General features: G+C 49.3%; 3 protein-coding genes across 3 annotated transcripts in view; all 3 read left to right on the top strand.

Annotated features, from left to right (window-relative positions):
* The window catches only part of vps51 (VPS51 subunit of GARP complex), a 29,932-nt gene extending 27,030 nt beyond the window's left edge, over positions 1–2,902 (top strand). The window contains exons 9-10 of the mRNA XM_073031374.1: positions 1,277–1,364; positions 1,647–2,902. Of these exons, the coding sequence (XP_072887475.1) occupies positions 1,277–1,364; positions 1,647–1,907 (349 nt within the window). The 3' untranslated portion in view covers positions 1,908–2,902. The remainder of the gene's footprint in view (positions 1–1,276; positions 1,365–1,646) is intronic.
* Positions 2,903–6,837: 3,935 nt separating this feature from the next.
* On the top strand, positions 6,838–32,279 carry LOC140717702 (delta(14)-sterol reductase TM7SF2-like). Its single transcript, XM_073031373.1, is given in 12 exon segments — positions 6,838–6,964; positions 9,442–9,614; positions 14,973–15,097; positions 15,099–15,170; positions 15,906–15,960; positions 18,021–18,215; positions 19,802–19,905; positions 20,741–20,860; positions 22,276–22,444; positions 27,118–27,198; positions 28,401–28,523; positions 31,158–32,279. Coding segments are annotated over 11 exon segments (1,329 nt in total). The 5' UTR covers positions 6,838–6,964; positions 9,442–9,490; the 3' UTR covers positions 31,319–32,279.
* A 4,518-nt stretch (positions 32,280–36,797) lies between these two features.
* On the top strand, positions 36,798–45,086 carry LOC140717609 (large ribosomal subunit protein mL49-like). Its single transcript, XM_073031180.1, is given in 5 exon segments — positions 36,798–36,865; positions 38,149–38,309; positions 39,541–39,638; positions 39,640–39,666; positions 44,872–45,086. Coding segments are annotated over 5 exon segments (501 nt in total). The 3' UTR covers positions 45,019–45,086.
* The last annotated feature ends 22,347 nt before the right edge of the window (positions 45,087–67,433 follow it).

The raw sequence follows: 67,433 nt of genomic DNA, 5'->3' as shown, positions 1-67,433 counted from the left end.
GCATATCATATTTTCTTACTGAGTTAAGTATTGTATGTAATTAGTTTTGCTACAACAAGTGTATGGGACATTGGAAAAAAGTTGAATTTCCCCATGGGGATGAATAAAGTATCTATCTATCTATCTTAATTTATTTAGCCAGAGGGTGGTGAATTGGTGGAATTCATTGCCACACACGGCTGTGGAGGTTGTTATTCGGTAGATTTAAAGCGGTGGTTGATAGATTCTTGATCAGTCAGGGCATCAAAGGTTACAGGGAGAAGGCAGGAGAATGGGTTTGAGAGGGATATCAAGTCAGTCACGATGGAATGGTGGAGCAGACTCGATGGGCTGAATGGCCTGATGCTGCTCCTGTGTCTTCTAGATAGAGGAAGCGGGAACGGGAGGAGTCCATTTGGCCCCTTGAGTCTGCTGTGCGTTTCGGTAAGATATAGCGGTGGAGGCACTAACAGGCCATTCGGCCCACAGCTTGCTGGGATCGTCAGACACCCTTTTTTCTACGCATCCTACTAAATTCCTTTTATTTCCTCCTCCTTTCCATCAAATACGATTCAAGATGAAAGAAAATCAGGATTTCCCGGCAGCCAACCATTTCAATTCCGATGCCTATTCCGGTTCTGACATGTCGGTCCTCCCACGATGAGACCGCTGTCAGGCTGGAGGATCGACACCCCATATTCTGTCTGGGTAGCCTCCAACCTGATGGCATCAACATCGATTTATCTAACTTCTGGTAATTTCTCCCCCCTCCCCGTCTCTCTTTTTCCATCCCTCATCCCCTCTCACCCTTCTCCTCACCTACCCATCACCACCTCCTTCCCCTTTCTCCCTTGGTCCACTCTCCTCTCCTATCAGGCTCCTCCTCCTTCAGCCCGTGACCTCTTCCACCTATCACCTCTCAGCTTCTTACTTCACTTCCCCTCCCTAGCCCACCTGGCTTCACCTATCACCTTCCAGCTTGTCGTCCTGCCTCTTCCCCGCCCCCTCACACCCTCTTACTCTGCCTTCTACCCCGTTCCTCTCCAGTCCTGATGAAAGGTCTTGGTCTGAAACTTTTGAGTGTTAATTCCCTTCCACAGGGCGCTGCCTGACCTCCGGCATTATCGGCCGTAAGAATTGGGAGCAGAATTAGGCATTTGACCCATTGTGTCCATTCCATGGCTGATCCATTTCCCGTCTCCGCCCCGAAATCCTGCCGTCTCCCCGTATCACCTGCCGCCACCCCCCATCGACTCTGGGATCACGTCTCTGTCTCTCTCCTCTCCGTCCCCACCAGCGCCCCCATGGATGCCAACCTGCTGAGTAACATCCAGAAGCTGTTCTCCGAGAGGATCGACATCTTCAGCCCCGTCGAGTTCAACAAGGTGAGAGCGCAGTCCGGCCTCCCCCTCCCCGCTGGCCGGCTGCGGTTCAGCGGGAGGGACGAGCGCCGGGTGCGAGAGCCATCGGAGCGTGGGGCAGTCGGGAGCGGAGGTGGTTTCCTGTAGGGGAGAGGGGTGTGGGTGTCTGGCGGGGGGGGGGGTTAGAGGGGAATCACCAGCCGGCACTTTGAGCCCCCCCCCCCCCCACTGTCTCGTCGTCGGTTTTGGAGGGAGGGTGACAGGCTGCAACTCCCCCGGGCTGACGTGATCGTTCTCCGCCCCCAGGTCTCCGTGCTGACGGGCATCATCAAGATCAGCCTGAAGACCTTCCTGGAGTGCGTGCGCCTGCGCTCGTTCGGCCGCTACGGCCTGCAGCAGATCCAGGTGGACTGCCAGTACCTGCAGCTGTATCTGTGGCGCTTCGCCTCCGACGAGAACCTGGTGCACTTCCTGCTCGACGAGATCGTGGCCAGTACAGCCCACCGGTGCCTGGACCCTGTCACCATGGAACAGAGTGTCATCGAGGTCATCTGTGAGCGGGGCTGAACCCCCCCCCCCCGTCCCATCCTCCCCCTTCCCCTCCCATCCTCTCCCTGCCCCGTGCCGACCCTCCCGTCCTGTCCTCTTCCTGCTCGACGAGATCGTGGCCAGTACAGCCCACCGGTGCCTGGACCCTGTCACTATGGAACAGAGTGTCATCGAGGTCATCTGTGAGCGGGGCTGAACCCCCCCCCCGTCCCCTTCCCCGTCCTCCCCCTGCCCTGTCCCGTCCTCTCCCTGCCCCGTGCCGCCCCTCCCGTCCCGTCCTCTCCCTGCCCTGTGCCACCCCTCCCCATTCCCTGCTTTCCCTGCCCCGTGCCACCCCTCCTGTCCCGTCCTCTCCCTGCCCCGTGCCGCCCCTCCTGTCCTGTCCTCTCCCTGCCTGGTGCTGCCCCTCCCATGAAACAGGAATGATGGGAGACCATTCTACGCCTCCAGGCCTCTCCTGTCTCCACTGCTTCCCGGGATCCCTGTATTCTCTTTGCCGTCCTTGTGCTTCCTCTGCGGGTCTGGCCTCTGTTCCAGAATTTGTCACCTTGAAGTGGGTGCACTTGTCGCTTCTTGTCCTGACAACTTGGACAGCGCACAACTTTCCTCCGGGTCTGCACCTTCTCAACACTACTCCCAAAAAAATCTATTTATAAAATCACCTTGTGTCAGAGCCGGACTGTAGCTCCAACACCCCAGCCGAGCCTCACTCCCTACCCCTGAGATGGGGCCTCCTCCTCCTCCTCTCGCTTCTTCTCGCTTCTTTTGGGGAGATCTTCCCAAAAGCCCAGGGAGACCCATCCCACCCCACCTCACTTCCCTGTGAATTGTCCCTTTGTGATCTGCCCCCACCTTCTCATTCCCGTGGAGCAGGGTCTCCCTCCCTCTCCCTTGCTCCCTGTGGGGTACACGTGTACATTTTTGACAGCCTGTAGGCTGACTCCACACAAGGGTGTGACGTATGATTTATGTGTAAATACTTTGTGGGAAAATAAATCTACGTTCAGTCTCCATCTGATGTTCTATTTGCTCCATTCTTGGGATCTGATTTATGTGGCAATGAAACAAGCCCTTTTGCCCATCCTGTCCATCAAACTAGTGCAAAAATAGGAGAGAAAGTAGTGAGGTAGTTCAATGTCCATTCAGAAATCGGATGGCAGAGGGGAAGAAGCTGTTCCTGAATCATTGAGTGTGAGTCTTCGGGCTCCTGTATCTCCTCCCGGACGGTAGCAATGAGAAGAGGGCATGTCCTGGGTGATGGGGGTCCTTAATGCCATCTTTTTGAGGCATCGCTCCTGGATACTACGGAAGCTAGTGCCCATGACGGAGCTGACTGAATTTGCAACTCTCAGCAGCTTATTTCGAGGCAGTAACCCCCTCACCACATCCACTCTACCTGTGCTGTCTGGTCCTAGACTCCCCCACTACATGAAACATCCTCTCCACATCCACTCTATCTGTGTCCTCTGGTCCTAGACTCCCCCACTACATGAAACATCCTCTCCACATCCACTCTATCTGTGTCCTCTGGTCCTAGACTCCCCCACTATAGGAAACATCCTCTCCACATCCACTCTATCTGTGTCCCCTGGTCCTAGACTCCCCCACTACATGAAACATCCTCTCCACATCCACTCTATCTGTGTCCTCTGGTCCTAGACTCCCCCACTATCGGAAACATCCTCTCCACATCCACTCTACCTGTGTCCCCTGGTCCTAGACTCCCCCACTATAGGAAACATCCTCTCCACATCCACTCTATCTGTGTCCTCTGGCCCTAGACTCCCCCACTATAGGAAACATCCTCTCCACATCCACTCTATCTGTGTCCTCTGGTCCTAGACTCTCCCACTATAGGAAACATCCTCTCCACATCCACTCTACCTGTGTCCTCTGGTCCTAGACTCCCCCACTATAGGAAACACCCTCTCCAATCCACTCTATCTGTGTCCTCTGGTCTTAGACTCCCCCACTATAGGAAACATCCTCTCCACATCCACTCTATCTGTGTCCTCTGGCCCTAGACTCCCCCACTATAGGAAACATCCTCTCCACATCCACTCTATCTGTGTCCTCTGGTCCTAGACTCTCCCACTATAGGAAACATCCTCTCCACATCCACTCTACCTGTGTCCTCTGGTCCTAGACTCCCCCACTATAGGAAACACCCTCTCCACATCCACTCTATCTGTGTCCTCTGGTCCTAGACTCCCCCACTATAGGAAACATCCTCTCCACATCCACTCTATCTGTGTTCTCTAGTCCTAGACTCCCCCACCATAGGAAACATCCTCTCCACATCCACTCTATCTGTGCCCTCTGGTCCTAGACTCCCCCACTATAGGAAACATCCTCTCCACATCCACTCAGTCTAGGCCTTTCAGTATTCACAAACAGTAGAAAGTCTGCAGATGCTGGCAATCCAAAGCATCACACATCGAATGCTGGAGGAACTCAGCAGGTCAGACAGTATCTATGGAAAAGAGTAAACAGGCAACATTTCCAGCTAGCCCCATTCTTCTCCCCTCACCTTTTAATTTAGTCATCTTCCCCACTTCCCTCTTATCTTGGCCTGGAAAAAAAAGACTGTTTATTCACTTCAATAGATGTTGCCTGACCTGCTGAGTTCCTCCAGCATTTTGTGTGTGTTCCGTTCAATATTTGTTAGGTTGCAATAAGATCCTTCCTTGTTCTTCTAATCACCAGTGAGTCTGGGCCCAGAGCCATCAAACACTCCTACATTAACCAGGTCATTCCTGGAATCATTGTCCTGAGCCGCCTCAGGACCCTCTCCAATGTCAGCACATTCTTTCTGAGAGACCCACAACTACACACAAGACTCCAAGTGTGGTCTAGTCAATGTCTTCAGCATCACATCCTTGCTCTTGTATTCTAAACACAAGATATTCTGCAGATGCTGGAAATTCAGAATAACACTAACACGTGCAGTACTGGAGGAACTCAGCAGCGTCTATGGAGGAGAATAAGGATTTGACATCTTGGGCCGAGATCAGGGATAATATTCTAGTCCTCTCAAATGTAAGCTTTTGCATTTGCTTTCCTTACCACCGACTCAACCTGCAAATGAAGGGAATCCTGCACTCACCCAGACAATTCAACTTTTAGTCTCTCTGACCAGGTGTCAGCTGTTAAGAATCGAACGATTTATTTTCTTTGGCGATAGGGAGAGTTTAATTGCGTCCATAACTTGCCATCATGTCGGATCTGAACCCGGTCATTCAGATGAAGTGAGGAAATGCTTTGATAATACTTTACGGTTCTGTGAGGGGTCTGCGGGGCTCAGTGAGGGATCTGCCGAGTTCAGTGAGGGATCTGCCGAGTTCAGTGAGGGATCTGCGGAGCTCAGTGAGGGATCTGCGGGGCTCAGTGAGGGATCTGCCGAGTTCAGTGAAGGATCTGCGGGGCTCAGTGAGAGATCTGCCTAGTTCAGTGAGGGGTCTGCGGGGCTCAGTGAGGGATCTGCCGAGTTCAGTGAGGGGTCTGCGGGGCTCAGTGAGGGATCTGCCGAGTTCAGTGAAGGATCTGCGGGGCTCAGTGAGAGATCTGCCTAGTTCAGTGAGGGGTCTGCGGGGCTCAGTGAGGGATCTGCCGAGTTCAGTGAGGGGTCTGCGGGGCTCAGTGAGGGATCTGCCGAGTTCAGTGAAGGATCTGCGGGGCTCAGTGAGAGATCTGCCTAGTTCAGTGAGGGGTCTGCGGGGCTCAGTGAGGGATCTGCCGAGTTCAGTGAGGGGTCTGCGGGGCTCAGTGAGGGATCTGCCGAGTTCAGTGAGGGATCTGCGGGGCTCAGTGAGGGATCTGCCGAGTTCAGTGAGGGGTCTGCGGGGTTCTGTGAGGGGTCTGCGGGGCTCAGTGAGGGATCTGCGGGGCTCAGTGAGGGATCTGCGGGGCTCAGTGAGGGATCTGCCGAGTTCAGTGAGGGGTCTGCGGGGCTCAGTGAGGGATCTGCCGAGTTCAGTGAGGGGTCTGCGGGGCTCAGTGAGGGATCTGCCGAGTTCAGTGAGGGATCTGCCGAGTTCAGTGAGGGGTCTGCGGGGCTCAGTGAGGGATCTGCCGAGTTCAGTGAGGGGTCTGCGGGGCTCAGTGAGGGATCTGCCGAGTTCAGTGAGGGATCTGCCGAGTTCAGTGAGGGGTCTGCGGGGCTCAGTGAGGGATCTGCCAAGTTCAGTGAGGGGTCTGCGGGGCTCAGTGAGGGATCTGCCAAGTTCAGTGAGGGGTCTGCGGGGCTCAGTGAGGGATCTGCGGGGCTCAGTGAGGGATCTGCCGAGTTCAGTGAGGGGTCTGCGGGGCTCAGTGAGGGATCTGCCGAGTTCAGTGAGGGGTCTGCGGGGTTCTGTGAGGGGTCTGCGGGGTTCTGTGAGGGGTCTGCGGGGCTCTGTGAGGGATCTGCGGGGCTCTGTGAGGGATCTGAGGGGTTCTGTGAGGGGTCTGCGGGGCTTAGTGAGGGATCTGCGGGGCTCAGTGAGGGGTCTGCGGGGCTCAGTGAGGGATCTGCGGGGCTCAGTGAGGGATCTGCCGAGTTCAGTGAGGGGTCTGCGGGGCTCAGTGAGGGATCTGCGGGGCTCAGTGAGGGATCTGCGGAGTTCAGTGAGGGATCTGCGGGGCTCAGTGAGGGGTCTGCGGGGCTCAGTGAGGGATCTGCCGAGTTCAGTGAGGGGTCTGCGGGGTTCTGTGAGAGGTCTGCGGGGTTCTGTGAGGGGTCTGCGGGGCTCAGTGAGGGATCTGCGGGGCTCAGTGAGGGATCTGCCGAGTTCATTGAGGGATCTGGGCTTCCATCAGATACAAAGAGGGAAGGGGGGGAGGGAGGAGCCCAGATACTCAGTCTCTGATTGGTGAACCGAACAACGCGAATTTCCCAGCGCTGATTGGCTGCCCGGCCGTCGCCTTGTGGCGACTGTGGCTCCTGATTGGCGGACGGGGAGTGGTTACACTGGGGTGACAGTGCACAGCCGCGGCCGGGAGGCGACAGCGAACCGAGAGGCGGAGGGACGCCGGGGAGCCGGACCGGGACCGGGACCGAAACCATCCCGCAGCCGCCGGCCGGGCAGCTTCACTGGGCAAGTGGATCCTTTTCATGTCGGTCTCCGCCGGTCCGGTCCGCCCCTCTCCCTCTCCCTGCGCGGGCTTTAAACTTATTACCGGGCTACGCTCTGTGCAGCCGGGGTCACCGATGTACCGACGGAACTAACACTGGCGACTGCTTTCACTCCCAGGAGAAACGACAGACCGACCGACCATGGCATGTCCGGAGGGTGTGGAGCAGTGGCCCATATGGGTACCCCCACCCCGAAACTTGAAGTGGTGTTGTGGTTATCGACGAGAGCAGCTCTCTTCTCATCTGTACCTGAGCCCCCCTTCTCCCTCCCTTTCTCCAACGGTCCACTCTCTTCTCCGATTAGATTCCGCCTTCTACAGCCCCTTCCCCCGTCACCTGGTCTCACCTATCACCTCCCAGTGTTTCACTTCATCCCCCCTCTCCCCCACCCACCCACCTTCCCCCTCATCTGGTCTCACCTATCACCTCCCAGTGTCTCACTTCATCCTCCCTCTCCCCCACCCACCCACCTTCCCCCTCACCTGGTCTCACCGATCACCTCCCAGTGTCTCACTTCATCCTCCCTCTCCCCCACCCACCTTCCCCCTCACCTGGTCTCACCTATCACCTCCCAGTGTCTCACTTCATCCCCCCTCTCCCCCACCCACCCACCTTCCCCCTCACCTGGTCTCACCTATCACCTCCCAGTGTCTCACTTCACCCCCCCCCTCTCCCCCACCCACCCACCTTCCCCCTCACCTGGTCTCTCCTATCACCTCCCAGTGTCTCACTTCATCCCCCCTCTCCCCCACCCACCCACCTTCCCCCTCACCTGGTCTCTCTATCACCTCCCAGTGTCTCACTTCATCCCCCTCTCCCCGCCCACCTTCCCCCTCACCTGGTCTCACCCGTCACCTCCCAGTGTCTCACTTCATCCCCCCCTCTCCCCCACCCACCCACCTTCCCCCTCACCTGGTCTCACCTATCATCTGCCAGTGTCTCACTTCATCTCCCCTCTCCCCCACCCACCCACCTTCCCCCTCACCTGGTCTCACCTATCACCTCCCAGTGTCTCACTTCATCCCCCCTCTCCCCCACCCACCCACCTTCCCCCTCACCTGGTCTCACCTATCACCTCCCAGTAACTCTCTTCATCCCCCCTCTCCCCCTACCACCCACCTTCCCCCTCACCTGGTCTCACCTATCACCTCCCACTGTCTCACTTCATCCCCCCTCTCCCCCACCCACCCACCTTCCCCCTCACCTGGTCTCACCTATCACCTCCCAGTGTCTCACTTCATCCCCCCTCTCCCCCACCCACCCACCATCCCCCTCACCTGGTCTCACCCATCACCTCCCAGTGTCTCACTTCATCCCCCTCTCCCCCACCCACCCACCTTCCCCCTCACCTGGTCTCACCCATCACCTCCCAGTGTCTCACTTCATCCCCCTCTCCCCCACCCACCCACCTTCCCCCTCACCTATCACCTCCCAGTGTCTCACTTCATCCCCTTCTCCCCCACCCACCCACCTTCCCCCTCACCTGGTCAAACCCATCACCTCCCAGTGTCTCACTTCATCCCCCTCTCCCCCACCCACCCACCTTCCCCCTCACCTATCACCTCCCAGTGTCTCACTTCATCCCCTTCTCCCCCACCCACCCACCTTCCCCCTCACCTGGTCTCACCCATCACCTCCCAGTGTCTCACTTCATCCTCCCTCTCCCCCACCCACCCACCTTCCCCCTCACCTGGCCTCACCCATCACCTCCCAGTGTCTCACTTCATCCCCCCTCTCCCCCACCCACCCACCTTCCCCCTCACCTGGTCTCACCTATCACCTCCCAGTGTCTCACTTCATCCCCCTTCTCCCCCACCCACCCACCTTCCCCCTCACCTGGTCTCACCTTTCACCTCCCAGTGTCTCACTTCATCCCCCCTCTCCCCCACCCACCCACCTTCCCCCTCACCTGGTCTCACCCATCACCTCCCAGTGTCTCACTTCATCCCCCCTCTCCCACACCCACCCACCTTCCCCCTCACCTGGTCTCACCTATCACCTCCCAGTGTCTCACTTCAACCTCCCTCTCCCCCACCCACTCACCTTCCCCCTCACCTATCACCACCCAGTGTCTCCTTCATCCCCCTCTCCCCCACCCACCCACCTTCCCCCTCACCTGGTCTCACCCATCACCTCCCAGTGTCTCACTTCATCCCCCCCCCCCCCCACACGGTCTCACCTATCAGCTGCCGTTTGTACTCCTCCCACCTCTTTCCCCCACCCCACACCTTATTCTGGCTTCTGCCCTCTCTTCCTTTCCAGTCCGGATGAAGGGTCTCAGCCTAAAATATTAAGTTTATTCCCCTCTGTAGACACTGCCCGACCTGCTGAGTTCCTCCGGCAGTTTGTGTGCGTGTTACCTCGGATTTCCAGCATTGGCAGAATCCCCTGTGTTTAAGATTCCAGTTTGTAAAGTTTTCTCTTTTGTCTGCCGTCCAGGGGTGACAGTCGGCACGGCACTGCCCCAAGCGGGTAGCTGGCGCCAGCGATGTCGGGCGTGAGGACTCGTCCACAGGGAGCTGGAGACGCTGGGGGTGGCGGACAGGGGCTGAGGATGGGCGAGATGACCAAAGTGGCCAGAACTACTGAGCTGGAGTTCGGAGGCCCCCTAGGTAACTGTGTTAATCATTGTGGGGGGAGGGGGGGAGGAAATCGGTCATCAGGGTGGATTATTGTTAGGAGATGTTGCATCTTACAGCCCATAAAACAGGCTGTTTGGTCTGATTCCCATGCTAACCTTGATGCCTCTCTATGCTCGTCCCAATTTTACCTTCAACATGGTTAAAGCTCTCTCCACCAATGAGCACGTCTAGACTGGTGTCGCAGGAAAGCAGCATCCATTATCGGGGATCCCCACCACCCAGGTCATGCTCTCTTCTCACTGCTGCCATCGGGAAGGAGGTACAGGAGCCTCAGGACCCACCCCACCAGGTTCAGGAAGAGTCATTACCCCTCGACCATCAGGCTCCCGAACCAGAGGGGATAACTTCGCTTGCCCCATCACTGAACTGTTCCCACAAGCTAAGGAGGTTTGCGATAATGATTCTGGGTTTAAACGCCCTGTCGTACGGAGAGCGTTTGATGGTTCTGGGGCTGTATTCACTGGAATTCAGGTTTTCCGTGAGGTCGCCCGTCATTCATCTATCGAATGGTGAAAGGCCTCGATCGAGTGGATATGGGGAGGACGTTCGTGTGTTGGGGGGAGTCGAGTAGCAGAGGACACTGCGTCAGAATAGAAGGACGTTGTTTTAGAGCAGAGGCGAGGAATTTCTTAGGCTGGAGAGTCGTGAATCTGTGGGATTTTTTGCTACAGGCAGCTGTGGAGGCCAAGTCATCTGGGTATATTTAAGGCAGAGGTTGATAGGTACTTGATCAATCAGGCCATGAAGAGATACAGGGAGAGGCAGGAGATGGCAGATTACAGGGAAAATGGATCATCCATGATGAAATAGTGGATTTCATGGACTCACTTTCAAGGACTCTTGGTAAGATCATAAGGCATAGGAGCAGAATGAGGCCATTTGGCCCATCGAGTCTGCTCCACCATGGCTGATCCTTTCTTCCCCCTCCTCCGCGCCATTCCCTGGCCTTCTCTCCCACAGCCTTTAACGCTGTGTCCAATCAGGAACCTATCAAGCTCTGCCTTAAGTACACCCAACAACCTGGACTCCACAGTTGCTCGTGCTAATAAATTCCACAAATTCACCATCCTTTGGCTAAAGAAATTTCTCCGCATCTCTGTTTTAAATTGTCGCCCCTTTATCCTGAGTGTGCCCTCTTGTCCCAGTGTCCCCCACCATGGGAAACATCCTTCCCATGTCTACTCTGTCTAGGCCTTTCAACATTCGAAAGATTTCAATGAGGTGCCCCTCATCCTTCTAAATTCTAGTGCATACAGACCCAGAGCCATCAAATGTTCCTCGTAAGATAACCCTTTCATTCCTGGAATTATCCTTGTGAACCTCCTCTGGACCCTCTCCAATGCCAGCACATCTTTTCTAAGATGAGGGGCCTATAACTGTTCACAATGCTCAAGGTGAGATCTCACCCGTGCCTTATAAAGCCTCAGCATCACATCCCTGCTCTTGTATTCTCAACCTCTTGAAATGAATGCTAACATGGCATTTGCCTTCCTCACCTGCAAGTTTAACCTTTAGGCTTTTCTGCACAAGGATTCCCAAATCCTTTCACATCTTGATTTTTGGGTTCTTTCACTGTTTAGAAAATATTCCGCACATTTATTCCTAGCACTGTAGTGTATGACCGTGCATTTTCCAACAGTGTATTCCATTTGCCGTTTTCTTGCCCATTCTCCTGACTAAGTCCTTCTGCAGCCTCAACATGACCTGCCCCTTCACCAATCTTCACATCATCTGCAGATGTGGCAACAAGGCCATCATCTAAATCATTGATACGCAGCATAAAAAGAAGCGGTCCCAACACTGACCCCTGTGGAACAGCACTAGTCACTGGCAGCCAACCAGAAAAGGATCCTTTTATTCCCACTCACTGCCTCCTACCAATCAGCCAATGCTCTAACCAGGGCAGTAGCTTTCCTGTAATACCATGGGCTCTTAACTTGGTAAGCAGCCTCATGAGTGGCACCTTGTCAAAGGTCCTCTGAAAATCCAAATATACAACATCCACCGCATCCCCTTTATCTATCCTACCTGTAATCTCCTCAAAGAATTCCAACAGGTTTGTCAAGCAAGATTTTCCTTTAAGGAAACCATGCTGATGTTGCCCTACCTTGTCCTGTGTCACCAAGTGCTCCATTACCTCAACCTTAACAATTGACTCTAACATCTTCCCAACCACCGAGGTCAGACTAACTGGTCTATATTTACCTTTCTGCTGCCTTCCTCCTTTCTTAAAGAGTGGAGTGACATTTGCAAATTTCCAGTCCTCTGGCACCTAGGGTGCAATTCGTCTGGTCCAGGTGACTTACATACCCTTCGGGCTTTTGAGCACCTTCTCTGTTGTAATAGAAACTGGATCACTTTTCTCTTCCCTCACACCCTTCAACATCTGGCACACTGCTGGTGTCATACAAATACTCATTTAGTTCACCTGCCATCTCCTTGTCCTCCCGTTACTTCTCTGGCCTCATTTTCTAGCAGTCCCACATCCACGCTCATCTCCTTTTTACAAACTTGAAGCTTTTACTATCCACTTTGATACTGTTTGCTAGCTTCCTTTCATATTTCATCTTTTCCATCCTAATGATTCTTTTAGTTGCTCTCTGTAAGGTTTTAAAAGCTTCCCAATCCTCTTGTCTCCCCACAAATTTTAGCTTTAAAACCGTCAGCCATGTTTGTACTATTTTGCTATTTGAGTATTTATTTGTTTTTGGAGCACTTTCTTCATTTTTCCCAGAAACTCACGCCATTGCTGCTCTGCTGACATCCCTGCCAGCATCTCCTTCCAATTTACTTTGGCCAACTCCTCTCTCGTACCACCGGAATTTCCTTTACTCCACTGAAATACTGCTACGTCAGACTTTACTTCCTCCCTGTCAAATCTCAAGTTGAACTCAGTCATATTGTGATTACTGCCTCCTCAGGGTTCTTTTACCTTAAGCTCCCTAATCACCTCCGGTTTGTTATATCATAGGCATTCAACAAACTCGCTCCCTTGAGATCCGTTACCAACCTGATTTTCCCAATCGACCTGCATATTGAAATTTCCCAAGTCTATCATAACATTGCCCCTTTTGATAAGCCTTTCCTGTTTCCTGCTGTAACCTGTGGTGCACATCCCAGCTATTGTTGGGAGGACTGTCTATTGCAGTTTGTTGATTCAGCATCTGATCCCACGTCACATCTTTCTACTGATTTGATGCCATTCTTTAGCAGTAGAGCCACGCCACCCCCCCCCCCCCGCCTACCTTCCTATCCCTCCGATATAACGAGTAACCTTGGACATTCAGCTCCCAACTACAACCATCCTTCAGCCACGATTCAGTGACGGCCACAACATCATACCTGGCAATCTGTAATAGTGCAACAAGACCATCCACCTTATCTCTTGTACTCCGTGCATTGAGATATCACACTGAGGACTGTATTTGCTACCCTTTTTGATTCAAAGGTACGTTTAATGTCAGGGAAATGTATACAATATACATCCTGAAATACTTTTTCTTCACAAACATCCTTGAGAACAGAGGCTTGACCCCAAAGAGTGAATGACAGTCAGAACCCCGAAGTCCGCCCCCCCAGCTCCCCTCCTGTGTGTAAGCACAGCGAGCAACCACCCCCTCCCCCCACCGGCACTCAGCGCGAGCAAAGCAATGGCGAAGATGCAGACTTGCAGTTACCCCAAAGACTCCATTGTTCACCCGATAACTCGACATGCTGCAGGCTCCCTCTCTCCTAATAGGGAGGAAGAGGTGACTCCATTTTCCAGTCAGCGGGAGAGATAACAAGCAGCTCGCAGCATCCCTACTGCACCGATACTCACCCTGCTGGCTGCAATTACGTCCTATCGTCTGCCTGCCCTCCCTGACAGTCTGACTGTACTCTATCCCTTCTTCTTCCCATCCGTCCTGAATCCCTTCACTCCGGTTCCCACACCCCTGCCAGATCCTGCCTATACTCTCCTCCAGTCACCTTAACATCGCGTCCCCTTGTACTAGCCATTTTCACCCTGGGGAAAAGTCTCTGCCTCCTGTCATCTTTTACACCTCCATCAAGTCACCTCTTGCCCTCCTGAAGCATCTCGTCTGATAATCCAGCCGGTCAGTACAGAGAGTGAGTGGAGAACGCAGGTTCAGTCCTGACCACCGGCCCTCTGTGTGTCTGCATGCGTGTGGAGTTTGTGCGTCCTCATGCCGAGAGTCACTCTTATTGGTCAGGGCGTGACTGGCAACGTAAAACAATACTCAACAATTGTAAAGGATTATATAAATGACAAAATTAGAGGTTAAAGTATGGATATAGAATAAGATGTACATAAATGCTGGCAATGTAAATACAATGTAAACTACTTTTAAAAAGTGGTTCAAAATGTTTACGGTCCAGTGATTGGGTAATAGATAGAGGAGGGTGGGGTGGGGGATAACAAGAATGGTTGATCAGATTACCTGCCCAGGGGAAGAAACTTTTAAGACGGTGTGAAACTTTTCTTTTAATAATCCTAGAGAACTTTCCTGAAGGGAGATTTTGGAAAGGGCGGTTTGCTGCCCGCAATGATTTTTCCTGCCCGCTGCTTGTTCTGAGAGAGAGAGAGAGAGAGAGACACACACACACACCCACACCCCCACACACCCCCACACACCCCCACACACCCCCCCACACACCCCCCCACACACCCCCCCCCCCCCCCACACACACACACACACACACACACACACACACACACACCCCACCCCCCGGCTCCGACAGTGATGTTAGATTGTAGTTGTAGGGGGTCTCTTTCTCTCCACCCCCACCCAGGGGCTCTGGCTCTCTCCTGCCTAACGACGTGCTGGTTCGGCGGGTTAATTGCCCCTGTTGTGTGTGAGGGGTGGGTGAGTTCAATTAAAAGTATAATCGCCATTCAACCCTACACAAACACCCAGGAATACATCCAAATGTGATTGCATTACTCTGGGGTCAAGGTGCAGAACACAATACCAGCTGTCATACACAGCACAAGAGAGCGGGTATCAGTAAGATACAGTCGCACAATAATGGACTCCAAAAACAGTGTTTTTTGATGGGCTTCAGATCAAGGTCTCTTTAAGGGGCTCTTGCTATTGCTTACTGCTGGTGCAAGTGGTGTGGGAGGGGAGGGTTAATGTGCCTGTGTGGGGGGGGACGAGCAACTTTGGGGTTCTGATGTTTTATTTATTCGATGGGGTTTCTTGTTCCGTGGGCGCTTGTGAAGGGTAAGAGTTTCGGGCTGTATGCTGCACACAGTCTCTGATATGAAATGAAGCCCCTCCGATACGCCGTTAACCGCCGGGTGTGCTTCGCCTGTCTGCCCAGGTGCGCTGGTACTGGTCGCCCTGCTGCCCTGCACCGTTCTCTACCTGCTGCTCGCCTGCCGTACAGAGGCAGCCGGCCTTCTGAACAACCCCCTGCCCCGGCTGGAGCCAAGCCAGCTCTGGGACCCCCGCCGCCCTGCTCCTCGTTCTCGCCTGGCTTGCCCTCCAGTCTCTGCTCTACCTTCTTCCTCTGGGTAAGGTAGGTCCGAGGGAGGGGTTGGGGGTGGAGTGGACGCAAGCACCTTGTCCTGATACTGATTGCAAATTAGTCGTGTGTGGGGGGGGGTGGTTATCCAATATAAGATGGGGGAAGCAGGATTAGGCCATTCAGCCCGTCGGCTGTGCCCTCTGGTGCCAGACTCCCCCTATGGCCTATGTCTGACGGAGGCCCACGCAGTCGTGGGTGGACCATAGCAACTCTTTACAGACAGCAGCGGGATTGAACTGTGATCTGCTGCTGTAAGGTGTGACGCTAGCCGCTATCCGGCCGTAGCGAGCCGAATACAGGGTGACAAGGCAGGCGTGACGGAGTGTGGCTCATGCAGAAGGCAATGGCATACCAATTTGGCAGAAAACTTTGCCAAGTGCAATCATGCTCATGGATAGACCATGATCGCCCACGTGATACGGCGTGGCGCATAATGATGATGTCATACAACGCGGCACATAGCAATGGTGTCATATACATGGCACGTCATGAAGATGTCACATGGTATGGCCCATGACGATAATTACTTTATGAGCCGTGTTGTGTACCAGTCTGGAGGAATGTTGTTTCGTTCAGCGGTGTACTGTACACAGTCGAATGACGATCATCTTCAACTCAATCACAATTTTCCCAACTTCCTTTATGACCAGTGAAGTATTTCCCGCTACGCTACTGCGTTATCTGCAGTCGCTCTGACCCCTGACCCTCGCTGTTTCGTGTCCGCAGGTTACACAAGGCATGCCGCTCCGGGATGGCACCCGTCTCTCCTACCGGATCAACGGTACGTTTTGCGTCACGCGTGCGTGTTCTGGGTGTCACGTGACCTCGCGCTGCCTGGGGCTCGCGTTCCGCTGACCGGGACCCCAAACTGTTTGGTCACCACACTATAGGAAGGATGTTGGGGCTTTGGGGAGGGTGCAGAAGAGGTTCACCCCGATGCTGTCCGGTTTAGAGGGCGTGTTCTATCAGGAGAGGCTGGACAAACTTGGGCTGTTTTCTCTGGAGCGTCGGAGGCTGAGGGGAGATCTGATCGAGGTTTATAAGATCATGAGAGGCGCAGATAGACAGCCGGTATCTTTTACCCAGGGTCAAACTGTCTAACACTGATGGATGCATTGAAGGTGAGGGTTTCCAACAGCGTGAGGACGTGCTGGCGTTGGAGAGGGCCCAGAGGAGGTTCACGAGAATGATGCCAGCAGTGGAGGGGTTAACGTGGTTGGTGGCCCTGGGCCTGTACTCGCTGGAGTTTGGAGGAATGAGGGAGGATTTCAATGGGATATTGAAAAGCCTGGATGGAGTGTACGGTGGGGAGGTCGAGGGCGAGGGGGCACAGCCCCAGGGTCGACTCAGCAGAGAGAAACACAGCAATTATCAACGTGGATAAATGCTCCAAAGGAACGTATGAGTGAACGATTGTGGTCGTAGGATTGGATTGTAAGCTTAGATTGTGGAGTGCAAACAGTACATAGGATTCGATTAAATACGTAGATTGTGCTCGTGCACACCCTAGATCAGATTAGGTTATATATGTACATTGAGACACGGATACAGGGAGTGGAAAAGGCGCAGTTTGCTACGGGTAAAGCCCTCCACACCACTGAGCACATCTCTGTGAAACGGTGCCACAGGAAAGCAGCATCCATCATCGGACCCCCGCTACCTAGAACAAGCTCTCTTCCCCCTGGCTCACACCTCCAGGTTCGGGAACAGCTATTGCTCCTGAACCAGTGGGGTGAGCTTCACTCAACCTCATTGAAATGGACTCACTTTCAGGGACTCTTCATCTTAAATTCTTGGTGTTTATTTGTTCATCACTATTGTTTATTTGTTTTTGCATTTCCACGGTTTGCTGTCTTTTGCACCAGTTGATGGCACAAGACGGTGCTCCTTCATTATCCCATAACGGTTATGATTCAATGAATGAATTTATTGATCGTCTCCATAAGACCGCGAATCTCAGTGTTCTGTACGTGGACATGCATGCACTTTGATAATAAACTCACTTTGAACATTTTGAACTTTGATTTCATGTCCATGAAAGCGACACAAGGTGCAGGTGTGACTGACAAGAAATGTAAAGTGATAGTCACTCCTGGCAAGAGGAACTCGTCCAGGTAGCAGCAGGACAAACAAAAACTGGGCAGGACAGGGAGGCAGGACAGGACAGGTGTGGAGTGACAGTGAATGGGGGATGAAGGGGGTGAAGTTAAATAAGTAGTGCAAAAATAGAAATAAAAAAGTAGTGAGGTAGTGTTCACGGGTTCAATGTCCGTTCAGAAATCGGATGGCAGAGGGGAAGAAGCTGTTCCCGAAGCGTTGAGTGTGTGTCTTCAGGCTCCTGTACCCCCTCCCTGATGGCAGAGGAGAAGAAGCTGTTCCCGAAGCGTTGAGTGTGTGTCTTCAGGCTCCTGTACCTCCTCCCTGATGGCAGAGGGGAAGAAGCTGTTCCCGAAGCGTTGAGTGTGTGTCTTCAGGCTCCCGTGCCTGATCGTATCAAGGAGGAGAGGCTATATCCTGGGTTGTGAGGGATTTTGTAACCTGTGGTAATTGTTATAATTTGCCATCAGCTGCTGCAAAACCACACGTTTTAAACCTGATTCTGATTCTAGAGGAGATGTGTAGGGTGGTGTTTTTTTTTACACCAGGAATGGTGGAGCCTGTGATGCGCTGCCGGGGGTGCAGGTACGACAGAGATGTGTTTACGGGCACGTGGCTGTGCAGGGAACCGGAGGCGTGGCTGATGTGTTACGTGAGTGTTTCCAACCCGTTGCTGCGTGCGGGGTGCCACGCGGATCTCTCCCCCCACCCTCCGGTAACTCTGCCGCTTCTTGCCCCCTGCAGGTCTGCACGCCTTCGTGATCACCGGGCTCCTGACGGCAGTGGGCGCCGCCTGCGGGCTGCCCCTCGCCCACGTTCACGACTGCTGCGTGCAGCTCGCCTGTGTCTGTATTCTGACCTCGTTCGCCCTCAGCGTCCTCCTCTACGCCCGCTCGCTGTGCGCGCCCGAGGAGGCCCTGGCGCCCGGCGGGAACTCGGGTGAGTTCTCCTACTCCGGAGGGTGGGGGACGGGCTTTATACACCCTGGCCGGTGGTGGGGACAAGTCGGAAGCCACAAGTCGATCGATACGTCCCAAAGAGAGAAAAGTACTCGAAAGGCAGGATGACACAACTGTGGCTGACGAGGGAAGTCGAAGTCAATATAAAACTCAAGTCAAGTTTATTGTCATTTCGACCAAGAGGAGGTTTACAAGAATGATTCCAGGAACAAAAGGGTTATCATATGAGGAATGTTTGATGGCTTTAGGTCTGTACTCACTGGAGTTCAGAAGTCTGGGGGGGGGGATCTCATTGAAATCTTTCGAATGTTGAAAGGCCTAGATGATGTAGCCGTGGAAAGGATATTTCCCATGGTGGGAGAGTCTAGGACCAGAGGGCACATTCTCAGAATTGAGGAACGTCTCTTTAGAACAGAGATGAAGATGAATTTCTTCAGCCAAAGGGTGGTGAATCTGTGAATTCATTGCCACAGACGCTGTGGAGGCTGTTATTGGATAGATTTAAAGCGGAGGTTGATAGATTCTTGATTCGTCAGGGCATCAAAGGTTGCAGGGAGAAGGCAGGAGAATGGGGTTGTGCGGGATAGTCGATCAGCCATGATGGAATGGTGGAGCAGACTTGATGGGCCGAATGGCTCAATCCGGCTCCAGTGTTCTTAGCCTTGCAGTCTCATTAGCTGGCGTGAAGGTTTACGAGGATGTTACCAGGACTCGAGGGACTGAATTATGAAGAGAGTTTGGGACTTTGTTTTTAGAGCGCAGTCACCGAATTACAGGAAGGATATTAATCAGGTTGAGAGAGTGCAGAGAAGGTTTACAAGGATGTTGCCGGGTCTTGAGAAACTGAGTTACAGAGAAAGGTTGGATAGGTTAAGACTTTATTCCCTGGAGCGTAGGAGAATGAGTGGAGACTTGATAGAGGTATATAAAATTATGATGGGTATAGATAGATAGAATGCAACCAAGCTTTTTCCACTGAGGCTAGAGGAGAAAAAAAAGAGGGCATGGGTTAAGGTGAAGGGGGAAATGTTTAAAGGGAACATAATGGGGGTCTTCTTCACGCAGAGAGTGGTGGGAGGGTGGAATGAGCTGCCAGATGAAGTTGTAAATGCGGGCTCGCTTTTAGCATTTAAGAAAACCTTGGACAGGTATATGGATGAGAGGGGTTTGGGGGGATATGGGCCAGGTGCAGGTCAGTGGGATGAGGCAGAAAAGTAGTTCGGCACAGCAAGAAGGGCCAAAAGGCCTGTTTCTGTGCTGTAATGTTCGATGGTTCTATATGGAATGAGCTGCCAGAGGAAGTGGGTGAGGCAGGTTCACCAACACTTGGACAGGTACGTGCACAGGAACGGTTTAAACCGGGGGTTTCTGATCCATTAACCAAGCGGTCCTGTGGACCCCAGGTTGGGACCCCCTGGTTTAGAGGGATATTGGCCAACTGACCTTTATGGGAATCTGGGTCAGCATGAACTGGATGGGCTGAAGGGTCTGTTTGACTCTAGGACTGGTGGAAGTTGTACTGTGTGGATGAAACTAAATGCTGACCTTTAACCTTGGTCGCCCCAGGCAACCCCATCTACGATTTCTTCATCGGGCACGAGCTGAACCCTCGCATCGGCAACTTTGACCTCAAATACTTCTGCGAACTCCGGCCGGGGCTCATCGGTTGGGTAAGTGACCGGCGTCCCCTTCGACCCACTCCTCCGGCGGGGAGATCGAGGCACGGTGCACTCGGGGAGGCCGTTTTGTGTAGCGGGTGAGTCTCGGGCCAGCTTCGGAATGGAGAGACGCCTCCGAGTTCTTATTTTTTTTTTAATTGAGATACGGCGCAAAATAGGGCTAGGGAGAGGGAGGGAGGTCACTCCTGCCACATCGAGAGGTGAGAGTCGAGCAGCTGGCTGATTCGATGTTACAATCTGCCGCGTCGCTGCTCAGAATCCCCGACTCGAGCACCGACAGGCTGTCACTCCCCATCCGAGAGACTCGAGTACAGGGGCCTTTGCCGACAGCCTTGCACACTGCCTGTTGTCTCGATGTTTCAGTCCCCCACGATGCTCCAGTTGGCAAAATCGACGAGGGTTCGGGTCGTCCACGGGGCTGCTCTCTGACCTCTGACCTCCCAGCCATGAGGGCGCAAGTTTGAAGGAGATGTGTGGGGCAGGTTTTTTACGCGGGGAGTGGTGGGTGTGCGGAATGAGCTGCCTGGGGCAGATACGATCGAGGTGTTTAACATGCTGTTAGGCACATGAATGTGCAGGGAGATGGAGGGATATGGACATTGTGTAGGCAGAAGGGATGAAAAAGGACCTGGTGCTTTCCTGCCCGGTGGTATTTTACCCCTGACGTGCCCAGGCATCATCCCTGATGAAGGTGGCAGGATTAAAATCGATACTTGTACCCAGCTGGAAGCCCGAGAAGAGACGAGTTTAATTTCTTCTTGTGTTCCGCACTGGTGCGATGGGCTGAAGGGCCGTTTCAGCATGTTCTGGTGTTGCCTTCCCACAGCTGCTCATCAACCTGGCCATGCTGATGAAGGAGTGGGATTTGCGAGGAAGCCCGTCTCTCGCCATGCTGCTTGTCAATGCCTTCCAGATCCTCTACGTGTTAGACGCCCTTTGGCATGAGGTGAGACAGGGCAGCTGCCCCACTGGGGGCGTCTTCCGGTGGGATTGTGATAATCTGGCATCTGACCCGTCAGAGATGCCCAGCGTCCTTCGACTCAATTTCCATTTAAATATATTATCGGAGAAGGGTGGGTTGGCAAGTTTGCAGATGGCACGAAGGTTGCTGGAGCGGTGGACGGGGCAGAAGGTTGTCCTAGGTCACAATGGGACATCGACAGGGTGGGGAGCTGGGCTGAGGGATGGCAGATGGAGTTTAATCCGGAAAAATGGGAAGTGCTTTACTTGAGGAGGTCGAAGCTGAAGGCAGAATACGGGGTTAATGACAGGATTCTTGGCAGGGTGGGGGAACAGAGGGATCTTGGGGTTCACATTTATAGATCCCTCAGAGTTGCTGCACAAGTTGATAGGGTGGTTAAAAAGGCATTTGGTATATTGGCCTTTGTTAGTTGGGGGATTGAGTTCAAGAGCCGTGAGGAAACATTGCAGCTCTGTAATACCCTGGTCAGACACACTGTATTGTGTTCAGTTCTGGTTGATTCATTATAGGAAGGATGCTGCCTGGATTAGGAGGATGCAGAGGAGATTCACCAGGACGTTGCCTGGATTAGAGAGGGTGCAGAGGAGATTCACCAGGATGCTGCCTGGATTAGAGAGGGTGCAGAGGAGATTGACCAGGATGCTGCCTGGATTAGAGAGGGTGCGGAGGAGATTCACCAGGACGCTGCCTGATTAGAGAGGGTGCAGAGGAGATTCACCAGGATGCTGCCTGGATTAGAGAGGGTGCAGAGGAGATTCACCAGGATGCTGTCTGGATTAGAGAGGGTGCAGAGGAGATTCACCAGGACGCTGTCTGGATTAGAGAGGGTGCAGAGGAGATTCACCAGGACGTTGCCTGGGTTAGAGAGCAAGGCTTGTGAGGAGAGGTTGAGCGAGCTCGGGCTTTCTTCGGAGTGAAGGAGGATGAGAGGTGACTTGATGGAGATGTACAAGATGTTAAGAGACACAGATCGAGTGGACAGCCAGGGACTTTTTCCCAGGGCGGAAATGGCTAGCACGATAGGGTACAATTTTAATATGACTGCAGTAAAGTATGGGGGGGATGTCAGAGATACGTTTTTTTTTACACTGAGAGTGTTGGGTGTGTGGAAGACCCTGCCAGGGGTGGCGGTAGAGGCTGATACATTAGGGACTTTTGACTCTTAATCGGCTCATGGAGGATAGAAAAAAATGGAGGGCTGTGTCGGAGGGAAGGGTTAGAATGATCTTGAGTAGTTTAAAGGGTCAGCACGACATTGTGGGCCGAAGGGCCTGCACTGTACTGTACTGATCCACGTTCCTGGCCAGTAAGCTAATCGTGGCTACGCCAGATGCACTGCTGACTGACTGACTGGTGTCTGGTGTGTGGCTTCTCGGCAGGAGGCGGTCCTGACCACGATGGACATCGTCAATGACGGATTTGGCTTCATGCTGGCCTTCGGGGACCTGACCTGGGTCCCCTTCACCTACAGCCTGCAGGCCCACTTCCTGGTGTCTCACCCGCAGGAGCTCAGCCCCGCCGGGGCAGTGGCCATCATCCTCCTCAACGGTAGGTGTGTCTGCAGCTCGCTGTGCTCCGCTGCCCACCAATCATCTTCTCAAGTTCAAGTTTACTGGTTGTGTACGTGTACACAGCCAAACGAAACGGCGTTCCTCCCGCCCGCGGTGCGCCCACACGACATGTATCGCACCCGGCGCATAGAACAAAACATTACCACACATAAGTTTATAAAATGTGATTTAAATGCAGGTTGTGTGCAGCACGGGTAAATGGTACACAGCTCGCTGTCCTGGTGACGAGACCTCGGTGGAGGCACGGTATTCATTAGTCTCACAGCCTGGGGGAGGAAGCTGTTACCCGGTCTGACAGCCCCAGTCCTGATGCTCCTGTACCTCCTCCCTGACGGTAGTGGGTCAGAGAGATTGTGGGACGGGTGGTCGGGATCCTCAACAGTGCTTCAGGCCCTGCGTGTACAACACTCCCGGTAAACGTCACAAATAGGGGGAGAGGGGGGAAGAGGGGGCGAGACCCTGGTGATCTTCGCGGCATTTTTACTGTCTTGTGGTCGGTGCCCTGTAGCTTCTGTACCGCACAATAAATCAGAATCAGGTTTAATATCACCGGCGCACGGTCGTGAAATGTGTTAACTTTGCGGCAGCACGATGCGATACGTGACAATAGGAAACTGTCAATTGCAGGCGATGTTTATAGTAGGAACAGTCAGATGTGTGGTGCAGAAATGGAAATAATGAAGTAGTGAGGTAGTGTTCACGGGTTCAGTGTCCGTTCAGAAATCGGATGGCAGAGGGGAAGAAGCTGTTCCTGAATCGTTGAGTGTGTGTCTTCAGGCTCCTGTACCTCCTCCCTGATGGCAGAGGGGAAGAAGCTGTTCCTGAATCGTTGAGTGTGTCTCTTCAGGCTCCTGTACCTCCTCCCTGATGGCAGAGGGGAAGAAGCTGTTCCTGAATCGCTGAGTGTGTGTCTTCAGGCTCCTGTACCTCCTCCCTGATGGTAACAGTGAGAAGAGGGCATGGCCTGGGTGATGGGGGTCCTTAATGATGGACGCTGCCTCTCTGAGGCATCGCTCCTTGAAGGTGTCCTGGATACTCTGGAGTCTGGTGCCCGTGATGGAGCTGACTGAGTTTACAACTCTCTGCAGCTTATTTAAATTCTGTGCAGTAGTCACATCCACCCTCCACTCCATACCCCTCCCATACCAGACGGTGATGCAGCCAGTCAGAATGCTCTCCATACATCTGTAGAAATTTGCGAGTGTTTTTGGTGTTATGCAAACCTCCTCAACTCTGAATGAAATACAGCCACTGTCTTGCCTTCTGTATAACTGCACCGATGTGTTGGGTCCAGGTTAGATCCTCAGAGAGACTGACAGCTAGGAACTTGAAGTTGCTCACTCTCTCCACCTCTGATCCCTCTGTGAGGACTGGTGTGTGTTCCCTCAGCTCACCCTTTCTGAAGCCCACAATTACTGACGTAGCCGGACAGGGACCTCTGGGTAGTTCTCCCGTAGAAAGCTGTTAGAGTGGGGATGGGGGGCCTTGCACGCCTCATCTCCTCAGGAACTGCTCTGCCTTCTTGACTGATGAGAAGGTGTTGTGGGTCAGCGTTAGATGGTCCACTGTACAACTTTCTGCTCTTCACTCTCCCCACAGCACAGCCATTGATGTGCAGTGGAGAGTGGTTGAACTGTGCCTTCCTGAAATTCACAATCATCTCTTTTGTCTTGTCTCCTGGAGTGTTGCCTACGTAAGAATTGGGGGCAGGTGACCATTCTGCCCATTGAACTTTGCTGTCCCATTCACTGAGATCATGGCTGATCTCTGACCTCAGTGTAAAAGACACCAAGTTAAAGATTAGCTTTACTTATCACGTGTTCATGAAAACGTTCTACACAGCGACTGTGTCTGACCTGCCTCTCAGTGTTAGGGCAAACTCTGATTTAAAGATTAATATCAGATGGTGACGACAGGGGATACTGGAGCGAGATAGATCTGCTGGTTGAGGGGTGTCACAGCAACAACCTGGCACTCAGCGTCAGTAAGATCAAAGAACTGATTGTGGGTTTCAGAAAGGGTAAGACACACACCAGTCCTCACAGAGGGATCAGAGGTGGAGAGAGTGAGCAGTTTCAAGTTCCTAGCTGTCAGTCTCTCTGAGGATCTAACCTGGTCCCAACACATCGATGTGGCTACAAAGAAGACAAGACAGTGGCTGTACTTCATTAGGAGTTTGAGGAGATTTGATATGTCACCATAACTCTCGCAGATTTTTATAGATGCATCGTAAGGAGCATTCTGACCGGCTGCATCACCGTCTGGTATGGGGGGGGAGTGTGGGGGCTACCACACAGGATGGAATTAAGCTGCAGAGAGTTGTAAACTCAGTCCGCTCCATCACGGGCACCAGCCTCCGTAGTATCCAGGACATCTTCAAGGAGCGATGCCTCAGAAAGGCAGCGTCCATCACTAAGGACTCCCATCACCCAGGACATGCCCTCTTCTCACTGATGCCATCAGGGAGGAGGTTCAGGAGCTCAAAGATCCAAGTATGTTGATTATCAGGGTACGTATAAATTGTACAAACTTGAGATTCGCCTGCTTACGGGCAGCCACCGAGCAAGGAACCCAGCACAGCCCAATTCAGAAAAAAGACCCAACACTAAATGCGCAGAGGGAGTGGGGAAGAAAACACAATTCACGCAAACAACGGAAGTGAGCCAGAGCATCCTGAACCAAATCGAGTCCATAGGCCCGGAGCCCGGAGCCTCAGCCTCAGTTCACCGCACAGCGGGGCAAATCACTGCAAAGACTGTAGATAGCCGGCGCACAACGCACCCTCAGCGCCACGGAGAAAGGAGGAAACATCGCGGAAGATCGAGCAGAACCCTCGACCTCAGTCCGGACGCCTTGCCTTGTCGGTCTGACGAGGCCGGCGTGTGAACTGCGCTAGGATCCGGGCCCCCACTGCGGCCATACGCTCTGGACCCAGACCTCGCCGCCTAGCCGATGGCTGTAACCATGTTCCACCTCGCACTTGAGCCTCCCAGATCAGCCCGAAGCTTCGCTCAATCCAACCTTGCTTCGTGGACTCCGAAACTCCTCTGCTCTGATATTTTTCCTGATTCGCTCGATCCGGCTCCATCTCTGACTCTGTCGCAAACGTGCCTCACCCTCACTTTGTCGAGATCCGTTTTCACTTTGACACAAAAGAGTTTTTTCTGTTGGCCAGTGTCAATGAAAGCCAAATTAAATCCACTGTGATTCAATGTTGTAAAACAATAAAACATGAAAACTTCCGGGGGGGGGGGGGGGGTGGGGGGTGGTGAATTTTTATAGACTCTGTGTGTGTGTCTGTGAGTGTCTGTGTGTGAGAGAGTGTGTGTGCCTGTGTCTGTGTGAGTGCGTGTGTGTGCGCGCGTGTGTGTGTTGTAATTCAGTATTTTTCAATTACATAATTCATTGTACTGCTGTCACAAAGACAACAAATTTCACAACGTTTGTTGGTGATATTAAACTGATTCTGATTAATGTTTAGCTTTATATGTCATGCACACAGTGAAAAACACAGGAGAATCTGCAGATGCTGGAAATCCAGAGCAACACACACAAAACGCTGGAGGAACTCAGCAGGCCAGGCAGCGTCTATGGGGAGGAATGGGCGGTTGTTGTTTCGGGCCGAGACCCTTCATCGGGACAGGGAAATGTGTCATTTATATCGGCAGCCAATGCAGTCCGAGGACGTGCTGTGGGCAGCCCGCAGGAGTTGGCAGTGTAGCATGCCCACAGCTCACTAACCCTGACCCGCACGTCTTTGGACTGTGGGAGGAAACTGGAGCGTGTGGGGGAAACCCACGTGGTCTCGGGGGAGAGGACGTGCAAATTCCTTACAGACAGCGGCGGGAACTGAACTGCAGTTGCTGGCACTGTGAAACGTTACACTAACCGCTAAACTGGCATGCCACCCCCCAAGACATGAAACTGGCTTTCCAGCAGCAGTACAATATGATGACATCATTATAATTCACAAAAATTAATAGTGCGAAATAAAAAGGAATTACGAGGTAATATTCCTGGACCGTGCATTAATCTGATGTCAGAGGGGAAGAAGCTGTTCCTGAATCATTGAGTGTGTGTCTTCAGGCTCCTGTACCTCCTCCCCGATGGCAGAGAGGAAGAAGCTGTTCCTGAATCGTTGAGTGTGTGTCTTCAGGCTCCTGTACCTCCTCCCTGATGGCAGAGGGGAAGAAGCTGTTCCTGAATCGTTGAGTGTGTGTCTTCAGGCTCCTGTACCACCTCCCTGATGGTAGCAATGAGAAGAGGGCACGTCCTGGGTGAGGGGGGTCCTTAATGATGGACGCCACCTTTCTGAGGCATCACTGTTTGAAGATGCCCTCGACGCTGGGGAGGCTGGTGCCCGCGATGGAGCTGACTGAGCTTAAAATTCTCTAGCTTTTTTCGGTCCTGTGCAGTAACCCCCCACCACCACATACCAGACAGTGATACAACCAGTTCCAATGCTGTCCACGTACATCTGTAGAAATTTACTCGTCTCCAGTGACGTGCCAGGTCTCCCCAGACTCCTGACGCGCTGCCTTCGTGACGGCTCTGGTCAGCGGGCTGTCACGTTGATCCGCGATGATCCTCCTCTTGCTGGGACCTCTTTCCCTTCCGGATCACTGACGCTGTCTCTCCTTGCCGTCGCAGCTCTCGGGTACTATATCTTCCGCAGCGCCAACTCGCAGAAGAACACATTCCGCCGGAACCCCAGCGACCCCAGGGTGGCAGGTATGTCGAGCGCGCGGTTCAGGCGCGGGGGTCACAGGGCGGGGGTCACGGGGCGCGGTTCAGGGGCGGGGGTCACGGGGCAGTGCCGCTTTGGCCCATCGCGTACGTCCTGAACCTTTCCCTCATCTACCCTAATCCCTCATTGGGGGGCGGGGGGTGGGATTCCCAGACTGGGCCAGCATTTCATTGCCCCCTCTCCAGGTTGCTCTTGTGCCCACTCCGGGGCAGTCAGCGCTCACCTGTGGCTCCAGTAGGTGTTTGCACGCCAGTATGCTGCTTTGACAAGTGGAATAAACCAGGTGAGGGTAGCTGACGGGCCTCGTGCCCTGGTGAGATAGGGAGGCGCCAGTCCCAGCAGGCGAAGCTAACTCCAGCGGACTGGGCGGGCGCAACCCAATGGCCAGGAGGCCGGTTGTGTAACGCCCCGTGGAGAGCGAAGGGCGCGACGAGGCACAGAAGGCGTCACGGTCACCCACTGTAACCGGGGAGGACCCCAGTCTGTGACGCTTGTTCGTCCCGCTGGACCCCGAGTGCCGAGGTCGAGAGAGTGGAGCTGCCCCAGAGCAACGGGCTTCTCCACTTTACAGACCCTCCCGCGCAGGTTTCCCGTCATCGTCGGACACGCTGGACAGCCGCCAGGTGGTGGTGATCTGCTTTGAACCGTTGAGGTGGTCCCTTTGATTTGGGCCCAGTGACGGTGAAGGAACGGCGATGGATTTCCGAGTAGGACAGTGGGCGGTTTGCAGGCCTGTTGTGGTGTTGTGTTCCTTCCAACCGGCAGAGCTGCTGTTTGACTCGTCTCTGAGACGACCCTTCCCTGTTTCAGACCGCACAGCAGTGCAGGCAGAGAGCCGGTGCCGGTGGGACACTCAGGGGTGGGGACGTACAGGTGGAAAATGGGGAGTGAGTAGGTAATGGAGAGTGGGAGGATGTGGTGGCAGTGTACGGGGGAGAATGGATGAGGGGGTATACAGACTGAGACTAGGACAGGTGAGGGTCGACATGGGAGGGGAGTTGTGGCGATATACAGACAGAATAGTTGACTGGATGTACAGCCGGAGGAGGACAGGTGAGGCAGAGAATGGGTGATGGGGTGGGCGGATGAGAGGGAGGACAGCCAGGGAGTTGTGTGGCCGTGGGTGGGTGATGACTGGTTGAATTCTAACGTGCCTCCCATTCCTCCCCACCCCACCTGGTTTCAGGCCTGGAAACAATCCCCACGGCGACTGGGCGGCAGCTGCTGGTGTCGGGCTGGTGGGGCCTGGTGCGTCACCCGAACTACCTGGGGGACCTGATCATGGCGCTGGCCTGGTCTCTGCCCTGCGGTGAGTGCTGATGGGTGAGGGGATGCGGTCTTGAGAGGGAGAGGGTTCGGTAGGGGTCGGCACCAGTCGGTGGGAGGGAGGGGGCTCCAACCCAGTCTGTTCACACCCACACCTCCTGCCTCACACCACCTACACAGAGTGACAGCATCACCTCCCTCAGAAAACAGTTTCATTAGACTTATATTTTTATAGCGACTAAATGCGTGTGACTGCTTTGTTGTTCTGCTGGTGGTCACAGTCTGTATATGCCATTTTTCAGTGTGCCCTCTAGTGGTCACAGTATGTATATGCAGTTGTTCAGTGTGCCCCCTGGTGGTCACAGTGTGTATATGCCATTTTTCAGTGTGCCCTCTAGTGGTCACAGTATGTATATGCAGTTGTTCAGTGTGCCCCCTGGTGGTCACAGTGTGTATATGCAGTTACGACACAAGGAAATCTGCAGATGCTGGAAATTCAAACAACAACACACACAAAATGCTGGTGGAACACAGCAGGCCAGGCAGCATCTATAGGGAGAAGCACTGTCGACGTTTCAGGCTGAGACCCTTCGTCAGGTCTAACTGAAAGGAGAGATACTAAGAGATTTGAAAGTAGAGGGGGGGGGAAGGGGGAAATGCAAAATGATAGGAGAAGACCGGAGGGGGTGGGATGAAGCTGAGAGCTGGAAAGGTGATTGACAAAGGGATACAGAGCTGGAGAAGGGAAAGGATCATAGGACGGGAGACCTCGGGAGAAAGAAAGGGGGAGGGGGGGAGCACCAGAGGGAGATGGAGAACAGGCAGAGTGATGGGCAGAGAGAGGAAAAAAACAAAAAACTAAATATATCAGGGATGCAGTAAGAAGGGGAGGAGGGGCGTTAACGGAAGTTAGAGAGGTCAATGTTCATGCCATCAGGTTGGAGGCTACCCAGCTGGTATATAAGGTGTTGTTCCTCCAACCTGAGTGTGGCTTCATCTTGACAGTAGAGGAGGCCATGGATAAGATATATCAGAATGGGAATGGGATGTGGAATTAAAATGTGTGGTCACTGGGAGCATGGCCCCCTAGTGGTCACAGTCTGTATATGCCATTGTTTAGTGTGTCCGCTCTTGGTCACAGTATGTATATACAGTTGTTTAGTGTGCCCCCTAGTGGTACCTGTATGTAAATGTGGTTTTTCAGTGTGTCTGTTAATGGTTACAGTTCTTTCTGGAAACTTTTCTGCAAATTTCAATGGATTTTTTTTTATATCTATGGGTATAGAAGTAGCTGACCTCGCAGAGGCACCATCTTTCTTTTTTGTTTCTTCCCTCACTAGACCTCTATCTCTGTACATTTTTCAGTGCTCTTGGCTCTATGAAACAAATGAGAACAAACAGATTTTGTGCCTCTTTCCCCAACTTCCGAAAGAGCCTCAGAATAAAAATCCAAATTGTGTCTCTGCAGAAGGTCTCCGTCACTTCTGTCACGGTCATCTGGCACGGAAGCAGGCAATTCGGCCCATCTTTTCCATCTGACCCAAGTTCCCATATGCTACCTATACCAAATAACACTTAATATTACTGAGTTAGCACAGGCAATCTTATTTCTGTTTCCCAACCACCTTCCTATTGTAAGCAATAAGTACTACCGTGCTGTGTGGCAGGGTGGCGATTTGTCTCTTCCCTCTGCTGGCCTGCAGGTCACCCTTGGGCAAGGTGTGGCACTAGCTTAACACAAAAGTACAACTGCAGATGCTGTGGATCAACGAGTACGTACACAGCGCTGGAAGAACTCAGCAGGTCAGGCAGCATCCGTGAGAAAACGTTTCGGGCCGAGAAGCTTAGCTCCCGATCAGGGTCACGTGAAGCAGTGGGGGCAGGTGGTGGATGGTCGTATGAGCATCACAAGTCCTGGTTATGCGACCACTGACGCCAGGCAGACAATCTCTGAGGAGTATCGATAATGGTAAAGTCTCTGTCCACTTGCCAAGAGCAGTTGTGGTCCATGATCAGCAAACATCATACAAGATGGCACCATATCCGCCTCGGAATTTTACATTGTGTGTTCTACTCTAACCTAAAGGTTAATTTGCAGTTTGAGTCTATGGTGCGGAAGGAAAATGTGATGTTAGCATTCATTTCAGGAGGACTAGAATATAAAAGCAGTAATATAATGTTAAGACTTTATAAAGAGATAGAGTGGATGCAGAGAGGATGTTTCCTATAGTGGGGGAGTCTAGGACCAGAGGACACAGATAGAGTGGATGTGGAGAGAATGTTTCCTATAGTGGGGGAGTCTAGGATCAGAGGACACAGACAGAGTGGATGTGGAGAGGGTGTTTCCTATAGTGGGGGAGTCTAGGACCAGAGGGCACAGATAGAGTGGATGTGGAGAGGGTGTTTCCTATAGTGGGGGAGTCTAGGACCAGAGGACACAGATAGAGTGGATGTGGAGAGGATGTTTCCTATAGTGGGGGAGTCTAGGACCAGAGGACACAGATAGAGTTGATGTGGAGAGGATGTTTCCTATGGTGGGAGAGTCTAGGACTATTAACATACTTTGTCATCAAACACCTCTATGACTGAGGTTGTGAGGATGAGAGGTGACTTGACAGAGGTGTAGATCGATAAATTTACTTTGAACTTTATTCCCCCCCACCCCCCCACCCGCCAGGTCTGGGCCACGCTCTGCCTTATTTCTACGTTGTCTACTTCACGGCGCTGCTGATCCACCGCGAGGCCAGAGACGAGCACCTGTGTCGCAGGAAGTACGGCTCGGCGTGGAACACTTACTGTGGCCGTGTCCCGTACCGCATCTTCCCCTATCTGTACTGACGAGGGAGTCGGGGTGCCGGGTAGCCGTCTGCTATCTGCACGCACCCTCGCTTCTCCAGCCCCACCGGTCAACTCAAGGGGAATTTCCGAGTTTGTACCCTGTTCGGTAGCTGGTGGATGTCCACGGGTGTCACGTGACCGGTCCAGTCACATGATCAGTCCAGTCCTGTTGCTGCCTCTGGTGTGTGCGCCTCAATGGAAGCCGTCGGACGAAGCTCCTCACTCCCCTCGGTCTTCAGCCGGCCTCGTTGCACTGGCTGAGGTCGGTGTTTGAAAGATGAGCTTTCTTTATCACATGTAAATCGAAGCAGACAGCGAAATGCCTGGTTTGCGTCGACCGTCCGGGGATGTGCTGGGTGGCAGCCCGCAGGTATTGTCACAACGTGCGTCCTACCTGTAACCGCGAGGATTTCCTCCGGGTGATCCGGATTCCTCCACTTTTCCAAAAGCGTACCGGTAGGGTTAGTGAGCCGTGGGCACGCTACGATCCACTTGCGGGCTGCCTCGTAAAATCCTCACTGATTTGTTTGGACACAAATGGCACATTTCACTATATGTCTTGACAAATAAAGCTGATCTTTAATCTCTTTAAAACTTTTAAAAACACAGAACAATAATAATTTTTCCAAGATATAGAACGATAATAGATGGTAGATGTGGTTGGGTGTGAACGATCTGCTGAGATGAAAGACGTGTCTTTTTACAGTTATTTAGCTTTGTATCAGGGTGAAACTTTTTGATACGTGCCTTCATAGTGAAAACTGGATCTCCTGCGGGGGATGTCAGTGCTGCCTCTCTGTGAGGGAAAATGGTAAGCTTTTAATATTGAGTGTGCGTGTTCTCCAAGTGAGGATTGTGGGTAATGTGGCCTAATATCTGTCCGGTTTTTTTAATTTATTATCTTAATTTTAATGCCTGTTATATTGGTGGGGGCCAAATAAATTAACTGCTTTTAATCTTACTGATGACAAGTCGAATCATTAAAGGTTTCAACATCAGCTCAACATGTACATCGAGACACGCAGTGAAAAGCGTCTTTTGCGTCAATGACCGACACCGTCTGAGGACCTGCTGGGGGCGTGGGGGGGGGGGGTGGTCACACTTCCACCACAACGTTGCGTCCCCACAAGTCGCTAACCCTGACCGGTCCATCTATGGACTGTGGGAGGAGACCCATGAGGTCACGGGGAGAACGTGCAAACGCCTTACAGACAGCGGTCTTCCCAGTGCTGGCGCTGTGGGGAGTTACGCTAGCCACTATGCTACCGTGCCGCCTTTAATTCGATGCACACCGGCCACTGAACTTGGCACACTCGCTTGACCTGGCGATGGGACGGATTGGCTCGAGCATGGCGAGGGAGGGTGTGACTGGGCGTGTGAGGACCATGGTTAATGTGACCTAATATCTGTTCTGGCATTTGTAGCTTAGCACTAGCGCCCCCTATGTTTCTGGGGGCCAAATAGCCACGGTAGTGCTGCCGTTAACCCACACTATTGCAGGCGGGGCGCTCACTTCCCGCGTTACTTCCTTCCCATTTCCTCCCACAATCCAGAGACCTACCGGTCAGTAGGTTAATTGTAGGCTTTCCTGGGCGTTGGGTAGATGGGTTGCCGGGCGACGTGGGCCATTGGGCGGGGAAGGCCCGTTACCGCGGGCAGCAGCGTAGGGAGGACCTGCCCTCAGCCGCAGTGCTGATCGTGGGCAGCTGTCCGGGGGAGGGTCGGTGCCGGAGCCGGTGCTGCCACCTAGTGTTCACTCAGCAGAAGACGAGCTGTATTGTGTTGGACTGCAGCAACACCCATGGACCCAGGGACTTGGACTATATTTTAATGTGGGAGTGCACGTTACTGATATCTTGTGTGCCTTCATTTACCGAGATGCAGCGCAGAACAGGCCCTATCAGCCCCATGAGCAGCACTGCCCAGCAACACCCGATATAACCCCAGCCTTATCATGGGAAAACTCATAATGGTCAGTCTTAACAGCCAGTATGTCTTTGGACTGGGGAGAAACCGGGGCAAACGCACACAGTCACGGGTGATGTACAAACTCCTTACAGGCAGTGGCAGGTATTGAACCGGGTTTGCTGGTACAGTGAAGCACTGCGCTCGCTACTGTGCCTCCCTGCCTTGTGCTGTGTGTGACCGTTGGGAATGTGTTTTGCACCCTGGCCCCAGAGTAACGCCGTCTCGTTTGGCCGTATTCGTGAATAACAAGTAAGCTTGAACTTAAAACACGAGCAAGTCTGCAGATGCTGGAAATCCAGAGCAACGCACAGGAAATGCTGGAGGGACTCAGCAGGTCAGGCTGCGTCTACGGAGGGGAATAAGCACTCGGCATTTGGGCCTAGACCCTTCTTCAGCACTGAGAAGGAAGGGGGAGGTCACCAGAATAAAAAGATGGGGGGCGAAGGGGGAAGGAGGCAAGCTGGAATGTGACGAGTGAAGCCAAGAGGAGAGGAAAGGTCAAGGGCCAGAGAGGAGGGGATCTGATCGGAGAGGAGAGTCGACCATAGGAGAAAGGAAAGGTGGGGGCACCAGGGGAGGTGATAAGCGGGGGTAAGAGGTAAGAGAGGGGGTATTTTTTGTACCGGAAGGGGAAATCAATATTCCTGTCCATGACATAAGACACAGGAGAAGAATTGGGCCATTCGGCCCATCGAGTTTGTTCTGCCAATCCATCACAGCTGAAGGGTTCATGAGGGTCGGGCCCACGATGGAACTGGCTGAGTCGGCAAAACCTTGCATAGTTTTGCGACATGGGAACTCAAACTAAAACTTTGTTGTGAGAAGTGCAAGACTGAAGGGCCCCTGAGCAGTTAAAATCCATGAACCATTAATCGCCAGACATTGGGGAAGACACTAGCAGCTTGGAGCAATGTTACTCACACAGCACAAACCATATGGATGAATTTCTGAATCGGACGTTTTGGTCATGAAACAACCACAGAGGAGCAGAATCAAGCCATTCAGCCCATCGAGCCTGCTCCTCCATTCCATCATTGCTGTAGGATTTACCAGGTTTTGTGACAGCGGGTCAATGCATGTATGAAAAAAATCATAAAAATCACGAGATAGAATTCATGGACCACTTGAGGAACAAAGAGATAGTGTTTGCGGACCACTCGAGAAATAAAGAGATAGTGTTCATGGACCACTTGAATAATGAGATAGTGTTCGTAGACCACTCGAAGAATAATGAGCCAGTTCTTGCGGACCACTCTGAAATTCTGATGGCAGAGGGGGAAGTTGCACGGAACCGTTGTGTGGATACCTCCCTCCTTCTGCTGGCAATGAGAACGGAACCGTTGTGTGGGTACCTCCCTCCTGCTGGTGGCAATGAGAACGGAACTGTTGTGTGGGCTGTATTCCCTGGAGTTCAGGAGCATGGGGGGGGGGGGGAGCTCATAGAAACATTCCAAATGTTAAAAGGTCTGAACAGATTAGATATGGCAAAGTTATTTCCCATGATAGGGGAGTCTAGGACAAGAGGGCACGACTTCAGGATTGAAGGACGTCCATTTAGAACTGAGATACGGAGAAATTACTTTAGTCAGAGGGTGGTAAATCTGTGGAATTTGTTGCCACGAGCAGCTGTGGAGGCCAAGTCATTGGGTGTATTTAAGGTGCTTGATTATCCAGGGCATCAAAGGGTATGGGGAGAAAGCAGGGGAGTGGGGATGAGTGGAAGAATTGGATCAGTCGATTGTTGAATGGCGGAGCAGACTTGATGGGCAGAATGGCCTACTTCAGTTCCTATATCTTATGTTCTTATAAGTAGGAAGTACAGAAGCCTGAAGGCACACACTCAGCGATTCGGGAACAGCTTCTTCCCCTCTGCCATCAGGGAGGAGGTACAGGAGCCTGAAGACACACACTCAGCGATTCGGGAACAGCTTCTTCCCCTCTGCCATCAGGGAGGAGGTACAGAAGCCTGAAGACACACACTCAGTGATTCAGGAACAGCTTCTTCCCCTCTGCCATCAGGGAGGAGGTACAGGAGCCTGAAGACACACACTCAGCGATTCGGGAACAGCTTCTTCCCCTCTGCCATCAGGGAGGAGGTACAGAAGCCTGAAGACACACACTCAGTGATTCAGGAACAGCTTCTTCCCCTCTGCCATCAGGGAGAAGGTACAGGAGCCTGAAGACACACACTCAGCGATTCGGGAACAGCTTCTTCCCGTCTGCCAGCCGATTCCTAAATGGACGTTCATCCTGTGAACACTACCTCACTTTTCAATATATATTATTTCTGTTTTGCACGATTTTTAATCTATTCAAGATATGTATAGGTAATTGATCTACTTATTTATTAGTTTCTTGTACATTATGTATTGCATTGAACTACTGCTGCTAAGTGAAATTTCTCGACACGTTGATGATAAACCTTATTGCTACAGAGACCGCGCATGCGTATTTTTGTTCCCAGAGAGGCCGGTCGTGAAGGATGAATGCCGGCACCATGCCGTCTCTACTCATGCGTATTGCGCCCACTCTCGCTAATTGCGCACGCGCAGACTGTCAGTCGCCGGCAGAAGATGGCGGCGGTCGCTTTGAACCGTCTGTTGCGGGCTGCACGCCTCGCTGTCCCTCGGCCTCAGGTAGCGGGCGGGGCGGCGATCCGACCGGGAGCGGAACTCACCGGGAAGGCTGGGGCAGTAACTTGGGGGCGGGGTTGAATGTGGTCCCGGCGGCGGGGAGAGGTACTAGTCCGGAGTCATTGGGCAGGCTGCTGAGAGTCGGCTGCCTGGACACCGTTGCGGGGCGTGGCCAGAACGGATGGGCGGAGCCACAACGAGGCGGGGCCTGAACGGACGGGTGGAGTCTGGGAGGGGCGGGGCCAGATTGTGTGGGCGGGGCCAGCTCACCACGCGCTCCCGGGTCGTAAAGTTGAAAGTTTGCAGTTTCATGTCGGGTCTTGGGCTCAACTCTGCCTCTATGTTGAACAGTACAGGCCCTTCGGTCCACGCTGTTGTGCCGACCTCTTCAGTTCAATACTCCAAGTGTGGTCTAATCAAGGGAAGTTTCATTATCATTCAGACCATACAGTGGAATGAGACAGCGTTCCTCCGGGGGCCCAGGTGCAGATCATACATTCAAAATAGTGAGAGACAAAACACACACACTTCGTTATGCAAGAAAACACACATATAGTCCAAATCTCTGAGCAACATGCAAATCGATGGGACAGCTCCTGTCAATCCTGCCTGACCTCCGCTGGTCAGACACTGGAGGACAGCACTGATGGGAGAGACCAACCCCCAAATGAGCACAGACACCTCTGGCATCTTCTCACCTGGGCTGCAGCAGCAGGCAAGCCCGCGGCTTGAGTCTTTGTTGTCACTACAGCCGAGGCCACGCTGCTGCCTCATCACTTGTCTCCCCACCAAACAAGGGAAACAGACCAGCGGAATCTCACATTATCAATGTCCAACTGGGTCTTGTGATCGCAAGAGAACGTCCAAGACAGTCGCTCATGGTGACACTGCACGCTGCTTTTCGCGCCCCCAACTGCTGTGACTTCGAGTCGCAGGCAGCTGCAAGGTCTGTACCCAGGTCAGCCCCTCCAAACCCTCTCCTGGCCTGAACGCTGGCTACTGCTTCTCCCAGCCCCGAGTGCCGAGTTTCTCCTTCTCCCAGCCTGAGCACTGGCCCCCTTCAAAACTCCAGCCAGCTGTTCCAAACAACGAACAGGTCACTGATCACTGATGCGGTAAACTCTAACTAGAGTTTTATCGAGCTGTAACATTACCTCATGTTTCTTGAACTCAATCCCCCGAACTAATGAAGGCCAACACACCAAACTCCTTCTTAACAGCCAATTCAACTCGTGCAGCAACTTGAGGGATTGATGGACCGTGGACCCCAAAATCCCTCTGTTCCTCCTCGCCGCTAGGAATCCTGTCATTAACCCTGTGTCCTGCCTTCAAGCTTGATTCTTCTGGCTTGAATTCCATCGGGCAATTCTCAGTGTATTTCTGCATCCTGTCGATGACCCCGAATTCAGATTTAAATGTATTTGTCACGTGTACATCAAGACACACAGTGAAATGTGTTTTTTTGCGCCAACGTACCCACAGGGTATGCTGGGGGGCAAGCTGAAGGTGTCATCACACACTGCGGCGCCCATTGCCCATTGTAACCTCTGGCAGTCTCTGTTTATTTCCATTTCGAGGGGTTTAGCGTGGTGCCTGTGATTGTGGGTCTTGGTTCATGCACCGAATTGGTTAGATAGGCAGATAGTTATAGAGTCTTTTACCCCTGGTGGAAATGTCCCACTACAGGGCATAGGTTGAAGGTGAGGAGAGGAGGGAAGTTTGATAATGTGTTGGTCAAGTTTTTTTAACACAAAGAGTGGGGGTGCCAGGAACGTTCTGCCAGAGGAGGTTACAGACACAATAACAGTGAACGATAGTGTCATGGCTAACGTAATGCTTTACAGCACCAGTGATCTGTGTTCAGCTCCCGCTACTGTCAGTAAGGGGTTTGTACGTGCTCCCCGTAACTGCCTGGGTTCCTCCGGGTGCTCCAGTTTTATTCCAAAAGACGTACGGGTTAGGGTTAGAGAGTCGTGGACAGCGAGGGTGGGGAGAGGCAGCCTTGATAACTAAGGAAATAAAGGAAGGCATCAAACTAAAAGCTCGTGTGTACAAAGTCACCACGAGTAGTGGGAAACTGGAAGATTAGTGGAGCTTTGAAAAACAACAAAGAACCCACTGAGCAAGCAATAAAGAAAGGGAAGGGAAGGAGAACCAGCTGTCAGGCAGCTTTGGGTGGTTAGATCACACAGTTGCGAAGGTTTGCAATGACGTTTCTGTTTGTCCTAGAGTTACTGCACTGCTCCGGGTTCTGGTTCCACATATCCGGGGATTGTTGAGGTCGACGGAGGAATTCCATTTTGTGGAGAGATTGATTCCACCCAGCACTGTGCCAGTTCCTCCGAAACACGACCGTTACCCCACCCCGTCGGGATGGTGTCCACCTCGAGGTCTGTGTCGTCTGATGCAATGCACGGTCCGCTGGAGGATTCGAGCTGCACGTGGGACGGGGGAATTGTCGATGTTTCGGGTCGATACCCTGCATGAGGGCTTCAATCTCCCCCTTACCTTTCAGCCCGCAGTGTCACTCCGCCAAACACCCCTGGCTCCTGCCTCACCAAATCAAAATCCACCTGCCCCCTCTCTCCAAACTGCACCCACACACCCCCTCCCCTGCCTGGCACAGCCTCCTCATTCTCCTTCACCCGACTCAGTCCACAATCAACATAGACAAAAATAGGCCATCAGCCCATGGAGTCTACTCCACCATTCCATTTATTATCCCTCTCAACCCCAATCTCCTGCCTTCTCCCTGTAACCTTTGATGCCCTGACTGATCAAGAACCTATCAACCTCCGCTCTAAATGTATCCAATGACTTGGCCTCCACCGCCATCTTTGCAATGGGTCCTGCAGAATCATCACCTTCTGGCTGAAGAAATTCCTCACGATCACTGTTCTAAATTGATGTCCCTGTGTTCTGAGGCTGTGCCCTCTGGTATGGACTCCCCCCACCATATGAAACATGCTCTCCACATCCACTCTATCTGTGTCCTCTGGTCCTAGACTCCCCCACTATAGGAAACATCCTTTCCACATCCACTCTATCTGTGTCCTCTGGTCCTAGACTCCCCCACTATAGGAAACATCCTCTCCACATCCACTCTATCTGTGTCCTCTGGTCCTAGACTCCCCCACTATAGGAAACATTCTCTCCACATCCACTCTATCTGTGTCCTCTGGTCCTAGACTCCCCCACTATAGGAAACATCCTCTCCACATCCACTCTATCTGTGTCCTCTGGTCCTAGACTCCCCCACTATAGGAAAACATCCTCTCCACAGTCCACTCTATCTGTGTCCTCTGGTCCTAGACTCCCCCACTATAGGAAACATCCTCTCCACATCCTCTCTATTGAGGCCTTTCAACACTTGATAGGTTTAAATGAGGTCACCCCTCAATGAGGTTGAACTACCTGACTCAGACATCCTCCTCGGGCAGCTCGTTCCCATGCACCCACCACCCTGTGTGTGACGAAGCTGCCCCTCAGTCCCTCTCAATCCAATTAGCCCAGCTCAGGTTAACTTCAGCCCAGACGAGTGACCAGTGAGCTCATTAAGTCAGTAAGGAGCTGGTGTTTGCCAGGCTCCACGGTGTGTAATCAGTGTTTAATCTTCTCCAGATCCGCCCCCTGACCTGCCGTATGTGATCCGGCGCTCCCGCATGCACAATCTCCCAGTTTATACGGACATCACCCACGGCAACAGAAAGATGACGGTCCATCCGGAAGATAGAGGGCGACATTTGGGTACGTTATCGTTTCTTTGCGTTGTCTTAAAACTGTTTAAACGAAACGTTCTCTCCATTTCTATACCCAATGTATAGACTCACTTCAAGTTCCCTACAACTCATGTTGTTAGTATTGTAATTTAAAAAAATTATTTTATTTCCATGAATTGTCTTCTTTTGCACATTGGTTGTGTGTCAGAAACACGAGATTCTGCAGGTGCTCGAAGTTCAGAGCAACACACCGAGAAAGCTGGAGGTACTCAGCAGCTCAGGCAGAATCCATAGAGTGGAATAAACAGTCACGTCCTGATGAAAGGTCTCAGCCTGAAACGTTGACTGTTTATTTCCCCTCCATAGATGCTGCCTGACCTGCTGAGTTCCTCCAGCATTTTGTGGTGATTTGTCAGTCTTTGTTGTTTTATATTTTTTCATAAATTCAATTGTATTTCTTTATTTTCCTGTAAATGCCTGCAAGAAAATGAATCACAAGGTGACATGGATATACGTACTTAATCATAGAAACAGGCTTTTGGCTCACCTAGTCTGTTGTTCTGCCTAGTCCCCATCGCCCTGCAGCTTTCAACTGTAAGAGAAGTTTGGATAGGTACATGGATGGGGTGTGTATGAAGGGTTCCCATGGACTATAACCCTCCTTACCCCTCACATCCAGGTACCTCTGGTTCTAGTCCCACCCAACCTTCATGGAAAACGCCTGCTTAAGTTTACCCTATCTATACCCCTCATACTTTTGTAAGCTGCTATCAAATCTCCTCTCAATTTTCTACACTCCAGGGAATAAAGTCCTAGCCTATTCACCCTTTCCCTATAACTCAGGTCCTCATGTCCTGGCAAATCTCTGCACTCTTTCAAATTTATTGATATCTCTCCTGTAGGTAGGTGACCAGAACTGCAGACAGTAATAACTGAACATGGTGGTGTGGGGACCTCAGGCTTCTGTACCTCCTTCCTGATGGTGGTAGAGAGAAGAGAGCATGGCCTGGACACTGGGGATCTTTGATGATGGACGTTACTTTCGTGTGATAGTGTTCCATGCAAATATACTCAAGTTAGCCCACAAGCTTTGATAAAATCCTTTTCTCTCACCTTAAACCGATGCCTGTCTGTGCCCCTCATGACTCTATAATCACCCCTCAGTCTCCAGGGAATAAAGTCTCTGCCAGTTCAATCTCTCCATAATTCAGTCCCTCGAGTCATGACAACATCTTCCCTAAAATTAGGAGGGACTAGATTGGGTAAATGCAAGCAAGCTTTTTCCACTGAGGTTGGGTGGGACTACAACTAGAGGTCATAGAAACATAGAAAACCTGCAGCACAATACAGGCCCTTTGGCCCACAAAACTGTGCTGAACAATGTCCTTACCATAGAAATTACCTAAGGTTACCCATAGCCCTCTATCTTTCTAAGCTTCATGTACCTATCCAGGAGTCTCATAAGAGACCCTAACGTATCTGCCTCCACCACCGTCGCCGGCAGCCCAATTCACGCACTCACCACTCCTCTGAGTAAAAAAACTTACCCCGACACCTCCTCTGTACCACCTCCCAGCACCTTAAAACTGTGTCCTCTTTTGGCAACCATTTCAGCCCTGGGAAAAAGCCTCTGACTATCCACACGATCAATGCCTGTCATTATTTTGTACACCTCTATCAGGTCACCTCTCATCCACCTTCACTCCAAGGAGAAAAGACCGAGTTTACTCAACCTGTTCTCATAAGGCATGCTCCCCAATCCAGGCAACATCCTTGTAAATCTCTTCTGCATCATTTCTATAGTTTCCACGTCCTTCCTGTAGTGAGGTGACTGGAACTGAGCACAGTACTCCAAGTGGTGTCTGACCAGGGTCCTATATAGGTATATAGTCATGGGTTAAGGGTGAAAGGGGGAAAAGATAAGGAGAACATGACGGCAAACTATTCCGTTCAGAGGGTGGTGAGAGTGTGGAACAAACTATCAGCGCAAGCGGTGCATGCAAACTCGATTTCAATGCTTAAGAGAAGTTTGGATAGGTACACGGATGGGAGGGGTATGGAGGGCTATGGTCTCTGTACAGGTTGATGGGAGTAGACACTTTAAATGGTATGTCACCATTTAGATGGGCCAAAGGGCTGTTTCTATACTGTATCTTTCTATGACTCTATGACTGCAAATTTTTTCTGCAGTGCTCTGTGGAGAGAGACGGTCTTGGTATTCAGTGAGACTGTCAGGAAGGACAGGCAGATGACTGGGCAAAATTGCAGTCAGCAGGATGAGTTTCAGTGTAATATGGGACAAAATCAAAAAGGGTGGTGAGTACAGGACTGAAGGTGTTATATTTGAATACCCAATATACAAAACAAGGTAGATGATCATGTAGTGTAGTTAGCAATTGGTAGGTATGACATTGTGGGCCATCACTAAGTCGTGGCTGAAAGATCATAGTTGGGAGCTTAACATATAAGGGTACACAATTTATCAAAAGGACAGGCAGTAATCAGAGGGGGTGTGTGGCTCTGTTGGTAAACAAGTGAAATCAAATCCTTAGAAAGAGGTGACATAAGGAAGATGTAGAATCATTGTGAGTTGACTTAAGAAACTGCGAGGCTAAAAAGACCCTGATGGGGGTCATATACAGGCCTCTGAACGGTATCCAGGACGTGGGCTACAAATTGCAATGGGAGATAGAAAAATGCATGTCAAGAGAGCAAGGTTACAGTAGTCATGGGGGATTTCAATATGCTCGTAGATTGTGAAAATCCGGTTGATTCTGGATCCCAAGAGGGGGAATTTGTAGAATGCCTACAAGATGGCTTTTTAGAGCAGCTGATGGTTGAGCCCACTAGGGGAAAGTCTGTTCTGGATAGGGTGTTGTTTAATGAAATGGATTTCTTTAAGGAACTTAAGGTAAACGAACCCTTAGGAGGCAGTGATCATAATATGATAGAATTTGAGGAGGAGAAGCTAAATTCAGACGTATCAGTATTATGAGGTTTTCTGATGAGGAAGTCGTGGATCCAGTTACAGAGGGAGGTACAGAGGCCCAGGTTTTAATACTTGCCGATTAACACTGAGGAATGATGGTGTTGACCACTGAACCATATGAGGGGTGATTGATAAGTTCGTGGCCTAAGGTAGAAGGAGTCAATTTTAGAAAATCTAGCACATTTATTTTTCAGCATAGTACCCTCCTACATGTACACACTTAGTCCATCGGTCGTGGAGCATACGGATCCCTTCTTTGTAGAAGTGGTCCACAGCAGGGCTGATTGATAAGTTCATGGCCTAGGGTAGAAGGAGAAGTTATACAGCTCTCATTACATGCGCATGCATTTCAACTCTTTTAGTGAAAATGCAGAAAGTTTGAAGTTAATAACTCACTTCCTTCTATCTTAGGCCACAAACTTATCAATCACCCCATGCAGTGGACCACTTCTGGAGGTCCAAGATGCTGACTTCTGCAAAGAAAGGATCGTTTGCTCCACGACCGCTGGATTAAGTGTGTAAATGTAGGAAAAAATAAATGCGCTAGGTTTTCTAAAATTGACTCCTTCTACCTTAGGCCATGAAGTTATCAATCACCCCTCGTAATCAATAAACAGAAGCCTCATGTAAGGCCTACTGAACAATATGGAGCTGGAGTTCCTTAGGCAGTCCTGTGCTGAGTTCGATGTCGACTGGTAACTCCTGTAACGATGCTGGTACCTAATGTATCAGCCTCTGCCTTTGGATTCATCAGATGTGTGGAGAGGGGCAGCCTGCTACAAGGGCAAGAGCCTGCTCTCCATATCGTACTGCCCTGGCTCGTTGAGACCTAATATTCATGGTCAACTGCGACCAACGGAGGGTCTCAACTGAACTAATCCCTTCTGCGTACACACCAGAATCAGAATCAATTTTATTATCACCAGCATGTGATGTGAAATTTGTTAACTTAGCAGCAGCAGTTTAATGCAATACATAATATAGAAGGGGAAAAAAAAATCATAATAATAAATAAGTTAATTGATTACGGTATATGTATATTGAATAGATTTTTAAAAAGTTCAAAAATCAGAAATACTGTGTATTTAAAAAAAAGTGAGGTAGTGTCCAAGGGTTCAATGTCCATTTTGGAATCAGATAGCAGAGGGGAAGAAGCTGTTCCTGAATCGCTGAGTGTGTGCCTTCAAGCTTCTGTACCCAATGCCATTAGGCTTTACAATTCTACCTCCAGGACTTAAGAACTTTTTAAAAGCTATTAATGCTTTTTGAGACGGTGATTTAGATGCATATCATATTTTTTTTTACTGAGTTAAGTATTGTATGTAATTAGTTTTGCTACAGCAAGTGTATGGGACATTGGAAAAAAAAGTTGAATTTCCCCATGGGGATGAATAAAGTATCTATCTATCTATCTATCTATCTATCTATCTATCTATCTATCTATCTATCTATCTATCTATCTATCTATCTATCTATCTATCTATCTATCTATCTATCTATCTATCTATCTATCTATCTATCTATCTATCTATCTATCTATCTATCTATCTATCTCTTACCTGATGGTAACAGTGAGAAAAGGGTGCTGGAGGTTCTTAATAATGGATGCTGCCTTTCTGAGACACCGTTCCCTGAAGGTGTCCTGGGTATTTTGTAGGCTGGTGCCCAAGATGGAGCTGACTGTATTTACAAACCTCTGCAGCTTCTTTCAGTCCTGTGCAGTAGCCCACCCCGCCATACCAGACAGTGATTCAGCCTGTCAGAATGCTCTCCACGGTAGAACTATAGAAGTTGTTGAGTGTATTTATTGACATGCCAAATCTCTTCAAACTCCTAATGAAGTATAGCCACTGTCTTGCCTTCTTTATAACTGCATCAATATGTTGGGATCAGGTTAGATCCTCAGAGATCTTTACACCCAGGAACTTGAAGCTGCTCACTCTCTCTACTTCTGATCCCTCTATGAGGATTGGTATGTGTTCCGTCATCTTACCCTTCCTGAAGTCCACAATCAGCTCTTTTGTCTTACTGCCATTGAATGCCAGGTTGTTGCTGTGACACCACTCCACTAGTTGGCATACCTCACTCCTGTACGCCCTCTTGTCACCATCTGAGATTCTACCAACAATGGTTGTATCGTCAGCAAATTTATATGGTATTTGAGCTCCCTGTTGCTCTGTCCTGTGCACGAGTGTTGTCGTTCTGCATGTTTTAACCCCTCTGGTGCCCTCTTGCCTTCCTCAGACACTTGACAAGGACGTGAAGGAATACCTCGCGCAGCTGAAGGGCAAGACGCCGCTCACGCAGGTCAACGAGGTGACAATGAGTCTGCGGGTGAAAGGTTACTTCGACAAAGAGCTGAAATCATGGCTGTTGGAGAAGGGGTTCTGAGTTTTGTGAATGGATGTTAAACAGCGTGCTGAGATTGTTTGATTAAAACACAAATCTATGGTAGAAAATCTCTGGTTTTCACGTTATAAGAAACATATCTCTTGACTAAACTTCCCAAAATACACACCAGCCCAGTAAGAGGTCAGTGTAAACAGCGGAGCAACTCATCAGCTTGGACAGTATCTTGATCTGCTCTTGTCTCTCTTAGATAATCCATCATGTTTTTTCTTCTGATTCCAACATCTTTTGGGCCTCCATTAAACCGACAACTTGCTCTGGTTTCCTGGCCAGCATGTCATTTTTATTTTTGTTATTTTGTAATTGTGGTCACCGTGTTACAGAAGAGATGTCGTTAAGCTGGAAGGAGTTCGAAGGAGCAAACGCACACAATGCCGGAGGAACTCAGCAGGTCAGGCAGCGTCTATGGAGGGGAATAAACAGTCAACGTTTCAGGCTGAGACCCTTCATCAGAACTGGAAAAGGAGGGAAAGGAGTTCTGTCTCTACTGTTTGTTTCGCAGCTTCCGTTTAGGGCAGCAATGAAGGTCCTCCATCTCTGGTGGTGTTCAGGGCTTCCTCCATCGTGTCAATAGCTCGATTTTCACCACTGTCAGCCATGCAAGTCCCGGGTGGAGACTCAGGAATACCGTAGGATTCAGATGTAGAAGGATTCTTCATTGCTGTTTCCGTAACAATTTTGTTCTCCCAGTCAGGGTTGTTAGCCCCGAGCTGAGCCCCTGAACCTGGAGGACCGGTGGACCACTCTTACTCTGTCCTCTACCCTTTGACCTGTCTGGTGTGGGTGACCCTACCAAGAGCCAAAGCATAAAGTCCTGACTCCAGCCATCATAGCTCTCCGGGTCATTGAGGCACGCAAGCTTCCAACGCCCCTGACACGGTTGTGGTCCTCCTGGAGGGAATGGGGGAGGGTTTAGTGTGACAATATTACATCTCAAAATGCCTATTGTCACAGTTGGAGTGAGGGAGAGACTGTACGATCTATTCCCCTTCCCCCACCCCTGCCTCACAGTACCATTATAGTATGGTGACCATCGTTTAACCTACTCCATCTTTTAACCTAGACCATGCCATCTTCATCACCAACTGTTTGTTCAGGGTGCCACGTAGCGATGAGCGCTATGCTCATCAGTTAAAATACGGAGGGCTCTATAAGAGAGTTTGTACGTTCTTCCCGTGAGAGCGTGCATTTCCTCCGGATGGTCCAGTTTCCAAGTACGTACAGTACCAGTTGGTAGGTTAATTGGTCATTGTGAATTGTCCTGTGACTGGGCTGCTGGGCGGTGTGGCTCGTTGGGCCAGAAGGGCCTGTTCTGCACTGTATCTCTGAAATACATGAAATAGACAACGGCAGGGGGAAGGAGCACAAGCTGGCAGGTCATTCAAAGGAAGTTGACAAGGATGCTACCAAGATTCGAGGGACTGAGTCATGGAGAGAGGTTGGGACTTCATTCACTGGAGCGTAGGAGACTGAGGAGTGATCTTACAGAGGTGTATAAAATCACAAGGGGCACAGATAGGGTGAATACATTCAGTCTGTTCCCCAGGGTTGGGGACTTAGTGACAAGAGGGCACAGGCTTAATGTGAAAGGGATGAGAGATTTAATGGGAACCTGAGGGACATCATCTTCAGCCAGAGGCTGGTGCATATGTAGAACGAGCTGCCAGAGGAAGTGGGCTGAGGCAGGTACATTAACAACATTTTAAAAACACCTATGTGGATAGGTAAAGCTTAGAGGGACGTGGGGCAAATGTGGGCAAATGAAAAGCTTGGATGGATGTGTCGCTGGGCATGGAGAGTTGTGCCGAAGAGTGTGGTGTGACTTGTCTGTGAAGTTGAAGCCCACCTAGGGTCTTTGCTTACGGGTTTCCTGCTGCACTGTGTGGCCCACCAGCCTTTTGCCTCTGTCATCCGAGCTGGAGCTCTGTATGGAAATCTTTATTCCCAAATAATGCCTCAGGAATCATGTTTGCGGGAACTCATTTTGCATGTCAGGGAATGAGACACAGTGGTCCTCTGGTTACCCAGGTGACATGATGATGCTAAGAGACTTCCTCAAGCTGGTCTGTTTCAAGTGCCCTGCAAGTTGGGAGGGCAACAAGGTAGGAGAAGCAGCTGCAGTTTTCAATCACAATGGAAGTGACTTTCGACAATCTGAATAAGGCATGCTCTCACAGGACACTACTGTCATAGAAGTCCCAAGTGGAGATTCAGGAATACCATCGCACTCAGATGTAGAAGGATTCTTTATTACCGTTTCCTTATCAATTTTGTATTACCAGTCAGGGTTGTTAGCCCTGAATCTGGAGGACCAGTGGACCACTCTGAGTCTGCCCTCTACCCTTTGACCTGTCTGGCATGGGTGACCCAACCAAGAGGCAAATCATAAAGCCCTGACTCCAGCCTATATAGCTCTCCAGGTCATTGAGGCACGCAAGCCTTCAAACCCAACATTAACTTTGTGGAATCTTGGAGGATCAACAAGACCATAAGACAGGAGCAGAATGAGGCCATTTGGCCATCGAGTCTGCTCTGCCATTCAATCCAGGCTGAATTCTTTTGTCCCCTTCTCAGCCCCATTCCCTGGCCTTCTCTCCGTATCCTTTGATGCCATGTCCAATCAAGAACCTATCAATCTCTGCCTTAAGTACACCCAATGACCTGGCTTCCACAGCTGCCTGTAGTAAGAAATTCCAAACATTTACCACCTCTGGCTAAAGAAATTTCTCTGCATCTCTGTTTTAAATGGATACTGCTTTATCCTGAGGCTGTGCCCTCTTGTCCTAGACACCCACACCATGGGAAATATCCTTTCCACATCTACTCTGTCTAGACCTTTCAACATTCAAAAGGTTTCAGTGAGATCCTCCCTCATCCTTCTACAAACGTTTGTAAATTCCAGCAAGTACAGACCCAGAGCTATCAGCCATTCCTTGTATTATAACCCTTTCATTCCTGGAATCATCCTTGTGGACCTCTTCTGAACCCTTTCCAATGCCAGCACAACATTTTCTCAGATGAGGAGCCCAAAATTATTCACAACACTCAAGGTGAGGCCCCACCAATGCCTTATAAAGCCTCAACATCACATCCCTACTTTTGTATTCTTGAAATGAATGCCAACATTGCATTTGCCTTCCTCACCACCAACTCTACTTGCAAGTTAACCTTGAGGGTGTTCTGCAGATAGACTCCCATCTCAGATTTTTGGATTTTCTCCCCATTTAGAAAATAGTATTCACATTTATTTCTACTACTCAAATGCATGACCATGCATTTTCCAACATTCTGTTTCATTTGCCATTTCTTTCCCATTCTGATAATCTAAGTCCTTCTGCAGCATCCCTGTTTTTGCAGCAGTCTTCGTTTCACCTGCAAACTTGGCAACAAGGCAATCTTTTCCATTATCTAAATCATTGACATACAACATAAAAAGAGGCAGTCCCAACACCAACCCCTGTGGAACACCACTAGTCACTGGCAGCCAACCAGAGAAGGATCCTTTTGTTCCCACTCACTGCCTCCTACCAATCAGCCAATGCTCTAACCATGCCAGTAACTTTCCTGTAATACCATGGGGTCTTAATTTGGTAAGCAGTCTCGTGTGTGACACCTTGTTAAAGTCCTTCTGAAAGTCCAAACATACAATATCTACTGCATCCCCTTTATCTATCCTACTTGAAATCTCGACAACGAATTCCAACAGGTTGTCAGGCAAGATTTTCCTTTAAGGAAACAATGCTGACTTTGTTCAATCTTGTCCTCTGTCGCCAAGTACTCCATAACCTATCCTTAACAATTCCCACCAATATCTTTCCAACCACTGAGGTTAGGTTTACTGGTCTATAATTTCCTTTCCTCTGCCTTTCTCCTTCCTTAAAGAGTGGAGTGACTTTTGTACCATGCTAGAGTTCAGTGATTTTTGAAAGATCATTACTAATGCCTCCACAATCTTTCCTGTTACCGCTTTCAGAACCCTTGGATGCAGTTCATCTGGTCTGGGTGACTTATATACCTTTAGGTCTTTCAACGTTTTGAACACCTTCTCCCTTGTAATAGTAACTGCCCTCACTTATCTTCCCTCACGCCCTTCAACATCTGGCACACTGCTGGTGTCTTCCACAGTGAAAACTGATGCAAAATACCCATTTAGTTCATCTGCCATCTCCTTGTCTCCTGTTATTATTTCTCCGGCCTCATTTTTAGCGGTCCTATAACCACTTTCTTTTATTTAATCTTTTATTTAATTTATATAATCTCTCTTTTATTTTTTACATACTTGAAGCTTTGTTATTGACTTTGATATTGTTTGCTAGCTTGCTTTCATATTTCATCTTTTCCCAACTAATGGTTATTTTAGTTGCTCACTGTAGGTTTTTAAAAGCTTCCTAGTTGTCTTATCTTACCACTAATTTTTGCTTTGTTGTATGCTCTCTCTTTTGCTTTTAGATTAGCTTTGAGTTCCCTTGTCAGCCATAGTTGTACTATTTTGCCATTGTTTTTGGAATACATCTATCCCGTACCTTCATTTTTCCCCAGAAACACACGCCAATGCTGCTTTTTTGTCATCCCTGCCAGAATCTCCTTCAATTTACTTTCATACCACTGTAATTTCCTTTTCTCCATTGAAACACTGCTACATCAGTTTTTACCTTTTCCCTATCCAATTTCAAGTTGAAGTCAATCATATTGTGATCACTGTCTCCTAAGGGTTCCTTCATCTCCCATTCATTACATAACACCCAATCCAATACAATTGATCTCCTAGTATGCTTAACGACAAACTGCTCTAAAAAGCCATATCGTAGGCATTCAACAGGCTCACTCTTTTGAGATCCATTGCCCACCTGATTTTCCCAATCGACCTACATGTTGAAATCTCCCATGACTATCATAACATTGTGCTTTAGACTCACCTTTTCTATTTCCTGTTGTAATCTGTGGCCCAGCGTTGGGACGCCTGTATATAATTGCCATCCTTTAACCCTTGAAGTTTCTTAACTCAACTCACAATGATTCAGCATCTTCTAATCCCATGTCACATCCTTCTACTGATTTGATGCCATTCGCCTACCTTCCTATCCCTCCGATATGACGAGTAACCTTAGACATTCAGCTCCCAACTACAACCATCCTTCAGCCACGATTCAGTGATGGCCACACCATCATACCTGGCAATCTGTAATATTGCAACAAGATCATCACCTTATTTCTCATACTCTGTGCATTGAGATATGACACTTTGAGTACTGTATTTGCTACCCTTTTTGATTCTGCATCCCTAATGCACAGATACTCACGCTGCTGGCTGCAGTTATGTCCTATCACCTGCCTGCCCTTCCTGACAGTCTGACTGCATGGTATTTTTGCTTTTTTACCATCTGTCCTGAGTCTCTTCACTCTGGTTCCCACCCCCCTGCCAAATTAAACCCTGCCCAACAGCTCTAACAAACCTGCCTGTGAGAATATTAGTCCCCCTCGGGTTCAGGTGCAACCTGACATTTTTGTACAAAAGAAGAGATCCCAGTGATGCAAGAACCTGAAGCCCTGCCCTCCTGCACTCCCCTCTCAGCCTTCTCATTAATATGCCAAACTTAAGTGGACCATATTTTATTTAGCAGGGTTAAGAGTTTCATAATTATAGCACATGGGACAACTCAAAGAATGGAAATTAATTTGAGAAAATAGCCGGGATTCCCTTCATTTATTTGTGACACTGTGCTGCTTAATTGGGACAGGAGACTGTTGCCCAGCAGGTTCTAACTAGTGTCAGTCACGTGCACTTGTCACATATCTTTAGACACTACATCATGCTTTAAGCCAACGGTTTTAAAAGGCGGCAGTTGGGTGTGTTTGTCTTGAAAAATCAGCATTTGTTAACCAACAGTTGGCAAGAAATAAGCAGTAAGACAAGTCAGAACCGTCTTGCTCACTGCAGTTTCATGTTTTCATACTTGGAGGTGCCAGAAACGGCCGGGAGTGAAAATGAAAGGATTTCACTACTTCTACAAATTAGGAACTACAATGAATTTGAAGGTATTGATGATCATCTTGAATATTCTAATGTGAATAAAGATATGGAAGATCCAAATATTGAACACATTGTATAAAGTCAGTCCGTTATCTGTGCTTGGAGTCTGAGCTGATTTTGTTATTTACAGTCAATCAAAAGAACACGGCAGTGTACGCTGGACAAATTCCTCCATCAATAACTATTAGGAACTATTGGGTAGTTTTATAGTTCGGTATTGGTAGTGCTCTAATTTGTTCTGTGTTTCATTTAAATACATAATTGGTCACTTAGTCTGACTTATTTATGCATATTAAACTATTTCAGTGGTTGGGAAGATGTCAGAGTAAATTGTCAAATATGAAGTTACCTTGTACTTGATGACACGGGACAAGATAGGACAAAGCCAGCATGGTTTCATTACGGGACCATCTTTCCTAACAAACCTGCGGGATTTATTTGAGGAGATTACAAGTAGGCTAGATACAGACGCTGCAGTGGATGTTGTCCATTGGGACTTTCGAAAGGCCAATGACGAATTGCCCCCAGGAGGCTACTTAATAATTTAAGAGCCAATGGTATTACAGGAAGGTGACTGGCATTGTTAGAACATTGGATGATTGGTAGGAGGCAACGTGTTGGAATAAATTGATCCTTGTCTGGTCGGTTGTCAGTATGTAATGGTGTTCCAGAGGGGTCAGTATTGGGTCTGATTCATTTACTCTGTACACCACTGATTTGGATAATAGAATAGATGGATTATTGCCAAGTTTGCAGAGGATACAAAGATTCTTGGAGCGGCTGGTAGTTTGCGAAACAAGAGGACTTCAGAAGCACTTAAACAGATGAGGTGAATGGGCAAGTAAATGAAAAACAATAGACAACATTGGTAAAAACGTGCACTTTGACAGAATAAATACCTGTGCAGACTGTTTTGTAAATGGGGAGAAAATACAAGCACCTGTGATGGAAAAGGACTTGGAAGTCCTTGTGCGAAACACCATGAAGGTTAACTTGCTGGTTTTGTTTGTGAGGAAGGCAAATGAAAAGTTGGCAGTCATTTCAAGAGGTCTATGACATAAGGGCAGCGATGTGATGCCGTGGCCTTATGAGCCACTGCCGAGGCCTCACGTTGAGTATTGTGATCTGTTTTGGGCTCCTTATCTAAGACAAGGACAAGGAGTGGGGCTGAGGAAGGGAAATGTGCGACGAGCTATGGTGAAAAGCAGAACAATGTTGGTGGACTGAATGGCCTGATTCTGCCCCTTTCTCTTATGGTCTTGGAGTCGTTATAAAACATCTAAGCCATCTGGCAGATCGATGACGGGCGAACACTGACAGTTCTGGCACACTGATCACAGGAACACACAGAAAGTACTACAGCAGTTCAGCAGCAGACATGGATAAGAATTAAGTGTCGACGTTTCGAGTGAGGGTCCTTCATCAGGACTGGAAAGGTAGGGGCAAGAAAAAGGAGGAAGAAGGTGAGTAGATAGGAGGGAGTACAAGCTGGCAGGTGAAGAATGAAGACAGGTGTTGGGGAAGGTGGGTGGGTTGGAGAGCGGGATGAAGTGAGAAGCTGGGAGACAATAGGGGGTAAAAGTAAAGTGTTGAAGAAGAAGCAGGAATCCGCATAGGAGGAGGGAGTGGAGAAAGGGGAGGAGGAGGAGACTGGAGAGGCGATAGGCAGGTTACGAGAAGAGATGGGGCAAGAGGGAATCCAGAATGGGGGAAGAAATAAGAAAGGGAAAGGGAGGGAAAACTTACACTTGATTAAATGAATCAATGCGCATCCCATCAGTTGGCAAATACTCACGCGGAATATAAGCTGTCTCCAACCTGTGATTTGCCTCATCGTGGCATGAGAGGAGTGGTTGCAACGACGTGTATGGGTGAGAATGAATAATGGAATTAAGGTGGTCGACCAGTGGTAATTCCTACATATTATGGGTGGAGCGAAGTAGGTCGTCAAAACGGTCCTCCAATCTATTTGGTGTCTCATCGATATAGTGACGACCGCATCAGAGTATGTGATACAAAAGAGGACCCGACAGGTTGACGGGTGAAGTGTTCCTTCAGCTGAAAGTACTGTTTGGGGGCTTGAGGAAGGATGCGAGTGGCAGGTGTATCACTTCTTCCGCCTCCAGTGATAATGGCCAGGAGGGAAATCGGTGGGTAGGGACAATTTGTCAGTGGAATCACGGAGGGGGTAAATGGTGCGGGCAAATGGATGTAAAATAAAGATTGGTGGTAGGATCCCATTGAAGATGGCGGAAGTTACGGAGAAAGAACTGTTGTATGTGGAAGCTCATGGAGAGGGTGGTTAGAACAAGAAGCACTGTATCCCAGCTAGGGAGGGGCAAAGATGTGTTGAGTACCGATGGCCGTGAAATCGAAAAGATTCGAGTGTGAGCAACATCGTTGGTAGAGGAAGGGTAACACATTCTTTGAAGAAGGATCCCGAGGGAGTTCGAAATCAGCAATACACTGCCCAGGTCCGTGACCGACATATCATTCCCTGGATCAATTCCAAGTCAATAAATCCTGTTGGTGAATATTCCTCCCATTAACAGACAATGAGAACAGAGTTGAGACGCCTCCCCCGGGCAATGCCTGATGCAAGGACTGGGCGGATCGGAAAGGAATTCCGGAACATCTCCATTCAAGGGGGAGGAAAACTATGTCTATTAAACGTCGGTTTCAGATAGCCAACAAACGTCGGACTGATCCCGTGAGCCCTGCTGTGATCGCATGTCCTGTCACATTGGTTTCCAGTTTGTTATGTTTCGGGGTTACATAATTATTCTACGTTAAATTTCCTGGTGCTTACCACAAAAGAGAGTTGCGGAATGTGGATATATCGCCAGGACCAGTTGGTGCACTAGCCAGGATTCTGAAGGAAGTGTCTGAAGAGATCATAGACGCCTTATCATTAAATAAAAACTATTTTCTGCAATGGCTCCGGAAGACTGGAAAATTGCAAATGTAATTCTACTCTTCGAGAACGGACACAGACAGAAGAAATGATATTGTAAGCCAGTTAGTCTGTGTTTGGAAAGATGTTTGAGTCGATTTTTCTGGATGAGGACTCAGGGCACATGAAGGCACATGATCAAATGGGCCATAGTCAACATGGTTTGTCAAGCCAAAGCATTGCCTGATAAATCTTTTGGAATTCGCTGAAGAAGTAACAAGCAGTACAGACAAAGGCGAATAGGGTGATGTGCACTTGATTTTCAGAATTTATATGTCACACATGAGGCGAATTAAAAAGTTGTCATGGTATTACAGAAAAAGATGGAGCATGGATAAAGTAGAGGCTAATTGGCAGGAAGCAAAGAGTGAGACTGAAGGGAAACTTTACTGGTCGGCTGCAAGTGACTAGTACCCTGTATTGGGGCCGATGCTTTTTGTAACATGTTAATAATTTGATGATGGAATTGATGGATTTGTGAAAAACAGAGAGAAACCTACAATACAATACAGGCCGTTCGGCCCGCAATGCTGTGCCGAGCATGTACTTACTTTAGAAATTACCTAGGGTTACCCGCAGCCCTCTATTTTTCTAAGCTCCATGTACCTATCCAGGAGTCTCTTAAAATACCCCAACGTATCCACCTCCACCACCGATGCCGTCAGCTCATTCCACGCACTCACCACTCTCTGAGTAAAAACTTACCCATATATCTCCTCTGTACCTGCTTCCAAGCACCTTAAAACTGTGCCCTCCATTGTTATCCATTTAAGACCTGGGAAAAAGCCTCCGACTATTCACACCATCAATGCATCTCATCATCTTATACACCTCTATCAAGTCACCTCTCATCCTCCGTCGCTCCAAGGCCGAGTTCATTCAACCTATTCTCATAAGGCATGCTCCCCAATCCAGGAAACATCCTTGTAAATCTCCTCTGCATCCTTTCGATAGTTTAAACATCTTTCCTGTAGTGCGGTGACCAAAACTGAGCACAGTACTACAAGTGAGGTCCTATATCGCTGAAACATCCCGGCTCTTAAACTCAATCCCATGATCGATGAAGGCCAATGCACCATGTGCCTTCTTAACCACAGAGTCAACCTGCACAGTAGCTTTGAGTGTCCTATGGACTCAGACCCCGATCCCTCTGATCCTCCACACTGCCAAGTGTCTTACCATTAATACTATATTCTGCCATCATATTTGATCTACCAAAATGAACCACCTCACACTTATCTGGGTTGAATTCCGTCTGTCACTTCTCAGCCTAGTTTTGCATCCTATCAATGTCCCGCTGTAACCTCTGACAGCCCTCCACACTATCCACAACACCTCCAACCTTTGTGTCATCAGCAAAGTTACTAACCCATCGCTCCACTTCCTCATCCAGGGCACTTATAAAAATTACGCAGAGAAGGGGTCCCAGAACAGATCCCTGAGGCACACCACTGGTCACCGACCTCCATGCAAAATATGACTGGTCTAGAACCACACTTTGCCTTCTGTGGGCAAGCCAGTTCTGGATCCACAAAGCAATGTCCCCTTGTATCCCATGCCTCCTTAGTTTGTCGCAAAGTTTACAGATGGTGTGAAGATATGTGGAGGGGCAGGTAGTTTAGAGGAAGTGGAGAGGCTACAGAGGACCTTAGACAGATGAGGGGAATAGGACAAGAAATGGCACATAGCGTACGGTATCTGGAAGCGTATGGCCATGCACTTTGGTCGAAGAAATGAAAGGGTTGACAGTTTACAAAGATTAGGCAGTATACTAAATAAAGCTGAGTTGCAAAGGGATTCAGCGGCCCTCCGTCAGGGTGATTCGTATGTTGTCTCCGTGTTGAAGTAGAATTCATTTCAGGTGGACAAGAATATAAAAGCAAGGATGTGATGTTGGGACTTAGAAATCACTCGTGGGATCGAACCGCGAGTACAGTGAGCAGTTTAGGGCCCCTCATCTCCAATTAGATCCGAAAGCATGTGCTGAAACTGATGTGTTCGAAGGAGGTTCACGAAAATGATCCCAGGATTGAATGACTTGTCATATAAAACGCATCTTATGTCGGAAGGGCTGTATTTACTGGAATTCAGAAGAAATGAGGGGTGACCTAACTGATTGGTGAAAGGCCTTGATAGAGGAGATGCGGAGAGGATATTTTCTGTGGTGGTAAGGCATATGATCATCAGACACAGCCTCAGGAGAGAGTGGTTTCCTTTAGAATGGAGATGAGGAGGAATTTCCTTTGCCAGGAGAGGTGTGAAACTAGGAAATTCTTTGCTACAGGCAGCTGTGAGACGGTCTTTATGTACACTTCAGACAGAGGCTGATACATTCTTCAATCTTGAATCAATGATAAAGTGAAAAGGCAGCCGATTGTTTGCTGACAGAAAAATCGGATCAGTCATGACGAAATGGCGCAGCGGACTCGGTGGGTAAACATCTGCTCCTATATCTCAGTGCCTTATGGTCGTATCGATGAGTTAAGCGCATCATATTTCTAGCATTTATTATCAAAACGTACACCAGTCGAGTAGCTAGCATTAATTTATTTCAAAGCCATCAGTATTTTCTATGTGCGATGACGAAAGCCCAGTTGATCAACTCAAATTGATGACTGGGGAAGTACAAAGAAACCCTTGTGACTTTGTCACTCACGATCATTCTGGAACGGACATGTTACCGTGAGGGATAAAGCATCAAAATCATTCCACAGTTATTACATTAACGTCACCGTCCGAAGCAGACATTCAGAGATAATCAAATGAAACAATAATGTATTAAAACAGAGGCAAAAATTACAATGTTCCCATTATACAAGGATTTATTTTTATATATTATATATGTTTTAATGCGCGGGGAAACTTGGTCAACAGTGTAAGCACTGAACGAATCATAATAATTCCCGCTCACATGCCGAAAATCCTTGCAATCAGCCCATGTAGACCGAAATGTTCTGATATACCGGTCAATGATCTTACCGTGAATGTAATAATAAGTTATTCCCCGTTGCTTACATTCGTACAGTACGGAACGGAAATAGCGGTCGTTTGTAGCAGAAAGAAGAGGGACGCCTCACGTCTTAATAAGCTGGTAAGGAAGGCGGGCTCTGTCGTGGGCAAAGTACTGGAGAGTATAACATCGGTAGCAGAGCGAAGGGCGCTGAGTAGGCTACGGTCAATTATGGAAAACCCTGAACATCCTCTACATAGCACCATCCAGAGACAGAGAAGCAGTTTCAGTGACAGGTTGCTATCGATGCAATGCTCCTCAGACAGGATGAAGAGATCAATACTCCCCAATGCCATTCGGCTTTACAATTCAACCGCCAGGAGTAAGATATGTTAAAGTGCCGGGGTTAGGACTCAATGTATTTAAGTAAACTACTTAAGAACTTTTAAAAAGCTATTATTAATGCTTTTTGAGAGGGTGATTTTAGATGCATATCATATTTTTACTGAGTTAAGTATTGTATTTAATTAGTTTTGCTACAATAAGTGTATGGGACATTGGAAAAAATGTTGAATTTTCCCATGGGGATGAATAAAGTATCTATCTATCTATCTAAATCACATTCGCTGTCAGATAGTTGTTATGAAGTTCCAGAAGGAATAATTGTGTGTGTATTGTCTCTGCAAATTTCCCCCATTGCTACAAACAGGTACGTCACCCCATTCTTCAGCTCCTCTCTGAATCTTCTCTGTGTCAGTCCATAGATACACGTGTTGGTGCAGGTACTGAGAGAAGACAACATAAACCCACATTGCTGCAGGATGTAGGTCGGTTTGCTGAAATATCTGTCAGTGAAAAAATAGTTTTCGACTTGCCAGTTCATCGAATGTACAACATTGGGCATCCAAAATAATATAAAGTTGGCTGAAATAGCGAACACAAGAATCATTGACTTCCTCCGGTTTGCCACCTCTGGATCATTACGGCTTTCGCTGCTTTTCCGAAGTACCTGGCGAACTCTATTTGTCGCTATAATCCGATTGACGGTTGAAACATTAAAGAGCACAATTAAACAGATCGGTAGTAACGGTGTTGTGATGCTGTCAAATACCTGGTAGGCTTTCCACACGGGTGACGTGAAGTATTCATCTACCGGGACACAACGCCGTCGATCCACTGCAAAGTAAACTGGAACGGCCTTGGCACAACACGCTACAGTCACTGTTGTGACCACCACAGTCGCTGTTCTGTCGGTGCAATATCGGGTCCGCAGCTTCTCACAGCAGATGGCGACGCAGCGGTCGAAAGTGAACGCAACCGTTAACCAGATAGAACAGTCCCAGGTTGCGATACACAGGACAAGTACCAGAGAACACGCCGGAGTTTCGAGCAAGAAATCAGCAAACAAATAGATATAATTTATCCTCTGTAATATAACAACAACGATGACCACCATCAGATCGGCTGCCGCCATGGCCACCAGGTAGAGAGAGATGCATCTGGACAGTCCGCATTTCCCGCGGGACAGGATCACAATCGCCGTTACATTAACTGAAACAAGTTATTTAAAATTAAATTACTATCATTTACCTCAATGATCAGTGTGAATGTATTTGCGTTGTGTGAGCGACAGTCGATCGGAACGTGGTCTGGAGTCGGGGTTACCGCCCGTTCGCGCTGACCGACGTGGCAGGCGGGCGACCCCATCAAGTGGATTCTACATTATAATGCACGATTTGGATCTCACGACTTTCATAGCCAGAAGTTAACAATCAGGAAAGTAAAACGGAGCCTGACAGCATAGCGTCTTCAAGCGGCTCTGTACGTAGTGAACAAATGCCGGATACCAGTCCCGGAATGCAAGGTTATCAAGAGCTGCCCCTGATAGGATGACGCCTTGCGGAGAACGGCGCCGATGATGGAGGGAATGGTTTTAAATTCAGCCGAAATTACGTAATTAAACTTTTTTTTAAAAAGGCTGTATTTCATTGGCTTCCATTTAAAAGGAAATTATTTGATAATTACATCGACAAAACGGTCATGAATGCATTTCACTGAAAATCGGGAGATATTCCGAGACTGCGGGGGAAGCCTTCTCACCTCATAGGATGTGAACCGGCTCTCTGGGCGAACAGTCACAGACTGATAGATCATCAAGGTTAAAGCCAAATGTCAATGGCTAGTCGCTCCGTCAAAAAGAACGGACATACCAGTAGGGCGCAGTGAATGTCAATATGTTAGGTGCCCTACGAAGAGAGAGACTCCAGACTTCCGATTGGGGCCGCATTGGAGCAATAAATAAATTCATCATCAATGAAACAAACGCGTTAAATAAAATGCTCATGGAAAATCAATATGAGTTTTTAAGCAATGACCAAACATTAAGTCACATCAGATTAACATTATATCAAGCACCTCAATCTTATTCCGATGTAAAAGAAAGCCACTAACTCAACGCGAAGTGCAATTAGAATATAACATAACGGTGAAAGTTACTTTTTATGGTGCACAAACAGACAAAAGTGCACTTGACAGCATATGCAAGGCCGATTACAATTAGAATGTAAACTAGTGGCAAAGGTTAAATTTCAACAGGCAAACATGCCCTGGACCGCGTATGCACCTTAGTAATCTATACAGAGTGAACCCACGATGCCTGAGTGTAACACAGAGACATAACGTCACCTGGAACGCCGAGAGCCGCAAGCACCGGGCAGTAAACTCTAACGATGTTGTAAATTGCGGAATATCCCATTTTCTCCCTGAAGCCGCGATAAGTTGTACAAATCATCCCAAATGTCAATAGGCACTGATCCTAAGAGTTCTTATACACCAGTTGGAACCATGATGAAATCAGTTCGTGCACCCAACGGGCTCATTAAACACAATCGATTAAACAAACACAATGTAGACTATTTTTACTCACAGTCTCTATCATTTTACTCATTGTCTATCATATTCAGCTCTTCAAGGACAATTAGATATTCATTTCATATTGCTTCGAAACATTGTTATGAATGATGAACAGTTCTGATGGTCAATGGGGTGCAGTTACCCATATTCCTCCCCCCCCCCCTTGAGAACCACGAACCATTACTGTTGCTATGCTGCTCATGACAGAGAGAGATGAAAAACATGCAAGAACATCTGCTACAGATAAGAGAGGGGAGTGAGACTTGTTGATTTACTGTATTATGACTTCTGCAAGGGTTATTTATCTTCTACCATTTTGCTCATTAACATTCCTCAGTGGACTGCAGGAGTGGGCTGGTTTGATAGACACAGTCATTCAAAATTGATTGACAACTGAGACCCTGTGAGTAGGGATAAAAGTCAGGTCTGGAGAGACACCCTTCAGACACACCAGGAGACACACCAGTGGACACTGATTGAGTGTTGGAACCCACGGGAAGGTGTGGGGCATCGGAGACCGAAACAGGAGATCGGTCAGTTAAACAGTGTTACAGCAGGGCCGGTGGGGACTTGTGTGTGTGTCCACTCAGGCCAGAGTGACGTGTCCACCACAGAAGAACGGTCTAGCTGAATGACAGAGGGGTCATAACTGAATGACTACAACGACACGACGGATTAAGAAAGTACAAGGTTTGCCTGCTGCAACAGTGACTGTTACATCTCTCTCTCTCTCTCTCTCTCTCTCTCTCTCTCTCTCTCTCTCTCTCTCAACCCCTCTCTCTCTCTCTCTCTCTCTCTCTCTCTCTCTCTCGTCTCTCTCTCTCTCTCTCTCTCTCTCTCTCTCCTCTCTCTCTCTCTCTCACTCTCTCCAACGATTACAACACAACAACCATAACTACCTCAGCACTCGTGAACTGAACTGAACTTTATACTTTTCTATGACAAGACATTTACCCCTAGACATCGATAGAGCTTGTTTAATATTGCTTATTATAATTCCTACACTTTAAAGGTTTATTATTGCATTATTGGTATTGTTTTGCTTATTTTACTAATAAACACCTTTAGTTTTGTTACCACCAGACTCCAACGGATACTTCTGTCTTTGCTGGTCAGACACCCAGTTACGGGGTACGTAACAACATATTTATGAGGAAATTACAAGTAGGCTAGACAAGAGAGATGTAGTGGATGTTGTGTATTTGGATTTTCAGAAGGCCTTTGACAAGGTTCCGTACATGAGGCTGCTAAACAAGATTAAGAGCCCATGGAATTACTGGAAAGTTACATACGTGGATAGAGCCTTGGCTGATAGGCAGGAAACCGAGAGTGGGAATAAAGGGATTCCATCCTGGTTGGCTGCCGGTTACCAGTGGTGTTCCACAGGGGTCCGTGTTGGGGCCGCTTCTTTTTACGTTGTATATCAACGATTTGGATTATGGAATAGATAGCTTTATGGCTAAGTTTGCTGATAATACAAAGATAGGTGGAGGGGCCGGTAGTGCTGAGGAAACAGGGAGTCTGCAGAGACACTTGAATAGATTGAGACAATGGGCAAAGAAGTGGCAAATTAAATACAATGTTGGAAAGTGTATGGTCATGCACTTTGGTAGAAGAAATAAATGGGCGGACTACTATTTAAATTCAAAGTTCTGAGATGCGATGGGACTTGAGAGTCCTCGTGCAGGATACCCTTAAGGTTAACCTCCAGGTTGAGTCGGTGGTGAAGAAGGCGAATGCAATGTTGGCATTCATTTCTAAAGGAATAGATAGATAGATAGATAGATAGATACTTTATTCATCCCCATGGGGAAATGCAACTTTTTTCCAATGTCCCATACACTTGTTGTAGCAAAACTAATTACATTCAATACTTAACTCAGTAAAAAAAAATATGATATGCATCTAAATCACCATCTCAAAAAGCATTAATAATAGCTTTAAAAAGTTCTTAAGTCCTGGCGGTAGAATTGTAAAGCCTAATGGCATTGGGGAGTATTGACCTCTTCATCCTGTCTGAGGAGCATTGCATCGATAGTAACCTGTCGCTGAAACTGCTTCTCTGTCTCTGGATGGTGCTATGTAGAGGATGTTCAGAGTTATCCATAATTGACCGTAGCCTACTCAGCGCCCTTCGCTCAGCTACCGATGTTAAACTCTCCAGTACTTTGCCCACGACAGAGCCCGCCTTCCTTACCAGCTTATTAAGACGTGAGGCGTCCCTCTTCTTAATGCTTCCTCCCCAACACGCCACCACAAAGAAGAGGGCGCTCTCCACAACTGACCTATAGAACATCTTCAGCATCTCACTACAGACATTGAATGACGCCAACCTTCTTAGGAAGTACATTCGACTCTGTGCCTTCCTGCACAAGGCATCTGTGTTGGCAGTCCAGTCTAGCTTCTCGTCTAACTGTACTCCCAGATACTTGTAGGTCTTAACCTGCTCCACACATTCTCCATTAATGATCACTGGCTCCATATGAGGCCTAGATCTCCTAAAGTCCACCACCATCTCCTTGGTCTTGGTGATATTGAGACGCAGGTAGTCCTATAGAGTATAGGAGCAGGGATATGATGTTGAGGCTCTATAAGGCACTGGTAAGACCTCACTTGGAATACTGTGTGCAGTTTTGGGCTCCTTATTTAAGAAAGGATGTGCTGACATTGGAGAGGGTTCAGAGAAGATTCACTAGAATGATTCCGGGAATGACAGGGTTAACATATGAGGAACGTTTGACCGCTCGTGGACTGTACTCCTTAGAGTTTAGAAGAATGAGAGGGGACCTCATAGAAACATTTCGAATGTTAAAAGGCAGGGACAGAGTGGATGTGGCAAAGTTGTTTCCCATGGTGGGGGAGTCTAGTACGAGAGGACATGACTTGAGGATTGAAGGGCGCCCATTCAGAACAGAGATGTGAAGAAGTTTTTTTTAGCCAGAGGGTGGTGAATCTGTGGAATTTGTAGCCACGGGCGGCAGTGTAGGCTAAGTCATTGGGTGTATTTAAGGCAGAGATTGATGGGTATCTGAGTAGCCAGGGCATCAAAGGTTATGGTGAGAAGTTGGGGGGGGGGGAGTGGGACTAAATGAGAGATTGGATCAGCTCATGATGAAATGGCGCAGCAGACTCGATGGGCCGAATGGGAGGTGCTGCTCAAAAATATGAAAGACCTAAATGTACCTACGTCACTCGGACCAGATGCACTGCACCCTGGCGTTTGTGGAAGCATTAGTAATAATCTTTCAAGAATCTTTGGACTCTGGCGTGGTTCCGGAGATCTGCAAAATTGCAAATGTCTTTCCACTCTATAAGAAAGGAGGAAGTGGAATTATGGACCAGTTAGTTTGAAATCAGTGGTTGGCCAAACGAGAGTTAACTGCTAAGGTTATGATGTATTTGGTGACACATGACAAGTCAGCATGGTGTTCTTCAGGGACCATCTTGCCTGACGAACCTGTTCGAGTTATTTGCGGAAAGTAAAAGTAAGACAGATAACGTGGTTGTTGCCGTTATTTTATATTTTGATTTTCCAGAGACCGATGACAAGGTGCCACGGAGGAGGCTGCTTACGAAGTTAAGAGCACATGTATCACAGGACAGTTGCAAGCACGGTGAGGACATTGGCTGATTGGTAGGAGGCGGCGAGTGGGAATAAAAGCACCCTTTTCTGGTTGGCTGGCAGAGACTAATGGCGTTCCGCAGGGGTCGGTAATGGGACCACATCGCTTCCTGCACTGTATCGAAGATTTGGATAATGGAATACATGGATTATTGCACAGTTTTCAGATGATACGAAGATGGGTATAGGGGCAGGTAGTTTGAGGAAACTGGACGGCTTCAGAAGGACTCAGACAGATTAGGAGAATGGGGAAGTAAGTGGCAAATGAAAACCGATGTTGGTAACCACATGGCAATGCACTTTGGCTAAATAAGTAAATGTGCAGGCCATTTTCTGAATGGGGAGAAAATGCAAAATCTGTGATGCAGAGGGGCTTGGAAGTCGTTGTGCAAAGTACCCTGAAGGGTAACGTGCAGGTTTGGTCAGTGGTGAGGAAGGCTTATGCAATGTCAGCGCTCTTTCCGAGAGGTCCAGATTATAAGAGCGGAGCTGTGATTCTGAGGCGTTGGAAACCACTGCCGAGGCCTCACTTTGAGTATAAGGAAAAGTTTCCGGCTTCTTATCTAAGAAAAAGCCGGGGTGTGCGGCTGAGAAGGAGTGAAATTGGACAAGCTTTTCTTGAATGGCGGTGCAGTCTTGTCGGACAAAATGGAAAATAAATTCTACTTCTTTGCCCTGTGGTCTTATCGCCTTACGAAAAACAACTAAACCTTAAGGACAGATGGATGACGTGCGAAGGTGTACATTTCTGGCACACTGATCAGACGAACGCACGTAAAATGCTGGAGGTACTCAGCAGGTCAGGCAGCATCCATGGAGAGGAATAAAGCATCGACGTTTCTAGCCGGGACCACTCATCACGATTGGAACGGAAGTGAGAAGACATCCGGAGAAGAAGTTGCGTGGAAGTTAGGGAGTACCAGTTCGCAGGTAAAGGATGAGGACGGGTGAAGGGACAGGGTGAGTGGAATTGAGAGTGGGGTGACGTGAGAAGCTGGGAGATGATAGATGAAAAAGATCAAGAATAGAACAAGAAGGAAATCGAAGGAGGGAGGAGTGGAAAAAGGGAAGAAGGAGGAGTCCAGAGAGGCGATAGGCAAGTGACGATAAAAAAGGGTCTTTTAAGAAACTTCTGGACAGGTACATGGAGCTCAGAAAAATAGAGGGCGATGGGTAACCCGAGGTAACTTCTAAGGAAAGGACATGTTCGGCCCAGCCTTGTGGCCGAAGGGCCTGTATTGTGCTGTAGGGTTTCCATGTTTCTATGTTTCTAAATATGTGCCGTTGCTCCTCCAACCTGTGACTTGCCTCCTCTCGGCATGAGAGGAGGGTGTACAACGACATGTCGGAATGAGAATTAGTAATGGAATTAAGATGGTCGACCAGTGCTAAATCCTGCATATTACGGAGTGGATGAAGGAGCTCGTGAAAGCGTTCCTCAGTCTATGTCGGGTCTCACCGATGTAGAGATCGCCGCATTGGGACTGTGGGACGCAAAAGAGAACTCCGATAGGCCGGCGGGTGAAGTGTCCCCTCACCTGGAAGGACTGCTCGGGGCCCTAAGGGACGATGTAAATGGACAGGTGTATTCCTGCTTCCACTTGCACGGATAACAGCCAGTATGGAAATCGACGGGGAGTAACGAATTGTCAAAGGAGCGTGTGGTACCTGCAGAAAATGGAGACTGATGGGATGGAGAGGAGGTAAAGATGCGACTGGTGGCCGGACCTCTTTGAAGTCGGCACAAGTTATGACGAACGATGTGCTTGATGACGATGGTCATGGAGTGGTTGGTAAGGACAAGAGGATCTGTATTCCTGTTGGCGAGGGGGGAAGATGTGTTGAGGGCGAATGGCCGTGAAGTTGAGGAGATGAGAGTGAGGGCAACATCAGTGGTAGTGGAAGGGTAAACCCGCTCTGTGTAGAAGGATACCGCGAGAGGTTGGAATCAACAGCACTTTGCCCAGGTCCCTGATCACTCCCTTTATCTATGACTCAAATGGTAAATCCTGTTAGTGAATGTACCTCGCAATAACAGACAATGAGAGCAGAATGGGGGAGTTCCCTGCGGCCAGGGCCTGATGTAAGGAGTGGACGAGTCAAAAAGGAATCCCCGAACAACTCAGTTCAGCCAAGAAGTACTCTGTGACTATTAAACGTCGATTTCAGTTAACCAAAAAAACATCGGAGCGAGCCTGTGATCCCACCTGCAGTCGTATGTCCCATTAAGCGAACGTCCTGTCACATTGGTTTCTGGCTGGTAACATGTTTAGCACGGGGGTTTGCTTAATTACTCTTGTGTTATATTCCTTGGTGCATCCCGCATAAGAGAGTTGGGAAGTTGGATAAATTACGAGCACAATCCAAGGTTCTGGAAAGAGGTTAGAGTCGATAATTCAGGATGAGGCCTCAGGGTAATTAAAGACACATGATAAAATAGAGCAGAGTAACAACATTGGTCCCAATGAAGACGTCGCGGGGCACCAGTAGTCACCGGCAGCCAACCAGAAAAAGCTCCCTTTATTCCAACTCTTTGCTTTCTGCCAATTTTAGCTGTCACCATGCTGGTATCTTTTCTGTCATGCCACGAGCTTGCTCAGCAACGTTATGTGTGCCACCTTGTCAAAGACATTCTGAAAATGAATCTACGCAATATCAACCGATTCACCTTTGTCTTTTCTGCGTGTTATTTCTTCAAGGAATTCCAGGATATTAGTTCGGCAAGATTTTCCCCTTGGGGAAACCCGCCGATTTTATCATTAAGGGGCAAAAGTTTAGGGGTAACACGAGGGGGAACTTCTTTACTCAGAGAGCGGTAGCTGTGTGGAACGAGCTTCCAGCAGAAGTGGCAGAGGCAGGTTCGATTTTGTCATTTAAAGTAAAATTGGATAGGGATATGGACAGGAAAGGAATGGAGGGTTATGGACTGAGTACAGGTGAGAGTAAGCGTTCGGCATGGACTAAAAGGGCCGAGATGGCCTTGTAATTGTTATATGGTTATATGAGCATTTCTGAGAAATGATGGAAGGAGCGCATTGAAAATGCTGGAGGAGCTCAGCATGTCAGGTGGTCGACATAGTCAGCAATAATAGTCAGTTTGCGTATAAGGAGAAGGTGGGAGTGGAGGATGCTATCACGTATTTGCTGCACAAATCCCTCTCTCACCTAGATGGGGTCAGTGGTGCTGTGAGGATTACATTCCTGGACTTCTCTAGTGCCTTTAACACCATCCAGCCCAAGATCTTAAGGCACAAACTAACGGAGATGGGAGTAGACTCTCACATGGTGGATTGGATAGTGGACTACTTGACAGATAGACCTCAGTATGTGCGGCTGGGAGACTGTAGGTCTGACACGGTGGTCAGCAGCACAGGAGCGCCGCAGGGGACCGTGCTCTCTCCGGTCCTGTTCACCCTGTACACATCGGACTTCCAATATAACTCGGAGTCCTGCCATGTGCAGAAGTTTGCTGATGACACTGCCATAGTGGGGTGTGTCAGGAATGGACAGGAGGAGGAGTATAGGAAACTGATACAGGACTTTGTGATATGGTGCAACTCAAACTACCTGCGTCTCAATATCACCAAGACCAAGGAGATGGTGGTGGACTTTAGGAGATCTAGGCCTCATATGGAGTCAGTGATCATTAATGGAGAATGTGTGGAGCAGGTTAAGACCTACAAGTATCTGGGAGTACAGTTAGACGGGAAGCTAGACTGGACTGCCAACACAGATGCCTTGTGCATGAAGGCACAGAGTCGACTGTACTTCCTTAGAAGGTTGGCGTCATTCAATGTCTGTAGTGAGATGCTGAAGATGTTCTATAGGTCAGTTGTGGAGAGCGCCCTCTTCTTCGTGGTGGCGTGTTGGGGAGGAAGCATTAAAAAGAGGGACGCCTCACGTCTTAATAAGCTGGTAAGGAAGGCGG

This window comes from Hemitrygon akajei, chromosome 28 (assembly GCF_048418815.1).
Source record: "Hemitrygon akajei chromosome 28, sHemAka1.3, whole genome shotgun sequence".
Classification (NCBI taxonomy): Eukaryota; Metazoa; Chordata; class Chondrichthyes; order Myliobatiformes; family Dasyatidae; genus Hemitrygon; species Hemitrygon akajei.
This window is presented reverse-complemented; position numbering and strand designations above follow the sequence as displayed.